The sequence below is a fragment of the Sus scrofa genome, unplaced genomic scaffold (assembly GCF_000003025.6).
Source record: "Sus scrofa isolate TJ Tabasco breed Duroc unplaced genomic scaffold, Sscrofa11.1 Contig524, whole genome shotgun sequence".
NCBI lineage: Eukaryota > Metazoa > Chordata > Mammalia > Artiodactyla > Suidae > Sus > Sus scrofa.
The window spans coordinates 262021-334109 of record NW_018085235.1 but is presented as its reverse complement, the minus strand read 5'-3'; the positions used below and the strand labels follow the sequence as shown (position 1 = coordinate 334109).

The 72089-nt window shown below is 35.1% G+C and overlaps 5 protein-coding genes across 5 annotated transcripts in view; 3 read left to right on the top strand and 2 right to left on the bottom strand.

The window, feature by feature from the left end:
* Window positions 1-638, top strand: part of LOC100154752 (olfactory receptor 6C3-like) — a 939-nt gene extending 301 nt beyond the window's left edge. Inside the window, exon 1 of the mRNA XM_001927126.3 lies at window positions 1-638. This exon is cut by the window's left edge and continues 301 nt beyond it. Within this exon, the coding sequence (XP_001927161.3) occupies window positions 1-638 (638 nt within the window).
* A 25010-nt stretch (window positions 639-25648) lies between these two features.
* LOC100152670 (olfactory receptor 6C74-like) lies at window positions 25649-26587 on the top strand. Its single transcript, XM_001926070.3, has one exon. It carries the CDS (start codon window positions 25649-25651, stop codon window positions 26585-26587), a length of 939 nt encoding a protein of 312 aa, XP_001926105.3.
* A 10715-nt stretch (window positions 26588-37302) lies between these two features.
* On the bottom strand, window positions 37303-38553 carry LOC100157506 (olfactory receptor 6C6-like). Its single transcript, XM_021082116.1, has one exon. The coding sequence runs from the start codon at window positions 38408-38410 to the stop codon at window positions 37475-37477; it is 936 nt and encodes a 311-aa protein (XP_020937775.1). The 5' UTR covers window positions 38411-38553; the 3' UTR covers window positions 37303-37474.
* Window positions 38554-52171: 13618 nt separating this feature from the next.
* On the top strand, window positions 52172-53116 carry LOC100514232 (olfactory receptor 6C6-like). Its single transcript, XM_021082104.1, has one exon. The coding sequence runs from the start codon at window positions 52172-52174 to the stop codon at window positions 53114-53116; it is 945 nt and encodes a 314-aa protein (XP_020937763.1).
* Window positions 53117-60523: 7407 nt separating this feature from the next.
* LOC110258863 (olfactory receptor 6C6-like) lies at window positions 60524-60962 on the bottom strand. Its single transcript, XM_021082103.1, has one exon. The coding sequence runs from the start codon at window positions 60941-60943 to the stop codon at window positions 60524-60526; it is 420 nt and encodes a 139-aa protein (XP_020937762.1). The 5' UTR covers window positions 60944-60962.
* Window positions 60963-72089: the final 11127 nt, after the last annotated feature.

Sequence of the window (72089 nt, the reverse complement as noted above, 5' to 3'; positions counted from 1 at the left end):
TTGTCTTCCTTTTTGGAGCATCTGAATTTTACTTGCTGGCAGCAATGTCCTATGACCGCTATGTTGCCATCTGTAAGCCCCTGCATTACACAGCCATCATGAACAGTAAAGTCTGCATTCAGCTTGTCCTCAGTTGTTGGCTTGCTGGGTTCTTTACCATCTTTGTACCTCTCCTCCTGGTTCTAAAGCTTGACTTTTGTGCTTCCAACATTGTTGATCATTTTGGGTGTGACCCAACTGCCCTCCTGCAGATCTCCTGCTCAGACACGCATCTCACTGAGACCATGGGATTCCTCTCAGCTGTGGTGACACTTGTGATCACGCTTGTAGTGGTGATAATATCATATACCTATATTGTATTAACAATTCTAAAACTCCCCTCAAGTAGTCAGAGGAAAAAAGCTTTCTCAACATGTTCATCTCATATGATTGTGATATCCCTTTCTTATGGCAGCTGCATCTTCATGTATGTTAAACCTTCAGTCAAACAAAGAATATCTTTTTCCAAGGGAGTTGCAGTGCTCAGTACCACTGTTGCACCACTTTTGAGCCCTTTTATCTACAGTTTACGGAACCAACAAGTGAAAAGAGCCTTTGTGAATATGATACATAGGACTGTTTCTTTCTCAAACAGGTGAATATGCTATTGCTCTATGTGTAAAGGAAATCAACAAAAAAGTCTCTGTTAATAACAGTTTGTTTTTAGCTTCTTCCCTTTTTCTCTTTCATTTGGTATTGATCTTTCTCTCTTTTCACACTTTGTTTTTGCAAAAATCTTTGATCCAAAGAAGCTAATTTTATTTATAGTCTTCAGTAGAGAGTTTTTTCTCATGCAATTTCCTTTCCCTCTGATTATATGAAAGAAGTCAATCTAATTTTTTTAGTCTGTCTCTTTTGTCTCTGAATTCTAGGTAATCAAGACTGTAAGATATTTTTCATCCAAATTATATCTAATATAGCACAGAATGTAAATGTTACTGCCATCCTTTATTTCTATGTAGTTACTATCTAATTAAGACTAATATTTTTTATAATGGTACCAATTTATCGGTGTACACTCTAATGAAATGAAAGAAAATTGTAGCAGAGATTAGTGTTAATGTTCAAATTAGAAAATATTTGCTTTAAAAAAATGATTGTTATATTACTGTCCATATAAACTAGTTCTTTAGTGTCTCTTTGAAAATCATTAACATTTACACACATTCAGAAGTATTAACATTTGCAAGTATTTCAATTATAAATGAGAAAGGCATTATTTTACTGGTTTATTTTAAAAATCAATGATGAAATTCAATAGTTATTGAGTTTGGGGAATAGTTATACCCAATAAACTCTGTCTTCAACAACTTGGGATCCTTCTAAAGCTAGTTGTAGCATGAGTGTAAATGTTGGATTTAGGAGAACAATGCTAAAAAAATTTATTTATTCTTTTATGGGTATTGCAGCCATGGACATAAAGACATATAGCTAAATCCCCTACCAAGGAACCAAACAATAGAATTATCTAAAATTTCCCTTAAGAAATTCTGAAATGCTGGTAATAATCTGGATTTGGGACATCAAAGCAATTTCTGCATTTGACCAGAATTTTAAGGGCACGGAATGTGAAAAAAAGATATGTTTCATATTGAGATAATCTTATACAAGTAAAACCTAAGATGCTCTCAATATTATTTTTAGTTTTGATTCTGTTATGTATGAATCAGAATGAGTTTTCTTAAAAAAAATACTAAGTTAAATCACTAATCTATCATGGAGCTATCCTGAAATGCTTTACTTACAGATTTTTAAAAGTCTGTTATCTACTACTTACTTAACATAGATGTACTACAACTCTTAATAAGGGTCTAGCACTTCTAACTTAAAACATCTCCATTCCCCCTCTTCCCACTCCCAAGCAGATTAACGTTACATCATCTGTTTTCTCTGCCACCTTGGTTAGGCTGTGACGTATCCCTTCACATGGTATATAATAGAATGGTCTCTGAATTTGAATTCCCAAGTAGTTTCATAGTGCTATTTCTAAACATTATTTCTTTAACATGTGACACATCTTCTTAATTCAGGTACAACTTATTCCTTAAGCCATCTTCCACCTGAAATGCTTTACCTTGAAATGCTTTCAGGTTCTCTACTCCAGTGAGAAAAGCTGAACAACAAACTGATATTAAAATAAGATTTCCATTTTGTTGACTACTCACTAAATTACAGGTACTGATAGGTGTTTGTATACAATTCTGGAAACAGTGATGCGATATTATAATTGTTATTAGCATTATGCATAAGAGCAAAAAATAGCACAGTAAGAACAAGATAATTTTGAAAGATACAGAACTAGGAAATAGAATTGGGAAAAAGCAAACTCAGGAACCCTAGTTTCCAGTACACCAGCTGAGGTGTAAGAAATAATGTGATGATGAATCAAAGACTACCAGTAGTAATGATTAAACATAATGATTAGTAAAAGAAGAAAAAAATACTTGTGGATGGATCAAGAAAAATGGATTAATTAATAAAATTAAAATTATCCCTAACAGAAGCTAAATTGGGACTTGGAGTTGAATAATAGTGTAAAAGTAATATGCACAATAGTATAGACAAGTATAGAACTCAAGAGTTTTCCTCAATTTTAACTTCCAGTATAATTCTGTTTTGTAAATATAGCCTGTATTTTAACAATCTGTTTGGCAAATATAGCCAGTATTTAAATGGCAAAATAAGGCTTCAAGTGTAAAGAAAATGCAGAATTGAAAGAGTTAAAATCAATGAAGATATTTCAAAAAATAATAAAGATCAAAAAAATTATAGAGGACCACTGCCTCATGAGGAATTGACCAGCAAAATAATATCGTCAAATGCCTAATTCTGCTTTAAAAATCACTTGTTTAATCAGACCTACTCCAGTGGTTTGACAACAATACATGTGTTGAAGAAATTATGAGTTGTAAGTGGTGAATAACCCCTTACATATTATAAGGAAGATAAAATTAAAGAAGTATTTTTTATGTCTTATATTTAGCTTTCCTATAGTCATATATCTTTCCGTATGTAACATAGATTTAGGAAAGCATCAACTCATTTCTTGGACTAAATATAAATTGATTAAATAAGTGGGTATATCTATATATTTAACAAAAAAGAAGAAGAATTTAAAAACCATAAATAAATGAGGTTTGTCTGTAGGGTAAAAGAAATGAACACTTCAGGGTTATAAATTAAATTCAGAACTGAATGGGCAAATGAAATAATGAAACTATAACATTTGTAGCCATAATCTGGACTTAAACATCTGTTTTTGAGGGAGAGATTTTGGAACAACTAACTGCAAATTAGTTGGCACTAATACTTAAAATTTATTTCAATTAAATTTTCTTCTATATCATTAGAAAATGTAGTTCAAAATGCATATGTGTTTACTCCTTAAAATATTCACATGGTAGGAGTCAAACTGAAAACAGTAAGATGAATTGTGGCAAATAGTAACTATTCAAGTTATCAAAGAAGAGAGAAATCAGGATATCCTGATATGTAAACCAGTTTGTTATAGGACTTTAAATATCATGTGTTATTTATGCAGAAAAAGAATACATGCTCATGAGCAGGATTCTGAAAATGTGTTTTTCCTTGGTAGTCAGTTAAAAAAAAAACTTTATTACTTTAAAGTATTCATCTTTATTGTGTAGTTTTGCTAAGATTCATAAATGAGAAAAGCAGTTATTGGAGATAGAATTCATTTAGCTTGGCCTGACAGATGAACTTTCAGCAAATTGTTTTTTTTTTTTTTTTTTTTTCCTGTTTCTGTTTTGCAAGAACAGCAATGAGCATGATGGAGAACTTTTCCTCATTATCCTACTGAATCCCTTCCTAAAGATTTTAATGTATTTTTTTCCTCTAAAATTTCTCCTTCTTAAGAATCTCATTCACAGGGAGTTCCCATCATGGCTAAGCAGAAATGAATCTGTCTAGCATCTATGAAGACACACATTTGATCCCTGGCCTTGCTCAGTGGGTTAAGGATCCAGCATTGTCGTGAGCTGTGGTGTAGGTTGCAGACACGGCTCGGATCCCGTGTTGCTATGGCTGTGGCATGGGCCAGCGGCTACAGCTCCAATTTGACCCCTAGCCTAGGACCCTCCATATGCCTCGGATGCGGCCCTAAAAAGTCAAAGAAAAAAAAAAAGAATCTCATTCACACTGGTCTGTGTTCCTAAATCCCTGTGAGCACAGACTAAACAATTTTGTAAGGAATGAAGTAGTCAATTTTTCCCATCTTTTTCTTTTCTCCCTAAACATACTTGATTAATCCTAAGCATCAAGCAAGGAAAACTGAGAGCACAAGTGGAAAGCAGCACCTGCTGATGAAGAATCTCAAGAAATCCCTGCTGTTTGCTAGTGTCTGAAGACAAAATTTGACATTTATGATTTTCCAGGGTGCAAGTTCCTGGGTCAGTACCTAGACTCTTAGTTCACAACACTGAAATCATATATTCTAAGCAGAAGTACAATGAATGTATCATTTCTCACATAGCATGAAACACATATTTGAATAATCTCATTACATTTTGGTTATGCTTTTCTGCTTTAACCTGTGTGCTAGAATAAATAATATTTATAGAATTAATCATCACACAGTGCCTTTAACATTTGCATAAACTTTTGAAAATCCAGTAAAAAAAAATCGTAGTCATACCAGAGGGAGATACATAGCTCAAAATCCATGAAAATCACAGAAATAGAAAGAGACCCAAGAATAGACACATGTATTTACCTTACAGTTTGTAAATAATTAGAATTAATAATTTCAATAAAGAGCTAAATTACTAATGATTTTAAAAATTGATATTGAGTTCAAGGAATACTCAGCCAATATTTGGAAGCAGAGGAGGGGATCATGAAAGAAGACACAGGAAACACAGTAAAGAGATTAACAAATATAAAATATCAGTCAAAGGAGACAGGTTTCTCTCACACAGATTTTCTAGAATATGAAGAATACAAATATCACAACAGTTTAAACAAAAATCATTTATGTTTATCTCATTTAAATGTTCAGGCTGGTATGTTGAAACATCCACAAATCTTTGTATTTTCCTTATTGGCTTGGTCTACAATGGTACCAGGAATCTGAATTAGTTCTATCTTGTTTACTAACAATTCCTACTCTAATTGATTATACTCTTGGCTCCAAATGACTTGCCATCACATCTACATTTCAGGAGTTAGAGGGAATAAAGTGAAAGAAGAAAAAATCTTCCTTTATTAGAAGATGATCCCTGGGAATTGCACTGAGTATTTTCATTTATTTTCCTTGGACATAATGTAGCCACATGGCTTCAACAAGTTACAGGAATGCTAGCCATATACATAGATATATATGTTCTATTAAGATGGAAGTTTAGTCTACTTAGGTATCATGAACTGTTAGTTTAAGATACAATAAAAAAATTGCAAAGGCTATTTGACGAGAAGGCAACTTTCAGAAAAGAAACTGAGGTCATATAGGACATGAAATATAGGAGTGTCTGGAATATTAATAATGTTGCATTTAACTTGAGGTACAGTGTTTCCTTGAGAGGCTAAATTCTTCATCTTATAGCACCACTTTTTATTACTAACTAAAATTATGCTTTGCTTTTCTGCTTTCAAATTACCTATGTATTTGGGATTTCAAAACATAAGTGTTTGGGAGGACAAACATATTACAGAAACTATACTGAATTCTCCAGGGAAACAAAGTACTTTCAATAATACAGGCTTTATTTTTTAAAAAATATGTAGTGCCTGAGAAGAACCCTGATACAACTTGTAAATTTTTGATGCTTTGGGATTGGTGTTCTTGGATGTCACATATCCTCCTGAGAATTCTTCATAATCTTTGGATATTTTCCTTCAGAGCACAGAAAGCGTTAAGTACACCATGGGATCAAGTGAAGACTGGCATTGTGGGTGATGCTTAGAAAGGTTTCAGTACATACATAAGTGAATTATAGTAATGGGGAAATTTTGACACTAGTCAAAAAATCTGATGAAAAAAAGAACTGTTTAAACTATGTACAAAGTTTTCATAAATAGATACGGGTCTATTGAGGGATAAAGTGAGATCCACTCAGAGAAGAATGGAGTCTCAGTGAGCCCTATTCAGCATGATAATAAAGTAGTTAAATATTGAAGTAGAGGTGATTTTGTCTGAATAAATCTCAGTATATATCTTCTGTAAAAAGATATATGAGTTTTTAAGTGTTTTGGGCAGACTGCTTTGGGATTGAAAAAAGACAAAAGAATTGAAAAATGTGATATCCTCCTGGTTTATTTAAGGAGAAGAATGCTAACTCAAGGGACTTACTCTTTTCAGTTGGTCATTAATAAACATAAATAGATATATAATGATATCTCTTACCAGGGAAACAAAAATTATAGAATAAATATTTTCTTAAGGGATTATGACCTGTAGATCATAAACTGGAATGCTGATTTAGAGCAATTTCCATGTCATGATCAAAATTTTAAAATATTAAATATTATAAAAATATTTCCACACAAATTGTTTCATGATTTTTCTCAAGAAATGTGTGTGAATTGGACCATAAGTTCTTTTTCATTTCCTTTGATTTTAACTATGTTCTTGATTGGAATGCAATGCATTTGACAAATACTATGTAAAAGAGCACAATTACCTAAATGTCCATGACAAATGAATGGATTAAGAAGATAATGGTATATAGACATGATGGATATTATTTGGCCATGAAAAGGACAGAAATAACAGCATTTGCAGCAACATGGATGGACCTAGAAACTATCATGACAGTGAGACACCAACATCATATGCTATTGCTTATATGTGGAATCTAAAAATGTATACAATCAACTTCTTTGCAGAACAGAAACTGATTCACGGACTTTGAAAAACTTATGGGTTCCAAAGGAGACATGTTAGGGGATGGGGGGTTGGGCTAAGGTTTGGAATTCAAAAATTATAAAATTAGGGGTTGTGATGATTGTTGTACAACTATAAATGTAATAAAATTCATTGAGTGTACAAAGAAGACAAATACAATTTGATATCACTTATATATGGTGTCTAATATATGGCAAATTCAACCTCTGTACAGAAACTAATGGACATGGAGAACAGACTTGTGGTTGCGAAGATGAAGCAGGAGGGAGTAGAAGGGACTGAGATTTTGGGGTTAGTCAATGCAAACTACTGCATTTGGAATTGATAAGCAATGAGATCCTGCTCTATAGCACAGGGAACTATATCTGATCACTTGTGATGGAACATGATGGAGGATAATGTGAAAAAAAGAATGTATATAAATGTATAAACTGGGTCACTTTGCTATGCAGAGGAAATTGACAGAACACTGTAAACTATAATAAAAAATTAAAAATAAAAGTGCACAATTAAATATCTCTAGGTAGAAAAATACATATAGTATGGCACAATTAAATATCTCTAGGTAGAAAAATACATATAGTATGGAAAAATACATGTAGTATACTATGGGTTACAGTACAGTTTGTTAATGAACTAGATCTTAAATGATATGTGAGTCATGAATATGATTTCAGTAATCATAGTTATTTAAAGAACTGGTTACATGTTTTCCTTGATCATTTATATATTTACCTGTTTCAGTTTTGAGAAAATACATCTAATAACCCTCGAGCACTATCTAACTCTTAGAAATTTTAAGAACATGGAAAGCCAAAAAAAGCATTATAACATTTAAGACAATCCAATACAAGAAAAGCTTAAGGCTTTCTCAATATTCCTTTTAGTTTTGACTCTGCTTTGTGTCAATCAGCATGAGTTTGCTTAAAAAAATACCTTAGCAGTAAAATTCTGAAATGCTTTACTTATATATATTTAACTGTCTGTGATCTAGTAGTTATTTACCATAAAGATGTTCTATAACTTTTAATATGGGTCTACCACTTCTAAACTTAGACTTCCCCATTTCCACTCCCAGGTATCCTAAAGTCACATTATCTTCTTCTCTGACACTTTGGTTAGTCTATGACATGTCACCTCCTGTTATATCTAGTAGAACCATTACCAGTGACCTCTGGATTCTGAATCCCCAGGTAGTTTAATAGTGTTATTTTTAATTGAGTATTGAACATGTGACACAACTTCTTAAATACAGGTACGATTTATTAATTAAGACAGCTTCTACTTGAAATGCTGAAATGTTTTACTCTGACATGCTTCAGCTTTTCAGCTCTAGCGAGAAGAATGAACAATAAATATCATAAAATTGGAGGAGTAAGATGGCGGAAGAGTAAGAGGTCACACTCACCTTCTCCCACAAACACATCAAAAAACACATCTACGTGTAAAATGACTCACACAGAACATCAATTGAATGCTGGCAGAAGAACTTAAACCTCCAAAAAGGCCAAGAAACTCTTGACATAACCGAGTAGAACAAAAGAAAAAAAAAGAGAGAGAGAAGGAGTCAGGACCACACTAGCCTTCCAGAGAGGGAGCTGTGAAGGAGAAAAGGAACCCACACCCTGGGAAGCTACCTAACCGACGGAAGGATCAGCCGAGTTGGAGGGATCTCAAAGTCACCAAGGCAAGTGCAGCAGCAGGTCTGAGATCGGAAAAGCAGAGTGAGAGCCGCACAGATTATCTGAACCACTGGCACAGACACCACAGCCTGAGATGCTTGCTAGGGGCTGAGTGTTGAGACATAGGCTCCAGAGGTCAGTCCCTGGGAGAGGGTTGGGGTTGGTAGTGTGGAGACAGCCTAAGGGGCTAAGGAACAGTGTGAAGGGGAAGGGGAATGGTAAGCTAAGGGCTGGGGAGTGGAAATTCAAGGCAGAGGGAACCCAGGAGAAGGTCCGGACCCCCAGGAGAGACAAGGCGCCATTGTTGGGGAAGACCAGAAGAGGAAGGGCAGGCTGCCACAGGAAACTCCTTGAGCCAGAGCCTGTGTGTGGGCCTGTCAGCTTGCAGAAGGTGGAGCATGCCTGGTGTAGCCCTCCCCCCACGACCAGAAGCCGCTTGCTAGCCCACCCACATCTCCAGCAGCGGAAGCCCCTTGCTAGCCCATGGCAGACCAGACCTGCAGGTGGCAGGAGCAAACCACTACAGTTATCCCTAACTTCAGAGGTGGGCATGACCCATCGCTGCTGGGGATACCTGAACAAAAATCAATTGCAGCATCAACCACCTCAGAGGGCATCACAGAGAAGGACATTATGAGAGACCACCACTTGAGGATGCTCTCACTGCACCAGGAGCACACCTGCCTGCAGCTGCCACTGCCAAATGTTCCCTGGTGTAGCACCCCACAACCAAAAGATGCTTGCTAGCCCGCCCACATCTCCAGCAGTGGGAAGCCCATTGCTAGCCTGTGGTGGACTGGACCTGCAGGTGATGGAGGCAAACCACCACAGTTATCTCTGGCTCCAGAGGTGGTGGTGGCCCGACACCACTAGGGGTTGATGAACAGGCACCACTTGCAGCCCCATTCAACTCAAGGGCATCACAGAGGAGTGCATTGTGACCAAATACCAACTCTTGATGCTCTCGCACCCTTAAGAACACACCAGCCCTGCTGCTGCCACTGCTGAATGTTCCAGGCAGTATCCATATGTCAGATCTCTGTTACTTCAGACAGATCACTTCATGCATGGTCTACAGGTGGTGGAGGCAAACCACTGCACTTATGAGTGATGCTAGAGGTGATCATGCCCCCCCTACCACTAGGGGTCCCTGAACCCTGCACCACCTGCAGTTCCAATCACCTCAGAGGAGGACATTGCAATCAAACACAAGCTATTGTTGCTCTCATGCCCCTGGGAACTCACACACTCTGCTACTGCTACTGCCAAATGCTCTGGTCACTTTGCATATCTCCTAGAGCTCAGTACCACTTCCCAGAGCCCTGAAATAGGAGCAGCCTGTGCCACCTTCATGCAGGTCTTTGCTTCTGCTGACAGCGCAATGACCAGGCACTAATTCCTGCCTAAAGCATCGCCTCCTTCTCCTTGAAAACACAGTGAGCATCCTGGGGATAACAGCCTGCTCACACCAAAGAAACAGACAGCAAGCATTAAAACCCCACATCAAAAATAAATAGTAACACCCCCCAAAAATACAAAGGGGTATCCTTACATAGAAATAGCCTTACAAGACTACAGTTTGGCTTCCCCGAATTCACAGAAAAAGAAAAACACAAGCAAGAGGAAGAAGCTCAGAAATGATTCCCAGTTAATGCAACAGGAGAATTCACCTAAAGCATCCAGCAATGAAACAAACCTATGCAGTCTGACAGACTTTGGGTTCAAAAGGGAGATAGTGAAAATACTGAAGGAATTAAGAGAGGACATGAACAGTAATGCAGATTCCTTTAGAAAGGAACTAGAAAATATGAGGAGCCAAGAAAAACTAGAAAATTCATTTACAGAGATATGAACTGAGCTAAAGGCAATAAAGAGCAAAATGAATAATGCAGAGGAAAAAAATAGTGATGTGGAAGATAAAATAATGGAAATCACCCAATCAGGACAGCAGACAGAAAACCAAGTCAAAAAATATGAAAGCAATATAAGAGACCTATGGATAATATAAAGTGGGGCAATCTATGCATAATAGGAATTACAGAAGGAGAAGAAAAAGAAAAAGGGATTGAAAATATATTTGAAGAAATTATGGCTGAAAACTTACAAAACTAAAGGATACTGATGTTAAGATATGAAACACAGAGGGCCCCAAACAAGTTGAACCCAAACAGGCCCACACCAAGACATATTATAATAAAAAATGGCAAAATTAAAGATAAAGAGATGATTCTAAAGGCAGCAGGAGAAAAGCAAAGCAAAATTATAAGGGAACCCCTATAAGGCTATCAGCTGATTTCTCTACAGAAACACTACAGGCCAGATGGAGTGGCAAGATATATTTAAAGTGCTGAAAGGAAAAAAATTGCAACCTAGAATACTCTATCCAGCAAGAATATCATTTAAAATAGGAGGGAAATAAAAAATTTTCCAGCAAACACAAGCTAAAAGAGTACAGCAATATGAAAACCATTTTAAAAGAAATACTGAAAGGGCTTCTCTAAAAAAAAAAAAAAAAAAAAAAAACAAAAAAACACTAGGATGGAGGAAACCACAATTGAAAGCAGTTACTTAAATAAGCCAGCATAAAGATCTAAACATGAAGATGTTAAAAAAAAAGACATCAAAATCGTACAATGTGGGGAAGAGAAGTAAGAAAATATAGATTCTTTTTTTATTTTAATGATGTGTTTGAGCCTATATGACTATCAGGCTAAAGCAAACAGATGAGGAAGGGGTTAACATACTTAAAAAACCAGACAACCACAAATCAAAACCAAACATTGCATTCACAAAAACTGAAAAGAAAAGTACTCAAGCATAAAAAAAATGGAAACCATACAACCAAAAAAAAAAAAGAAAAAGAAGATGAGAAACATAGAATCAACTGGAAGAAAAGGTCTAAAATGGCAATAAACACATATCTATCAATAATTACATTAAATGTCAATGGACTGAATGCTCCAATCAAAAGACAGAGTGGCAGACTGAAAAAAAAAAAGCAAAATCCTTCAATCTGCTGTCTACAAGAAACTCAACTTAGGGCAAAGGATACATATAGATTGAAAGTGAGAGGATGGGAAAAGATATTTCATGCCAATGGACAAGACAAGAAGACAGGAGTTGCAATACTGATATCAGAAAAAATAGACTTTAAAATGAAGGCCATAAAGAAAAAGAAGGACACTATTTAATGATTAAAGAATCCATTCAAGAAGAGGATATTATAATTGTCAATATATATGCCCTAATATTGGAGCACCCATGTACATACCACAAATACTAACAGACATAAAAGGAGAAACTGATGGGAATACAATCATAGTAGGAGACTTTAACACCCCACCCACATCAATGGAAAGACCCTTCAATCAGAAAATAAATAAGGCAACAGAGATCCTAAAGGATACAATAGAAAAATTAAACTTAATAGACATTTTCAAGACATTATATACAAAAAAAATCAGAATACACATTCTCTCAAGTGCAAATGGAAGATTCTCAAGGATCATCACATACTGGGGCACAAAGCTAACCTCAACAAATTCTAGAGTATACAAAAATTTTCAAGAGTTCCCGTCGTGGCTCAGTTGTTAACGAATCCAACTAAGAACCATGAGGTTGCGGGTTCGATCCCTGGCCTTGCTTAGTGGGTTAAGGAAATGATAATGAAGACACAACCACTCGAATCTATGGGATTCTGCAAAAGCAGTGCTCAGAGGGAAATTCATAGTAATACAGGCCTTCCTCAAAAAAGACAAAAAATCTCAAATTGACAACTTAACCCACCATCTAAATGAATTAGAAAAAGAACAAACAAAACTTAATACCAGGAGGGAGGAAATCATAAAGATCAGAGAGGAAATCAATAAAATAGATTGACAAAATCAATAGACAAAATCAATCAAACCAAGAGCTGGTTTTTAGAAAAGGTAAACAAAATTAACAAATCTCTGGCTATACTCACCAAGAAGAGGCGAGAAAAAACCCAAATAAACAAAATCAGAAATGAAAAAGAGAAGTCACAATGGATACTACAGAAATACAAAAACCCATGAGAAATACATATCAACAATTGTATGCCAAGAAATTTGACCAAAACTGAATCAAGAAATAGATAAACTGAACAGATGAATCACTAGGAATGAAACTGAATATGTCATAAAAACACTCCCTACAAATAGAAATCCAGGACCAAATGGCTTCACAGGCAAATTCTACCAAACATATAAAGAGGAATTTATACCCATCCCCTAAACCTTTTCCAAAAGTCAAAGAAGAAGGAATACTCCAAAGACATTCTATGATGCTACCATCACCCTAACTACAAAACCAAAGATACCACCAAAAAAGAAAACCAAAGGCCAATATCTTTGATGAATATAGACACAAAATTCTAGCCAGCTGAATACAACAACATATGAAAAAGATCATACACCATGACCAGGCGAGATTCATCCCAGGTGCACAAGGATGGTTCAACGTATGCAAATCAATCAACATCATACACCACATTAACAAAAGAAACATCAAATACCACATGATCATCTCAGTAGATGCAGAAAAAGCATTTGACAAAGTCCAACATCCATTCATGATAAAAACACTTACCAAAGTGCATATAGAGGGAACATTCCTTAACATAGTAAAAGCTGTTTATGACAAAATATAATATAATATAATATAATACTCAATGAAGAAAAACTGAAGCCTTCCCACTAAAATGTGGAAGAAAACAAGGATGTCCACTCTCACCACTGTTATTCAATATAGTACTGGAAGTCCTAGCCACAGCAGTCAGACAAACAAAAGAAATAAAAGGCATCCAAATAGGAAGAGAAGAGGTAAAACTGTCACTGTATGCAGATGGTATGATACTATACATAGAAAACCCTAAGACTCAACCCAAAAACTACTTGAACTGATCAACAAATTCAGTAAAGTAGCAGGATATAAGACTAATATTCGGAAATCAGTCACATTTCTGTATACTAATAATGAAATATTAGAAAAAGAATACAAAAATTCAATACCTTTTAAAATTGCATCCCAAAATTCAAATATCTGGGAATAAACCTGACCAAGGAGGCAAAAGACTTATGTGCTAAGAACTATAAAACATTAATCAAGGAAATTAAAAAGGCTGCAAAGAAATGGGAAGATATTCCATGCTCCTGGGTGGGAAAAATTAATATTGTGAAAATGGCCATACTACCCAAAGCAATCTACAGATTCAGTGCAGTCCCTATAAAATTACCCATGACATTTTTCACAGAACTGAAACAAACAATTCAAAAATTTATATGGAACCACAAATGACCCAGAATTGCCAAAGCAATTCTGAAAGACAAAAACAAGCAGGAGGCATAACTCTCCCAGACTTCAGGAAATATTACAAAGTCACAGTCATCAAGAGACATACAGACCAATGTAACAAAATAAAGAACCCAGAAATAAACCCAGACACCTATGGTCAATTAATCTTTGACAAAGGAAGCAAGAACATAAAATGGGAAAAAGACAGTCTTTTCAGCAAGTATTGCTGGGAAACCTGGACAGCTGCATGCAAATCAATGAAACTAGAACACACCATGCACCCAAATAAACTCAAAATGGCTGAAAGACATAAATATAAGACAAGACACCATCAAACTCCTGGTATAGAATATAGGCAAAATATTCTCTGACATCAAACAAGCAGGAGAACAGCTTATGCTCAAAAGGCCCAAGCTCCCTGATAATTTCAGGGAAGGGCTTTTAAAGGTAGTGTGATGGAGGCAGCCTGGGTGCATGTTCAGCCTTTTCTCTATTTGATCTCTGGTTGGTTGGTGTTGGGCAACAAGGGCAAGTTTCCAGGAGTATTAATCTTCTGGCCCCAACTAGTCTGAGGTCTGTGTCTTGGAGTCAGCAATTTTCTTCTTGGGTGGGGGGACTTGTTTCTATTAAAAACAACTTAGGAATGTGGGTCATATTTTTATATCCTTTAAAGGGAACTGGGAATTCATTGACTCCGCTATTAATAGTCTAAATTGTTACCAGCCCAATAACTATTCTATGTTTCTATGTGTTCACATTTTCCTAATCAGTAACTCTTTGAGCCAGTCTTTTTGAGACTCAGAAAAGGCCTGGGAGACTAAAAGATATTCTTTTTCCTTGAAAAGTTGGAAAAACAGGGGCTCATATGTGGTTTCAGTATTAGTTGGTGAGATAACAAGATAGGGAAGAATTATCAGCCCTGAATGTAGAGAATAGAGATCCAGGAAAATAAAGTTGGCTTTTAGGTCCAATTTTCCCTGAGGGAATTACTGATTCAGAATTAATGACTGGGGGAATCAAGTGAAGGTCAGTGTTTTTGTTTTGTTTTATTGTGTTTTGTTTTGTTTTTCAGGTGTCTGGGTCCAGGGAGTCATAGATAGGGAAATTCAGAGGAACACCTCTAGTTTTAGGTTTGAGAAACTCTGGTGGGCAGACTCTCAGGTAGTTGAGCTTCAAATCATCTGAGTGTGTACACTGGACTGAGATTCTCCTGGATAACTAAGGGCATGTGGTACCTGGAAAAATCAAAATGTAGACATGTCTGGAGTAATTATCATCATTTTAAGCCACATTTGTTTTTCAGTGACACATCAAATGAACACACTGGAATAAACCCTGTGGTAATGGATTGATGTACTGGTGTCTATTCATTTTACTGATATAGATAAATAGTGATAGACACAGATATATAGATAGATAAACAGGAGGAAATATAGGTATAAATATTTAACTGTATTGATATATAGATATATACATACACATTGATCTGTATGTTATAGATTCCTTTGATTATGTGTGTATATTTATTTTACAGAGAAAATTAAGTCCAGTGGAAACAAAATATTTTTTAATAAATTTCACCAAGATATGACTCAGCTGGAAAAAAATTACACTGTCAAAATAATGTAAGTTAGAATGAAAATCTAACCAATAATTATAATAAAAACTCTTATGGAAAATTAAGAGGAAATGGAACAAGAAAAAAAATGAAATTGTGGGCAAGGAAACAAGATGGAAGAATAGAAAGATGCTGAGATCATTTCACCATACCAACACATCAAAAAATCACAGCCGTGTATAGAGAAACTCTCACTGAGAATGACCTGAAAGACTAGCAGAAGGTCTCTTCTACTACTAATGTTATAAAGCATGATCCAGACAGCATCTGGAAAGAGGGAAAAAGAAATGATCTAGTCAGGACCCAGGCCCTTTGAGAATGATCCAGAAGGGGAGGGAGATTTCATAGGTTCAAGATCTTTCTAGAGTTCTGAATGCCCTATTGGGCACCCCAGCCCTGGGATCAAGCACCAAGAAGATGAGCCCTCTTAGCTGTTTGAAAACCAGGAGGGCTTACTGGAGGTTTTTAGGAAACCAAGAAGAGTGTGTATAGAGACTTACTTGCAACCATTCCCAGTGCAGAGGCAACAGATTGAAAACTGCATGATGCTCTTGTCAGCCTGCCTGAACTGCCCCAGCATGCTTCCCAGATTGCACCTGGCCTTTCAGCTCTGGCACTGCACCAGTCAAGATGGAGACTGCTGTTGTACAGGAGAGAAACAGGGCTCATTCCAAACTGTGGCACAACCCTTCAGGCCCTAGCTGCAAGAGAGACCACCATTTAGCCTTGGAGAAGCTGCAGCTTGCACCTGGCTCTGGTTCTAACCCCTCCAACACCAGCCTTACCCCACACCAAGGTGGTGGCTCCAAGCACACCCTGCGAGAAGATGTAACACATGCTCATTCCAGACCCAGCTGTCCCATCAAAACCCCTGGGCACACACAGACTGCACAGAGATGCTCCCACACAAGGACACAACTTTGTTCCCAGGGAAGGTAACTCTTTCATCTAATTTCATAGAAACAGAGAATGTTAAAATGAAAATACAGAGGACTATGTTCCAAACCAAAGAACAAGATAAAATCATGGAAAAGAATACCTAATGAAATGACGATAAAAAAATTATCAGGTAGAGTTTAAAGCTGTAGTAATAAAAATGCTCATTGAATCCAGGAAAAGAATAGAGGAACAAAGTGGGAACCTCAACAAAGAACTAGATAATGCAAAGTAGAACCAATCAGAGCTGAGGAATGCAATAATTAAAAGATAAAACTAGAGGAAATTTATAGCAGATGGGCTGGTAGATAGAATGGTGGAAATCCCTATTTTATTTTTTTACAGAAAAAGAAAACAAAATTCATTTAAAGTTAGGACAACATAAGGGAACTCTGAAACAACATCAAATATGCTAATGTTTGGATTATAGGGGTTGCAGAAGGAGAAGGGTGAAAGAAAGGAGCAGAAAATGTATTTGATTAAATTATGTGTGGATACTTTCCTAACCTGAAGAAGGAAGCATTATCCAAGTCCAGGAAGCACATAGAGTATCAAAAAGTTGACCCAAAAGAATCCACACCAAGACATAGCACAATTAAAATGGCAAAAGTTGAGAGTTCCCTTTGTGGCTCAGCAGGTTAAAGACCTCATGAGTATCCATGAGGATGCAGGTTCGATCCCTAGCCTCAGTGAGTTGAGGATCCCTTGTTTCCATGGCTGTAGTGTACACTTGCAGCTGTGGCTCTAATTCGACCCCTGGCCTGGGAACTTACATCGGCTCCAGGTGTGGCCCTAAAAACAACAACAAAAAAGTGCTTGACAAAAAACAAAAAGACACACACACACACACACACACACACACACACACACTCAAAATTGTACCTCCAAACTGACAAGTACATGAAAAACAACTTAAGACATAAATAATCAAATGCCAGAGAGACAAAGGAGATCTCTTGTATAAATGCAGTGCAGTATCCTGGATTAGATAGTGTTTTAGAAAAGGTAAATTTGTGAGAAATAAATGAAATACAAATAAATATAGGATTTTTGTTAGGAGTAATGCACAAATCCTCGTATTTTTTGTATGTTTATTTATTTATTTTGACAATACTGTGATGCTGATACAAAATATTTGCATTAGCAGAAACTGGCAAATTTTCCCATATAAAAGAGTTTATGGAAAAAAATCTTCCTCCCAAACCAACAAAAATTATTTGATGTCATTAGAAAGCAAAAACACCAACTAGGATTTGAGGAGCCACAGTTTTGGAGAGAAAGATGCCCAGTAAGAGGAATATATTTTCACCGATTCCAAAAGCCTCTTGTCCCTTCTAACATAATGGATAGTAAATGTCTGAGCAGAACATGGTGAGCCATTGCCTTTTTCACCAGCCATTGAGGAGAACCAAATGGGAATCCATACCTGTCAATGCAACCAAGACTTGTCTTGGATAGAAAAGATCCCCTGTAAAAGGAAACTGAAAGTTAATGAGCCTTATATTTAGCAGTGTTTTTCTTCCTAAACAAATATGATAAGTTCTAAGTGTCAAGCAGTGGAAGCCTTATATCCCAAGTGCAAAGTGTCATCTAACTGATAAAGATTTGATATAGAAATCCCTGTTGTGTCCTAGTGTCTGAAGACAAAATTTCATATTTACCAGTTGCCAAAATGGAGGATCCTGGGTCAAAACCCAGACTTTGAGTTCAGAGCATTGAAATTTTGTACTCTATGAAGAAGCTCAATGAATCCATCACTTCTCTAAAAGCATGGAATGCAGAATTGAATAATCACATTCCTTGTTTTGGTCAAGATTATCTCCCTTTACCTGTGTGCCAGAATAAAATAAATCATGTTTGTAGGATAAATTATCAACCAAACTTGTAACATTTCCATACAGTCTTGCATATACATTAAATAATTCGCAAGCATACAGAAGGAAGGTTCAAATGATCAAAACCCATGAAAATAAGAGAAATAGAGAACGAAGATGATCTGCATATAATTACTGATAAATTTATACATAATTAGAATTAATTATTTCAATCAAGAGCTAATAAATTAAAGACAAATAATTGATATTAAGATTAAAAGAATATTTATCCAGTATTTGAAGGAAGAACAGTGGCTCATGAAAGAAGGCATATGTGACATAGTAAAGGAATTAAACAAATAGGAAATATCGATCTCAAGGAAACGATTTTAATAATGTAGATTTTGAGAATATGAGAAACACAGATATCAAAGAAGTCTAAACCAAAAATAATTTATTTTGGCCTTACTTAAATATTCAGGCTGGTATTCCTAAAATCATTGTGTTTTTATGTTGGTATGGTCTACAATCATGTCAGGAACCCAAGTGTGTTCCGTCTTTTTTATTCACCATTCCCATTGTGACTGATCACAGTCATGCCTCCACAATGGCCTGCATCACATCTACTTTTCCACAGGGAGGGGGATAAAGAGGAAGAGAAGGACAAATCCCTTTTAGCAGAGGTTGAGCGGTAGAAGATGCACAGGTGTCTCCATTTACATCCTTTGCACAGACTTTAGTCACAGAGCCACAAGTTGCAAGGTAGGCCAGGTATTTACATAAATAGTCTTATTAGTATAGAAATAGTGGGGAGATTGCTTATGTATTATTAACTATTACTTTAAGATCCAACAGAAAATCTCAAAATGAGTATTTGGAGTAAAGACATCTTTCAGAAAAGACACTGAAGTCATATAGCACATGAAATGTTAGGCGTGTCTGGAGTATGAATAATGTTGCATATATGCTATGGTACAAAGTTTCCTTGACAGGCTATGTTCTTCATATTATATTGCTAATTTTTATTACCAACAACAAAAAAATATTTTATTTTCTACTTCCAAATCCAACCTATGAGTTTGTTATTTCAAAACATGAGTGCATGGAGGGAAAACACATTTTATTTATTTTTTATTTTTAATTTTTTTTTCCCGCTGTACAGCATGGGGATCAAGTTATCCTTACATGTATACATTTTTCTCCACCCTTTGTTCTGTTGCAATATGAGTATCTAGACATAGTTCTCAATGCTATTCAGCAGGATCTCCTTGTAAATCTATTCTAGGTTGTGTCTGATAAGCCCAAGCTCCCGATCCCTTCCACTCCCTCCCCCTCCCATCAGGCAACCACAAGTCTCTTCTCCAAGTCCATGATTTTCTTTTCTGAGGAGATGTTCATTTGTGCTGGATATTAGATTCCAGTTATAAGTGATATCATATGGTATTTGTCTTTGTCTTTCTGACTCATTTCACTCAGTATGAGATTCTCTAGTTCCATCCATGTTGCTGCAAATGGCATTATGTCATCCTTTTTTATGTCTGAGTAGTATTCCATTGTGTATATATACCACCTCTTCCGAATCCAATCCTCTGTCGATGGACATTTAGGTTGTTTCCATGTCCTGGCTATTGTGAATAGTGCTGCAATGAACATGCGGGTGCACGTGCCTCTTTTAAGTAGAGTTTTGTCCGGATAGATGCCCAAGAGTGGGATTGCAGGGTCATATGGAAGTTCTATGTATAGATTTCTAAGGTATCTCCAATCTGTTCTCCATAGTGGCTGTACCAGCTTACATTCCCACCAGCAGTGCAGGAGGGTTCCCTTTTCTCCACAGCCCCTCCAGCACTTGTTATTTGTGGATTTATTAAAGATGGCCATTCTGAATGGTGTGAGGTGGTATCTCATGGTAGTTTTGATTTGCATTTCTCTTATAATCAGCGATGTTGAGCATTTTTCATGTTTTTGCTGGCCATCTGTATATCTTCCTTGGAGAACAGTCTATTCAGGTCTTTTGCCCATTTTTCCATTGATTGATTGGCTTTTTGCTGTTGAGTTGTGTAAGTTGTTTATATATTCTAGAGATTAAGCCCTTGTCCGTTGCATCATTTGAAACTATTTTCTCCCATTCTGTAAGTTGTTTTTTTGTTTTCTTTTTGCTTTCCTTTGCTGTGCAAAAGCTTTTCAGTTTGATGAGGTCCCATGGGTTTATTTTTGTTCTAATTTCTATTGCTTTGGGGGACTGACCTGAGAAAATATTCATGATGTTGATGTCAGAGAGTGTTTTGCCTATGTTCTCTTCTAGGAGTTTGATGGTGTCTTTTCTTATATTTAAGTCTTTCAGCCATTGAGTTTATTTTTGTGCATGGTATGAGGATGTGTTCTAAAACACATTTTAGAGAAATCTGTACTGAGATCTCTGGAGATGTAGTTAAAGCTGTTTCTTTTTCAAATTATACTTTTACTTTTAAAAATATTTAGTGTTTGCATAATGCTGTTTTGATCTTTTGGGATTAGCGTTCTTGGAGTTCATATCCTCTTGAGAATTCATCATAATCCTTAGTATTTTCCTTTGGAGCACTGAAAGCATAAAAACACCATGGGATCAAGTGTTGATTAATTTTATATGGTATAGTGGGTGATACTTAGAAAAAAGTAAGTAATTTACATCAATAAGTGAATTATACTATGGGAAAATTTAATAAACTAGTGCTAACAAAAGCATGTACATAGTTGCTCTAAATAGATTTAAAAAAAAAAATCACGCATTGAGAAGTTGAGTGAGATCCCTTCAGAAATGGATGGACTATCAGTTTTCTGTGTTCAGCATGGTGACAAAAGTGTTAAATATTTAGCAGAGATGCTTCTCTCTGAACAAATCAGTGTTTACATCTTCTTAAAAATACATCCAGTATTGTAAGCATTTTTGGCAAGCTGATTTAGGATGGAAAATCATGAAAAGAATTGGTATGTCAAAAACTTTAAAACCATATTTCCTATTAGATATGTTTTAACCCACTTTTGTTCTGTTTTTACCATTAAGTATTAACCTCCTTTTTCTAAGCTTTTAAGTATTGTTTTAGGGAAACAGTTGAAGGAAGGCATATTAATATTCAAAAACTTTTCCTTTTTAAGTTTATCTTACATTCAGTGTCTAACACAACTAAACATTTTTGCATTCATAGACTGACTTCTAATGGTTTTGAACTGTGAACTTTATTAATGTTTTTACAGTGTGCGTTGGGAAAAATTTCTGTGTGAAATTGTTGGAGTTTAGACAAAGATAAATTAATACCATAACATTTTGATTCAGGTGTTTAGATATATGCATTCCTACAATTGTTGAGTCATTTGTGTAAATAAAGAAACATTTAAAATACATTGCTTCATACTTATGTGAATATAAAATGGATGCCCAGGGAAATCAATAGTCTTTTCTGTTACTCATATTTATCTGCATTATTAATTTCATGATTTTTGACAGCAGATCTCATTGCCTTATCTTAGAATCCTCCTGTAAACTCCTCTGGATATTACTGGAAACAAATGTTATTTGTCCTTATATGTTTAATTTTACTTATATTTTTGCTTTTCAGTAATAATGTGCATTTAAGTATTTGCCTTTTCAATAATATTTTAGAGATTAGAAATAAAACCCTGATATTCTCAACACAGAGAAATTTGTCTTATCTCTGCTCATCACAAAACCTTAATCACTTTATATGTTTGATGATGAAGATACTGGGGAAGGAATATTTCCCTAGAGATATCATTAATCTTTTTGTTGTTGTTAAGGAAATACACTATATCTGGTCCAAAACTATTTGTACAAAATATTTAATTTTTAAGAAGGCAGCTTTAGAAAACACACTTTTTGTGTTACATCCTGAAACCCAATGTAATAGCTGTACAAACCTTAACAGTATAACTCTCTCAGTTGCTATATGTTTAGTTTTGAGACTAGTTGTATCTAGTTAATATTTCATTAATTACATGATATCCATACATTTGAATACCTTATGATAAATGTATGTCTCCTAAAATTTTGTCAATATTTCTGAGACTTATTGTGTTTAAAATTTACCATATATTCCTTATCTCTTAGGCATGTTGATCACAAAATTGTCCATCATGTTAGTCTGTATTTTAGACAAAGAGTAAAATGGCAAGTGTAAAGATTAGAATTAGATGGAGAGAAATTTCATTTGTCAACATTTTTTTCTTACAATTTTTATTTACTAATTTAACTTATGAAGTTACATATTTTAATTCCTAATGTACAAATTTTTGTTTTATTGAGTTTTAATTACTATTTACATATTTTTAATCTTTTAAAAAGTTTTTACTCAAACTCACTATATTATCAATAAAAACCCATCTTACCTTTCTAGGTTTCCATAAGCTTTGCCTATACCTTTCTCTCTTTTTAAATTAAAATATAGTTGATTTATAGTGTTCTGTCAGTTTCTACTATACAGCATAATGACCTGGTGATATGTACACATACATTATTTTTCTCATACTATCTTTCATCATGTTCTACCCCAAGAGATTAAACATAGTTCCCTGCGCTATAAGTAGGAACCCATTGCTTGTCCATTCTAAATGTAATAGCTTGCGTCTACCAACTCTAAACTCCCAATCCATTCCATTCCCTCCCCTCCCCCTGGCATCCACAAGTCTGCTCTCCATGTCTGTGACCTGTTTCTGTTTTGTAGATAGGATCATTTGTGCCATATTTTAGATCCCACATAGAAGTGCTATCATATGGTATTTGTCCTTCTCTTTCCAACTTACTTCACTTAGTATGAAAATCTCTAGTAGCATCCGTGTTGCTGAAAATGGCATTATTTTGTTATTTTTTATGACTGAGAAGTATTCCATTGTGTATATGAGACACGTATTCTTAATCTAGTCATCTGATAATGGACATTTAGGCTGTTTCTATGTCTTGGCTATTGTGAATAGTGCTACAATGAACACAGGGGTTCATGTATATTTTTGAATGAAAGTTTTGGCCAGATATATGCCCAGGAGTGGGATTTCTGGATCATATGGTAGTTCTGTATTTAGATTTCTGAGGTACATCTATCTATACTATTTTCCATAGTGGTTGTACCAATTTACATTGCCACTAGCAGTGGAGGAAGGTGTCCTTTTCTCCTCACCTACTTCAGCATTTTTTTTTGAAGACTTTAATGATGGTCATTCTGACTGGTGCAAGGTGGTATCTAATTGTAGTTTTTATTTGCATTTCTCTAATGATCAGGGATCTTGAACATTTGATCATGTGCCTACTGCCTAACTGTCTTTGGAGAAATATCTATTTAAGTCTTCTGCCCATGTTTTGATTTGGTTGTTTGACTTTTTGTTGTTGAGTTGTATGAGCTGTTTGTATCTTCTGGAGATTAGGCCCTTGTTGGTTGCATCATTTGCAAAGCTATTCTCTCTTCTGTTGGCTGTCTTTTCTTGTTTTAAATGGTTTCCTTTGCTGTGCAAACAATTTTGTGGTTAATTATGGCCCAATGGTTTATTTTTGTTTTTATCGTCATTATTCTAGGAGGTGGATCAAATAAGATATTGCTGTGATTTATGTTAAAGAGTGTTTTGTTCTGCTTATGTTTTCCTCTAGGAATTTTGTAGTATCTAGCCTTTATTTAGATATTTAATCCATTTTGAGTTTATTTTTGTGAATGGTGTTAGAGAGCATTTGAATTTCATTCTTTTACATGTAGCTGCCCAGTTTTCCCAGTACCACTTATTGAAGAGACTATCTTTCTTCCACTATATGTTCATGCCTCCTTTGTCATAGATTATTTGACTATAGGTGCTCAGGGTTATTTCTGAGCTTTCTATGCAGTTCCATTGATCTATATTTCAGTTTTATGACAGTACCATATCATTTTGATAACTATAGCTTTGCAGTATAGTCTGAAGTCATAGAGCCTGATCCCTCCAGCTCCATTCTTCTTTTTCAGTATTTCTTTGGCTATCTGGGGTCTTTTGTGTTTCCTTACAAATATCAAAATATTTTCTTCTAGTTCTGTGAGGAATGTCCTAGGTAATATGATAGGGATTGCATTGAATCTGTAGATTGCCTTGGGTAGTATAGTCATATTGACAATATTGATTCTTCCAATTCAAGAGCATAGTCTATGTTTCCATCTCTTTGTGTCATCTACCTTTTTCTTCCTTTTAATTCCTCACAGCTCATACAACTTTCTGAACACATATTTACATATTTCTCTCTGCTCCTATATCCTGTTTTTTCTTTTCCACTTTATCTGGTCAATTTTAGAATCAAAACATGTAAAGGAAAACTCCTATATCTTGCTACACGTACTCAGATTACCAGGGTGTTCTTGCTTTTATTTTTTTGGGGGGTGATACAAATTGGGAAGGGTGGGGATGGTTACATAGATTTAGATAATGGAAATACTAAAAGGATAGCAAATAAATACATTACCCATATCTATATTAATTTATCTGAAAATGGCTCTCATTTATCGTGAAAGTAAATGATATATGAATCAGACATTTTATTTTGATTGAGTGAAATGGTAAAAGTGTAATAAACCTATATGTTGATGATGGTTAAGGATTGTATGTTTCCGTGTCTGTGTGTGTTTGTGTGTGTAGCTGTTAAATACAAAACCTAGGCTGTTATACTCCTCTGACAGGTATTCATTTGCTTGTATTATGCAAACCTCTTAATTTAACAAGAAATGGCCTCTATCACAACTTTGGCCCAAAACTGAGTGGAAAATATTGTTTCTATGCTTTAAAAGTTCCTCCAATATTCCTTTAATTTATTTACATAAAATCAATAAACCATAGTATGATTATATATGTTATTATGTGATAAAATTGAAAACTAAACATTGAATTCTCTGTGCAGATACTCTAGAAATTCAAACTATTGCTCCTCTTGGCATAACAACTTTAAAAAACTGTGTAATTTTATTTTATTTTATTTTATTTTATTTTTTGTCTTTTTTTTTTTTTTTGCTATTTCTTGGGCCGCCCCTGCGGCATGTGGAGGTTTCCCAGGCTAGGGGTCGAATCGGAGCTGCAGCCACCGGCCTACACCAGGGCCACAGCAACGTGGGATCCGAGCCGCGTCTGCAACCTACACCACAGCTCATGGCAATGCCGGATCCTTAACCCACTGAGCAATGGCAGGGACCGAACCCGCAACCTCATGGTTCCTAGTTGGATTCGTTAACCACTGTGCCACAAGGAAACTCCATAATTTTATTTTAAATGTCACCTTGCTGACTTCTCCTTAAACAGTATTTATTCCTGTTATTTTCCCAATGAGATCACTGTTTTATTTCTTTCTCCTTTTTTTTTTTTTTCTCTATAGACGGGTAAGTAAAGGACATTAATGGGAAACCATACAAGAGTTACAGTGTTTATTCTAGCAGGTTTGACTGATGACACTCAATTGAAAGTTGTATTATTTATCTTCCTACTTCTCACCTACTTGCTAAGCATCACTGGAAATCTCGTTATCATCATACTCACCCGGGTGGATATTCACCTCAAGACCCCCATGTATTTTTTCCTTCGGAATTTTTCCTTCTTAGAAATTTCCTTTACTACTACAAGCATCCCTAAATGTCTTGTAATGATGGTAACTGGGGACAAAACCATTTCCTATAACAACTGTATTATTCAGCTGTTTTTTGTCTTCCTTTTTGGAGCATCTGAATTTTACTTGCTGGCAGCAATATCCTATGACCGCTATGTTGCCATCTGTAAGCCCCTGCATTACACAGCCATCATGAACAGTAAAATCTGCATTCAGCTTATCTTGTGTTGTTGGCTTACTGGTTTTTTTATCATCTTTATACCTCTCCTCCTAGTTCTAAAGCTTGACTTTTGTGCTTCCAACATTGTTGACCACTTCCTGTGTGACCCAACTCCCCTCCTACAGATCTCCTGCTCAGACACACATCTCATTGAGACAGTGGCATTCATCTCAGCTGTGGTGACACTTGTGGTCACGTTAGCAGTGGTGATAATATCATATACCTATATTGTATTAACAATTCTAAAACTCCCCTCAAGTAATCAGAGGAAAAAAGCTTTCTCAACATGTTCTTCTCATATGATTGTGATATCCCTTTCTTATGGCAGCTGCGTCTTCATGTATGTTAAACCTTCAGTCAAACAAAGAGTATCTTTTTACAAGGGAATTGCCCTACTCAATACCTCTGTTGCACCACTATTGAATCCTTTCATCTATAGTTTACGGAACCAACAAGTGAGAAAAGCCTTTATGAGTCTGATACACAGGATTGTTTCTTTCTCAAAAAAATGAATATGCTGTTCCTCTGTGTGTAAAGGAAATGAAGAAAGGAGCCTCTAATAGTAACTATGTAATTGAATGTAGCTTCTATTTGTTGCTTCATTTCTTTAATATTCATCTTTCTTTTCACAGTTCATTTTCACAAAAATATTTATTCCAAAGAAGTTAATTTTCTTTACATTTTTCAAGAGGTGTTTTCTCATCTCATTTCTTTTTCCTCTGAATTTATGAAAGAAGTTGACCTAAGTATTTCAATGTCTTTTTCATCTATGATTATTAGCCAAGCATTAAAATATTTTTATTTAAATTATATATAACATACAATGTAAACATTATTACCATCCTTTATCTATACTTAGTTACAACCTACTTAAGACATTCATTTATGTGTTTTGTAATTTTACCAGTTTATTGGTACATACACTGTTTAATGAAATGGAAGAATAATGTGGCAGAGATTACCCACTAATGCTGATGGTCATATTAGAAAATGTTTCGCTTAAAAAATGATTGTTATGTTAAAACACTTTTTACAGAAACAGTTGTCTAGTTTCTCTTTGGAAATCAACTTTTACAAGTATTTCAATTTAGATGAAAAATACGTTGTCTTATTGGTTTAGTTTAAAAATTGATATTGAAATATAATAGTTATTTGGTGATTCCATACCCCAAAAACCTTCATTCACTAATTTGGGATACTGCTGAAACTTATTGGACACTTTCTAAATAACAGTAAATTAGGGCAATGATGCTGGCTCATTGTATTTATTCTTTTCAGATTTACATAAATATAGACATATAGTTATATAGCTATGATTCCTACCAGCAAAACCAAAACAGTAGAATAAACTAAACATTATCCTAAAGATTTTTAAACTAGGTCATTATCTGAATTTGACTCACTCAAACTGCTTTCTGTGTCATAACCAATATTTTAAAATATTAAAAAGAATAAGAATATATATGCAGATATATATCATGTTTCATGATATTTCCAGAAATATGTATGCATTAAGCTGTAATTTATTTTTAATTTTCTTTTGATTTTAACTGTGGGGTTTTGATTTGAGTAAGACATTGTTTTTTCCATTTGAATAAGACAGTTTTTTAAAATTTTATTGAAGGATAGTTGAACTATATTTTGTATAAGTTTCAGGTGTACAGAAGAGGAATCAATGATAAATATATATATTTATAAATGTACATGTGTATATATATATATGTATATGTATTTATCCATTCTTTTTCCCCATATAGGTTATGAAATAAAACATGTTTGAATAATACTATTTAATAAAGCAAAATAAAATATATCTTGGAAAAATTAATTATAGTTTGTAGTTTAATGAACAATTTTACAGATTTTTATACAACTTAATAAACTGCTCATAAAAAATATGAGTCATAAATATGATTTCAGTAAAATCATGGCTATTAAAATAATTGTTTACCTGTTATCATTTGTGTGCCTATCATTTGTGTGCCTATATTTTTCCAGTTAATGATCCTAGGGTACTTTTAACTTTCAGAAATTTTAAGAGCACAGAAAATGAAAAAAACACATGTAGCATATTGACACAATCCAATAGAAGTAAAACCTAAGGTTCTCTCAATACACTTTTTAGTTTTTATTCCGTTATGTGTCAACCTGGATGGCTTTGCATAAAAATACATACTCTCTGGATTAAAGCACTAATTTATCATTCAGGTATTATGAATGCTTTACTTATGTATTTTAAAATGTCTGTCTATAAATTTTGGAGATTAATCTCTTATGAATCGATTTTTTCTCCCATTCTGTGGGTTGCTTTTTCATTTTGTTTAGGTTTCCTTTGCTGTGCAGAAACTTTTAAGTTTGATTAGGTCCCATTTGTTTATTTTTCTTTTTACTGTCATTACTCTAAGTGGATCTGAGAAGATGTTGCTGTCGTTTATGTCAGAGAGTGTTTGGCCTATGTTTTCCTCTAAGAGTTTTATATTTTCTGGTCTTATATCTAGGTCTTTAATCCATTTTGAGTTTATTTTTGTGTATGGTGTTAGGGAGTGTTATAATTTCATTCTTTTCCATGTGGCTGTCCAGTTTTCCCAGCACCACTTATTGAATAAGCTGTCTTTTCTCCACTGTATATTCTTGCCTCCTTTGTCATAGATGAGTTGGCTGTAGGTGTGTGGGTTTAATTCTGGGCTTTCTATCTTGTTCCACTGATCTATGTTTCTATCTCTGTGCCAGTATCATACGGTTTTGATGACTACTGCTTTGTAGTATAGTCTGAAGTCAGGGAGCCTGATTCCTCCAGCTCCATTTTTCTTTTTCAGAATGTCTTTGGCTATTCTGGGTCTTGTGTGCTTCCAAACAAACTTTAAAATATTTTGATGGAGTTCTATGAAAAACATCCTTGGTAATTTGATAGGGATTGCATTGAATCTGTAGATTGCCTTGGGAAGTATAATCATTTTGATAAAATTGACTCTTCCAGTCCAAGAGCATATGTCTTTCCATCTATTTGTGTCATCTTTGATTTCTTTCACCAGTGTCCTATAGTTTTCAGAGTCCACGTCTTTTGTCTCTTTAGGTAGGTTTACACCTAGGTATTTTATTCTTTTGGATGTGATGGTAAATGGGATTGCTTCCCTAATTTCTCTTTCTGATCTTTCATTGTTAATATATAGAAATGCCATCGATTTCTATGTATTAATTTTGTATCCTGTGACTTTGCCAAATTCATGGATGAGCTCTAACAGTTTTCTGGTGTGTTTGGCCAAATTCATGGATGAGCTCTAACAGTTTTCTGGTATGGTCTTTAGGATTCTCTAGGTATAGTATCATGTCATCTGCAAATAGTGATAGTTTTATTTCTTCCTTTCCAATTTGGATTTCTTCTATTTCTTTTACTTCTCTGATTGCTGTAGCTAGGACTTCCAAAACTATGTTGACTAGTAGTGGCAAGAGCAGACATCCTTGTCTTATTCCTGATCTTAGTGGGAATTCTTTCAGCTTTTCACCATTGAGAATGATGTTAACTGTGGGTTTGTCATATATGGCCTTTATCATGTTGAGGTAGGTTCCCTATATGCCCACTTTCTGAAGGGTTTTTATCAGAAATGGGTGTTGGATTTTGTCAAAGGCTTTTTCTGCATCTATTGAGAGGATCATATGGTTTTTATTCTTCAGTTTGTTAATGTGTATCACACTGATTGATTTGCAGACATTCAAGAATCCTTGCATCTCTGGGATAAATCCCACTTGATCATGGTGTACAATCCTTTTAAAGTATTGTTGGATGTGGTTTGCTAGTATTTTGTTGAGGATTCTTGCATCGATGTTCATCAGTGATATTGGCCTGTAGTTTTCTTTTTTGTGGTATCTTTGTCTGGTTTTGGTATCAGGGTGATGGTGGCCTCATAGAATGAGTTTGGGAGTATCCCTTCCTCTGCAAGTTTTTGGAGTAGTTTCAGCAGGACAGGTGTTAGCTCTTCTCTAAATGTTTGATAAAATTTATAAACACTTCCCATCACTCAAAACCAAAAAAACAACTCCATCAAAAAAAAAAATGGGAAGAAAATCTAAACAGACAGTTCTCCAAAGAAAACATACAGATGGCCAAAAAACACATGAAAAGATGTTCAGCATCACTCATTATGAGAGAAATGCAAATCAAAACCACTATGAGGTACCACCTTACACCAGCCAGAATGGCCATGATCAAAAATCTACAAACAATAAGTGCTGGAGAGGGTGTGGAGAAATAGGAACCATATTACACTGTTGGTGGGATTGTCAGTTGGTGCAACCACTGTGGAAAACAGTATGGAGATTCCTCAGTAAACTAAACAGAGAACTACCATTTGATCCAGCAATCCCACTCCTGGGCATCTATCCAGAGGAAATCATGACTCAAAAAAACACATGTACTCCAATGTTCATTTCAGCACTATTTGCAATAGCCAAGACATGGAAACAACCTAAATGTCCATCAACGGAGGAATGGTTCAAGAAGCTGTGGTACATATACACAATGGAATATTACCCAGCCATTAAAAAGAACAAAATACCAGCATTTTTAGCAACATGGATGGACCTAAAAACTATCGTGCTAACTGAAGTCAGTCAGACAATGAGACACCAACATCAAGTGCTATCACTGACATGTGGAATCTGAAAAAAAGGACACAATGAACTTCTTTGCGGAACAGATACTGACCCACAGACTTTGAAAACCTTATGGTTTCCAAAGGAGATAGTTTAGGGGGTTGAGAGATGCACTGGTGGTGTGGGATGGAAATCCTATAAAATTGGATTGTGATGATCGTTGTACATCTATAAATGTAATAAATTCATTGAGTAATAAAAAAAGAACAAAAAATAAATAAATAAAATGTCTGTCATCTACTAATTTACCAACGAGGATGTTCTGTAACCTAAGATGTCCCCATTCTCACTTTGTCCCACTCCCAGGCAAGTTAAAATTACATCATCTGTCTTCCCTGTTATCTCAGTTTGCCTATGAAAATTTACTTTACATTATATCTGTTAAAACCACTACATTGACCACTTTATCCTGAAACCCCAAATAGTTTACTACTGCTGCAATTTTTGGTTTGTTTTTTATTAAATTGGGCCTCTAACAAGTAGCACAACTTTTAGATACAGGTACAACTTATTTCCTGAGTGAGCTTCACCTAAAATGCTTTCAGTTTTTTGCTCTAGTAAAGTAAAAAGAATAAAAAATATATTAAAATAAGATCTTAATTTTGTTGACTACCACCTAAATTACCAACACTTGTAGGTGTTTTGAATAAATCATGTAATTATGGAAATAACAGTATAATATAATTATTATTAGTGTCATACATAACAGCAAAAGATAGTTCCATGAGACTAAGTTCAATTTGAAAGATACAAACTAAAAATAGTGAGTATTTAAACCCAGGAATGCTTCATGTTTGTTATTCCAATAGGAAAGCTTGATGTCTTTACACATTTATCTGAAGCCTATTCTCCAGACACTGCTTAGAAGTTTAGTAGAGGACATTTATTTTCTTTATATTTTGAGAATGTACACTGAAATACATTAATTATATTCCATTTACCCAGCTTGCAACAATCCTTACCTAAACTTTCCTGCTTTTCAGCTTTTAATAGCTTCTTGCCTCAAAATCAGTTAACTTGTCCTGATCCCTCTAAGTTCTTAATTTAAATATCTCCTTTCTTAAGAACATTGTATGTCTTTTCCAAGCACAGTCACTCAATTCTCTGGGAAAATTCACCACTGATATGTTGTCTTTGGAGTAAATAAATGGCTTCTATCCTATAAAGATCATTGTAACTTGACAATTATCTGCCCCCAAATTTAGCTGTTTTGAGTTAGCTTTTCCAAAATAAATTCTTTTTTCTTTTTACCTTTTTGTCTGTCTGTCTGTCTATCTAGGGCTGCACCTGCAGCATATGGAAAGTCCCAGGCTAGGGGTCAAATCAGAGCTAAACCATAGCCAAAGCAATGGGATCTGAGCCACCCCTGTGACTTACATCACAGCTGAAGGCAATACCAGATCCTTAATCCAGTGAGTGAGGCCAGGGATAGAACTTGCATCCTCATGGATACCAGTCAGGTTTGTTACAGCTCAGCCATGATGGTAACTCCCCCAAAATAAATTCTAGTAGATATGTTCTACTTTATCTGATTATGGTGATAGTGTTGTTTTTGTTCATTCATCAAATTAGTCTTCCTGAAGCTAAATAAAATGCCTATGATTAGAAGGCTCTTATTTGTTACTCAAAATAAAACTATGGATACTACCATGCTTTTTCTCAAGAAGTTTCTCAACTTATGATCAATTAAAAATGACGTAAAATTCTTTCTCCTTCAATTAAAAATTTTATTTGTGAATTTCTTATTTGAAAGACAATATTGATATTTTATTAAGGTGGAAATAATTTAAGGTTAAATCCTATTAGCATTAATAAATGATTAGAGTCTCTAAAAGGCACAGATAATCCATGCAAAAAGTAAGTCATAGGCAATAATCTGTTTTCTTCTGAATTTCACAAATGTATTTTCCTACAATTTAGAATGTATTTTTCATGTTTAAGGCTCTCTTTTTCAATATGGTATAATCACTATATTCAAATTTTTTTAAAAATCACTTCATTTTTTATTAATGGGTTATAATTTGAAATTTATAGTTGCAGATACTCTCTTTTCTCATTTAATTTACTAAGATTAAGTTATTTATGTTATTAATTGTGAAAAGTTGAATTAAACTTTTGATTGTGATCAAACTACTTGATATATTCTTTTCCTGGCAATCTGAATTTGAAAATCATTTGCCTATGTTTAACTCTTATTGCCACCATCACATTTTTATTTTACATTCTATCCTCGACTCTTTTATTGGTTTGCTGCTCACCAACTCAGTAACCTTTCCCTCTCAGAATCTACCTTTGTAAATTAATGAATCATCTTTTTAATGTCATTGTAATGAATATCAATAATATATAGAATGATTGATCACTGCCTTCTTAATATAATTTATTTGCCCTGGTTAAATGAGCCATTATTATGTGTGTTTCTCTGATCATAGAGTAGTTCTTATTTCTTTTGCTGGTTCCTCCTGTGACTGATTCCTAACTTATAGGATTTCCAGTACTCTAGGGTTCCATCTAAATGTCTTTATTCTCTTTTATACTCCACTGATTTTCTATAATGATGGATCACGTCTTACTAGAGACACATGCAGAGAGAGAAAGGGATAGAGAGAAACAACTGAAAATTTTCCAGAAGGATTGACAAATGCCAAAATATATGTTGAAGAAGCTCAGAGAACATAAGCAGGGGGACAATAAGGTACATCAGTTTAAAATTGATGAAGAACCAAGGCAAAAATGTTGAAGGCATTCAAGTGAAAAAAACGTATTACATACAGATGATCAAGAATAATATTTAAGCCTGGGTTCTCATCAGAAGCAATACAAGCCAAGACAATTGAGCGATAACCTAGAGTTGCACATACAAAAATGACGAGAAAGAAAAGGTTTCTCAGGCTAAAACTGAGGGACTGCATTGTCAACAAACCTACCCGACAAGAAATGATTTCCTATGGACGAAAACAAAATAACATAACTAAAAAAAATTTAAATGTTCTCAAAGAAATGAAGAGCTTCAAAATTGGAATAAAACAAGGTAAAATATAATACTTAATTGCTCCGAAATATATGTGACTAATACAGCAATGATAATATATCAAATGTCTACAGGAAATTGAAATATTTGGCAAAATGTCAAAAGGGATGGGGGGATGGACTGGGACTATATGGTTATAATTTCCCTCTCCCTCATTTGAACTGGGAGAATATTTTGAGGTAGACACAGATTATTTCGAAATATATATTCTAGACCACTGAACAAAACAAAAAGTTTTTAAATTCCTCACATATTGGCAAATTAGAAAACATTCTTTAAAATATACTATTAGGGTGTAAGTTTCAAGGGTACATTAAAAATTTATGGACATTGAATCCATAGTGATATAAATAAATATGAGAGAAGAAAGAAATCTTCCTTACTAATGAAGTCTGCGTGATAATGGCAAATACTTCTTCCAGAAATGGGGACTTATTTATCCCTCTCTCCTCCTTTGATATGGATTATCTTAGTGATTCACTTCCAAGAAAAAAGTATAAACAGGAAAAAAATAGCCTTTTTTTTTTTAAACTGGAAAACCTTTCCTTAAACAATTTATCAAGGAAACTGTAAACTTCTTTGTGTTGTTTTGTTTTTCACAAGAAAGGGTATTTTAAGGGTTGCATCGAGAAATGAATTGCAAATTAAAATTTTCCCATTTAGTAACCACTCACAGTGAGCCCAGAGGATGTTATAACAGCATTTATATTCTATACTTTGTTCATGTTTATGTGTGCTAGGCACTATTCTAAGTGACATAAAAACAAACAGTGATCTCAGTAATTTTGTCACTCATTCTTCTTACACAGATGACGAAAAAGAGGTGTAGAGAGTTTAACAATTTTTCCCATAATTCTAGTGGTTTTTAACTTACAAATTAAAGATGACTCCACATGTAGTTTTCTTAGCAAAACACACTGTCCTATCTAATCTATTTAAATTCCTCATGATTTTTTTTTTTTTGCTGATCCCAATTATTAAAAAATGAAACAAAATGAGTTTCGTTTGGGTTATCAAGGAAGATGACATTCCAGGTCCTAGTCCACAGCTACACTTAGTGAGGAAAAAACTGAGAGTGTTAAAATGATAATTAGTTCCTAATAAATGAGAGAACAAGATGAGTCTTCCAAAGGAAAAACAAACAAACAAACAAATAAAAACACATTAAAGCCAACCAATGGCTGAAAGGGAACCTGAATAAAGGCAAGAAAATTTAATTAAAACGTTTCACACAAATCCTTCTCCATTTTCTCTTGTGCCAATATCCTGAGGTATTTTCTTGAGGAAATACAGTAAAAAGAAATTTTCTGAGGACATGAGGGAAAAAAAATTACTTTTAATTCAGATAAAATTCATGTAACAAACATTTCACCTAAATGGTGAAATATTTAAAATACTATTTAAAATAGTTTTAGTATATTTACCATGTTGTGCAAGCATCACTATTATATAATTCCAAAGCATATTCATCATCAAGAAGAAATCTCACCTCCTTAAATAGCAATTCCCTTCCCTCTCCACAACCCTGGACAACCACTAATCTGCTTTCTGTTTCTATAGACTTGTCTATTCGAGACATTACACATAAGTGGAATCACACAGTATGTGGACTTTTGTGTCTGACTTTCTTCACCAGAAAAATGTTTTCAGGGATCATCCATGCAGTAACATGAATCTATACTTTTTTCCTTTGTCTGGCCAAATAATGTCTCATTGTACATATATACCACCTTTTGTTTATCTGTTCATCCCTTAAAGGATATTTGAGATGTGTCTACCTTTCAGCTATCATACCTGGTTCTTCTATGAATATTTGCATACAAGTTTTTGTGGAAATATGTTTTCAACTCCTAGAAATAGAATTTCTTATTTGTATGGTAACTCAATATTTAACTTTTTAAGGAAGTGCCAAACTGTCTTATAAATAGCTACACCACTTTACAGTCCCACCAGCAATTCTGTACATCATCAACACTTTTTATTTTATATGTATATCTTCACAGCTATGAAGTGGTATGTCATTGTGGTTTAGATTTGTGTTTTTTTAATGACTACCAGTCTTGGGTTTGGTAGCTTTTTTCTTTTTCTTTTTTTTTTTTAGATTTTGTTGAGGTAGAGTTGATTATAATGTTGTAGTTTTTAGTAGGTTTTTTTTTAAGAGCTTATTACAAAGCAAACTCTCTGTGGATAGAGGCTTTCAGATATGAATATAATAAAGTTGACCTACTTTCCATGAAAAGCAGCTGGAAAATAGTGTTGGCTTAAAAATTGCAAAGTGAATCAGAACACAAACCTGAACTTAAATTATTTCTAATAGGGCCACATGGATAATAGTTATACCATCAAATGTCTTAGGGATTTTTTAAATTTGCATTTCTCTTATGTCATGTTATGTCCAATATGGAAACCTATATATTTTAGGGATTTCTTTGTAGATTTTTTTTTAATTGGACAGGATAACAATAAATCTCTTAAAAGGTATTAAAATACAAGTGAGTTTGTTCAGGAGTAAGCAGAGGAGAAGTCCCCAAAAGACCCAACTTTAAAAAAAAAAACAAAAAAATTGATTTCATTAATACCAGATATGCAAGTGTTTAGTAGTTCCCCCACTTTATTCTCCAAAATATCTCCAGAACCAGCTACCTGAGCTTAGCATACATGTCCACTATCGCATTTTACCTCTCAAGTAACTCAATGAATTTATAAGACTAGCTCTCCATGCTGTTTTCCTAACTCCAGCATCTAAAAACCTGTCCTCAATACAGTTAACACAGCAATCTTTCTAAAATAAAAATCTGGTCACAGAGATTCTTAGATTCAAATGAAAGCTCTCAATGAACCACCTGCCTCATAATCACCTACAGACCATAATTCTCCACTGTACTCCAGGCAAGATGAGAATAGTTTTTATGGATGAGAATATGGACTTTGCATTTAAAAAGCTAACCTGGTGGGTGATTCCTATTCATTCCATTTTTCAGGACTTTACACCTACCAGATAAAGTCAAGTATAATTTAGTCCATATACCTGTTTGTGATTTGAAGCCCCCCTTTTTTTTTTCTTTCCTTTTTAACTGTTGTCTCCACTAAGGCAACCATTGCCTCCAGGTCTTGAGAGTTCTAGATCAGATAGATGTAGATCTAGAGTCACCTTATACAGAGAGTCTCATATCATTCTGAAAGTAACCTTTTAAATTATTATACATGGCACCTATATTGTAACTAGAGAAACTTAGCAACAAAGATTATGAGAAGCTTGATTTGTCTTGTTTTAGGCTCACACATAGGTCTTGTTTTAAATCTTGGATGATTGGTCCAAAGGCTATTCTCAGAATTATCAGGCTTGTGATATTGGCCAGTGGCATATGAAGTACTTCCCAGAGCCCCAGTTATAGTACATGATGTTATACTCATGTCTATATAATTTTCTTATGATTAATTTGTGATTAAAATATGTTTCTTCTAGAAGTCAGTCCAATGTTTTGTAGAATAAATGATAAATAACGTCTCTGATGATAACTTGAAGAAAAAAAAAACTCTTATTGTAAAAAGTAAAGAATACTAATTATAAACATCAATAGAAAGAAAAGGTGTATTGTGCTGAAAGACTTAGTTAAAATTTTATAAGACTGAGTAATTGAAGGACAGATTAAGGAAACTAAAGAATGAATAACAACTTTTCATTTATATTTTCTCCAAGGTTTTATAATAATAAATCTTACTGAAACAGAACGGAGATCTTTTGGACTGTATCCTTGAAGGCTTGTTTCACTTGCTGGTTCCTTAGAGTGTAAATGAAGGGATTTAATAAAGGGGCAACTGAGGTATAGATAACAGCTACTCCTTTGGATAAAGTCACCCTTTCCTTTGCTGATGGCTTCACGTAAATAAAGATACAGCTGCCATAAGTAAGGGAGACTACAATCATGTGAGAAGAACAAGTGGAGAAAGCCTTTGACCTTTTTTGAGCAGAGGGAATTTTTAGAATGGTCTTGATAATATATGTGTAGGAAAAAATCACTGACAGCAACGTGACCATGAGTGTTATAGCAGCTGAGGCAAATGAAATCAATTCAATGATATGAGTGTCTGTGCAAGAAATCTGCAGCACAGGGGAAGTGTCACATATGAAATGATCAATTACTTTGGAAGCACAGAATTCCAGTTTCAATCCCAAGACCAGTGGTGGAAAGGTAATCAGAAAGCCAGCTGCCCATGAACTGAGTACAAGTTGATAGCACACTTTTTTGCTCATAATGATTGGGTAATGTAGGGGTTTGCAGATTGCTACATATTGATCAAAAGACATGGCAGCTAGCAGGTAAAATTCTGTAACACCTAATAAGAAAAAGAAGAATAACTGAGATGCACAACCATTGTAGGTAATTATTTTGTTTTTAGTTATGATGCTTATTAAGAATCTGGGAATGCAGACTGTGGTTAATGAAACTTCCAAGAAGGACAAGTTTTGGAGGAAAAAATACATGGGAGTCTTGAGGCGGGGATCCAGCAAGATAAGAAGGATGATGGATAAGTTCCCCATCACACTCAACATATAGTTTAGAAAGAGAAATATAAAAATCACAGTTTGTAACTGTGGGTCATCAGTCAGTCCTAGGAGAATGAACTCTATTTCTCTTGACTGGTTCTTCATTTCAGTTTTGAGTCCTATTAAATAGACGTAAAGAAACAACTAAAAAAGCTGATGTAACAGGACTTCGTAAGAACTACAGACATAGAAAAAAAAAACATACTCAGAAATGTAAATAAGTTTAAATGGTTGATCAATTTCACAAGACAAAGGATACCTAAAACTATATCACAGATTAACCTAAACATCGTCTATTTTGCTGCTCTATTTAAGCCACAGTTACATTTCTAACTATACTAAATTCTTTCTCCCCATTTCAACTTGAAAGACAATTCGAATTTTAGTTGACCATTTCCAAATGAGCTAGTTCCTCTTTACATATTCTAAATAAAGAGAACAAAAGTATTACTTGAAATGTCTTTTCTATGTGTATTTCCTAAATTTCCAAAAACGTTTTTATATCTATTAAATTATGCCAGTGTCAATTTGAAATGTTAATTTTAAAAATCCTTAGCTCATCAAAAGAGTTTTTAGATATATGAAGCTAGTGAAAATAATAACAGTTACATATATTCTCTATGACTGAAATACTCTAATTGATAGCATTAATTACTTATCCTAGTGATAACTGTCCATTTTTCTTTATTTTATTTCATTTAATTATCATCTCTCTCTTTGTTCTCTATACATTAATCTACTCGTAATCAATTGCATTTTATCAAGAAGTATTGAATATTGCCTCTATATACAAGTAGGAAAATACATGACATTTCAAAAGTCAGTGGAAAGTAACTGACTTATACTTACAAAATTGTTTTTATTTATGATATAGATATTTATTCCAAATTATGAGTAACTTACCGTATCCAGGATACAATGATACGATTTTTTTCCTCTGTGGGAATGTGATAGAAACAATGAGTCAAAATACTTATGAATATTTGTCCTTTTATAAAATACTCAATTCTTTCAAGAGGAAATGTAATTCTAGTGCTTTTCTGTTGAGTGTTCTAAACAGACATGAAAACAGAAAATATATTCATCCACTAATATCTTCCACTTTTACTTATACTCATTAAAATTATGAGACCCAAATATTAAGTATAATTAAATTTGAATCATCTTTTAGATCAAATAATATTCATTTTCTTTTTTAAGACTTATGCTTAAGCAAAGAAAAATATAAAATTTCTAACTGAAATGAAATGCAACGCTCTAAATGAAAAGATACTATAGGAAATCTTTAAGATGAAAGGAACCCAAATTTATAAAAAAGAATTATTGATTCCAATTGTACATTAGCAGAAGGTAGAGTTTTTATCATTTCACTCATAAGAGACGCAGGGGATTAATTGAAATTAAAAGAGAAAAGAAAAAAGAAATGCACTCTGGAGACTGCTTTCAGGAAAGACATACCAATTAAAAATTTTTTTAAGTAAAGAAAGGACAAGGAAAAGAACAGAAAACAGAAAGAAAACCCAGTGAGTTGCTTTGCATTTAAAACTGGAAGGACCTTCTCCCAAAAGCGAACTAGAAATGCTTTAAAATTAAAATACTTGATGCCAATAAGAATTTCAGATATTCCAGTTCCATGGCATGATATGGCCAGTTCTACTGGTGAGAAAGTTTATCCCAAACAGGAACCTCTGTCACGTTTCCAATAGGCAGTAACTTAGAATTTCATTAACTTGAATGTGACCCACCGCCAAAACTGAGTGGGCAGTATGAAATGGTTACCTGTTTACTTTTTTTGAAACTATGTGAAACATAAATGAAGAATACACAACAAATAAACAAGGAACATTAATTTCTGAGCCACTGATCTCCATTTGCTACTCAATCTAATAAGAGTGTGTATTTACAACAAAAAAGAATATTCTATGGAGAAATGTCTATTTAGATCTTCTGTCCATTTTTCAGTTTGGTTGTTTGGTTTTTGTTGTTGTTGAGTTGTATGAGTTGTTTGTATATTTTGGAGACTAGGCACTTGTCAGTTGCATAATGTGCAAAGATTTTCTCCCATTCTGAGGGTAATTTATTTATTTATTTATTTTTAATGGTTTCCTTTGCTGTGCAAAAGCTTTTGAGTTTGATTAGGGCCCATTGGTTTATTTTTGTTTTTATTGTCTTTATTCTAGGAGGTGGATCAAACAAGATGTCGCTGTGATTTAATCAAAGAGTGTTCTGTTTATGTTTCCCTCTAGGAATTTTAAAGTATCTGGCCTTATGTTTAGTCTTCAATCTGTTTTGAGCTTATTCCATTGTATTTATTTGATGTGCAATTTAAAAAAAAAAATGTCACTTAAGATGATGACCATTCCTCCAGAGATGTTTCACTTTTGATTTTGCTAGGTACCACATGCCCTTAGTAATTCAGGATAATCTCAGTCCAGTGCACACACACACACTGTGATGATTGAAGCTGAACTACCTAGTCTTGTAAGAATCTGCCTACCAGAGATTCTCAACCTAAAGCTAGAGGTGATCCCCCAGTCACTCAGAGGTGCCCTATCCCTGACTCTCTGGACCCAGGCACCCATCAAAAACACTGACCCTCCCTTCATTTCTCAGTCGTCACCTCTGAATCAGTAATTCCCTCAGGGAAAAGGAGACACAGAGGCCAAATTTATTTTCCTGGATCTCCAGTCTCTGTATTCTGCCCTCATAATCTCCCCTATCTTGTTATCTCTCCAATTAATATAAAGTACATGATTTTCATATTCCCATTCCTTCTGTTTGCCTAGTGAGGGTTGACATATATTCAAAGTTATCTGAAATTACATTCCTTCACAATGATGTTAATGACATTTTCCTAAAAATAGAGGGTTAAACCCATTTTCACATATTTCATGCACTGTGAAGTTAAGCCAGTTTTATATAGATAGGTTACTCTTTATAGTTTCATGGGAATATATATATATATTTTTTGGGGGGGTCTTTTTGCCATTTTTTGGGCCGCTTCCGTGGCATATGGAGGTTCCTAGGCCAGGGGTCAAATCGGAGCTGTAGCTACCAGCCTGCCCCAGAGCCACAGCAACGCGGGATCCAAGCTGCGTCTGCCACCTACACCGCAGCTCACAGCAATGCCAGATCCTTAACCCACTGAGCAAGGCCAGGGATTGAACCCACAATCTCATGGTTCCTAGTCAGATTTGTTAACTACTGAGCCACGATGGGAACTCCTCATGGGAATATTTTTATATATTGCAGGTACGAATCATTCTGCTGCAAATACTGCCTCTCAGTCTGGGACTTTGTTGCTTACATTTTCAATTTTTTCTGATGTTTTTGAAAAATTACCTCTCAGTAATTTCTCTGCCTTAAATGCCTTTAAATTCCAAATTTTAAATAATTATTTTGCTGTGTATACAATTTTAATTTGATGATTATTGATCTTTCTATATTTTTAAGATACTATTAAATTATCTTCGTATAGAAAATTACCATATGCCTCTAATCTACTTTTACTTTCTGACTGCCCTTCAAATCTTTTCTTTTTTACCTTTGCAGCTTCAGCATTTCATTGTGATTTATCTACTCATGGATTTTTTATTTACATTGCCAATATTTATTTGATTTCCTAAAGATGCAAGTTGCTTCTTTTATTACTTGAGGACAGTGAGCAACCAATATCTTGTACTGAAAAATTTCCCTATATTAGATATTTATTTTATACTTCTGGATATCCAAACATATGTTAGAATATTTCATTATATGTACAGTGTTTTGTGAACTCTTTCATATTTATATGATCTTGCCTTTTCCCAATATTCAAAATAATTTTTGGGATGATGTTGAGCTATTATATCAACAGGAAAATCAATTCTTGGTTTAATCTATATACAAAATTGTATTTCAATTGCTTTTCTTTTCATTTGAATAAGTCTATTTTTTCCAAAACCTTTTATTTTTCTTTTTCTTCTTCTTCTTATTAAAGTATAGTGTATTTACTAGCCAAGACACAGAAACAACATAAATGTCCATCAACATATGAATGGATTAAGAAGATGTGGTACATATATACAATGGAATATTACTCAACCACAAAAAGACAAACTAATGCCATTTGCAGCAACATGGATGGATCTCTAGAAACACTCATGCTAATTAAATAAGCCAAAATCTTTTCTTCACTATTCTCTTATCCCTATATGAAATTGCCTTACTCTATGTTAATTCTTTATGTGATTACATATGATTTTATAGATATTTGTGATTTTCCTTTTATTTTTATGGATCCAGTTGGTAGTTTATTGCTGCTGCTTAAGATCACTTATATTGACCTGCTATGCACATATTGAGTTATTTTACTCCAAGTACAATATTTAGAAAGGTATTTGTGTGTCTATTTGAGTTCTTTTAGGAGGATTGGCACTTGCTGCTGCAGATATTTGAGTGCTAATCATTAGACCCCTGTTAAATAAACTTTGATTGGTGGTTATCAAATTTTGGGGGTGTATTCAGTCTACTTCCACATATGTCTAAGGGTAGGGATGAGAATAGAAATTCTAAAGGAAGGTATATATATATACACATATATACACATATATACATATGTATATATGTGTATATCTAAGGTCAAGGGAGCAAGTGGCCACATCTATCTCTCTTTGGAAAGGATGTTATAATTTTTATTCAGGTTTTGATGAAGATGGCTTTCTCTACTTCCCACTCAATATATCTACATGCAACTCAATTAACTACTGCGTATGCAACCCACATGTGCTTTGTTACCCATTTTATGAAGTCCAGTAAAATCCAATTCCTGGTCCAACACTTGTTTCCTCTCTCATTCCCCTGATGATGATCTATTTCAAAACTCATTCACTCTATCTAAATAGTGCAGATTTCACTCACCTCCCACCAGCTCAGCCATTCACATTTTTAATTTCCTTTTTAATTTATTACAGAGTTTTTAGGGTTTTTGTATCAGGAAGATTTTGTTTAAGACATCTGACTGCCATATTTTAGAAAGTGAAAGCTTTTCTCCTTCCATGTGTTCCTAAGGCTGGAGTTTTATTAATATTATTGACACTCTCATTATGTATATAATGCCATTTCTTTTACTGAGCAGTGTATTCATTTTCTTAATCACAAATTTTGAAAAACATGGAGGGCTTAAAACTGTGAAAATTTATTCTTTCACGGCTCACTGCCCAGTGTGTGATATGAGGTTCACTGGACCAAAACCAAGGAGTTATCAGGGCTGTATTCCCTCCTGAGGCACCAGGGAGGCTCCACTTCTTATCTCTTCCTGCTTCTGGGGGCTGCTGACTTCCGCTGGCTTGTGGTCACATTCATTACCCAGCTGCTGCCTCTGTGTTCACATTGCCCTCTTCTGTCAGTGTCAGATATCCCTCTGCTTCTGTTTTATAAGGACACTTGTAATTGCATTTAAATTCCACCTGGATAATCCAAACAAGTCTCCCCATTTTAAGATCTTTAATTTATTCACATCTGCAAAGAGCTGTTTTGGATATCAGATAACATTTATAGGTTCTAGGGATTAGGTCCTATTATTTTGGGGGACCATTTTTAGCCTACCTCTAATATTACATTGTTATATTATGCCCTGACTCACAGATTTACTATTGTCATTATTCTTATCTTAATTAGCATGATAAGAATTAGTTGATTAATACGGAGGCTTAGATTATAGCCAGAGGTAAAGTTAAGATGCTTATGATGATTTCCTGTGGAAATCAACTTTCAAAAAAATAATATATCCTGATTGATAGCATCAGATTTGTTTTATTTAATTCTCCAAGTTTCTTTCCTTATCTTTATAGTCCTTAGGGAGTGTGATAATTAAATTGACAAATGATGGTATGTTTGGATACTGGTAAATGCTAAACATATACAAATATCTCACCAAAACTAAGCATACCTCTATACTAGAAAAATACTCTTAGTCTCACCTTTTAGCCAACTATGAAATAAATGCTGGAATGATCAATTAACTTCACAGTTATAGTAGAAGTACAATGTTTCAATCTGGGATTGGAAGGATTTCCACAGAGACTATCAGTGAGTGTTATACTGATTCATATCTTTTGAAAAATAATAGTTATTTGGTGGCATTTATTGATTTCTTTCTAATTGTGAAACTAGACAAATGCATTACTGTGATAAAGCAGAGAAGTTGCCAATAGGGTTAGAGGAAATTCCTTTTTGGCTGAATCTGCTGCCTAGTGAATCAGACATGAAACACTGCAAAATGTATATAACAAAACAGTAACAGAATCATATTTATAAAGGACCAACTGTTGTTTACCAGTGGATAAATAGAAGGGAATGGAATGAGATAGGAGTATGAGATTAAAAGATAAAATCTACTATGTACAAAAAAATAATAAGGGTATATTGAATATATCAGGGAAATGTATCCATTATTTTGGAATATCTTTAAAGGGAGTATGTCTTTATAATATTGAATCACTGAGTTGTACACTTGCCTATAATATAATATTATAAATCTATAGCAATAATGAATCAATCAGTTAATTAAAAACAAAACAAAAGGAGTTCCCCTCATAGCTCAGCAGTAATGAACCCAATTAGTATCCATGAGCACATGGATTTGAGCCCTGGCCTCACTCAGTGGGTTAAGGATTCAGCACTGCTGTGGCTGTGGTGTAGACTGGAAGCTAGAACTTGGATTTGACTCCTAGTGTGGGGGTCAATGCTGCTAGCACAGCCCTAAAAAAAAAAAAAAAAAAAAAAAGAGAGAGAGAGAAAAGAAAACATTTCACCAATCATATTAATATCTAACATAGTTCTTTTTTAATTCCAACAAAGAAAAAAATCAATGTTAAAGATGATCTTTAAAATTTAGAATATCTCCATTACAAGAAATTGTGTACAAAATTAGTAGAGAATACTAATAGTTATTTAAAACCTGATACCTAATACAAAAGATTAAAGTATATTGACTTTGAATATGAATCTATTTTAATCAAATACATTCTTTATTAGAGTTTACAAGTGTGTCATGAAAAGGAGTAGATCATTGAAATAATTTTGGGAAGATGTTGGCATAGGGAGCACCAGGTATCTGTCTCATCACCTACACAACAATAATAGCACTAGCAGAATCTGTGTCTTGTGATCAGTTTAACACTCTAAGGCTTACAATTTCCGGGGGAAGACTGGAATGAAAAATTGCTCTTAATTTCTGTAATTTTTGCTTTTAGCACAGTAACAGCTGCCCATCCCACACCTCCCCACCCATGGCAGGCAGCTATACACATGTTCTTGGTGCAGCTTGCACATGGCTTTCAGGAGCCGAGATGGGCAGAAGATTGTGTTCTTCAGATATTAAGGGTCTGTATTCTGATACCTGGCTTTGGCTTCTAATCACAGAGGTGCAGATAAAAGATGGCTATTGATGTTATATGTCCCCTTGGTTTTTTTGTTTGTTTGTTTGTTTTTCAGGACTTTTGTTAACTAAAAACTTTTATTTTTTAATTTTTTAAATGATTTTTTTTCCATATGGCTGGTTTACAGTGTTCTGTTGTAAGCTCTTTCTCTTTGACCGAATGACTTTCCCCTCTCCCCTTTGTATGCCAAGAATATTCTAAATTAAAATTCATATAAAGGAATATTTAGAAAGCAACTGTGCTTACCCAAGGAAAGGCACAGGCTAGAAGACAACTGAGAAGACCTCATGGTTATACTCAGAAAAAAAAAAAAAAAAAAGGAGTTCCTGTTGTGGGGCAGTGTAAACGAATCTGACTAGTATTACTATCAGGTATCAAATGCGGCTTTGATACCTGGGCTTATGCAGTGGCTCGGGTCCTGCATTGCTGTGGCTATGGTGTAGACCTGCAGCTATAGCTCCGATTCAACTCCTAGCCCCCTAGCCTAGGAACCTCCATATGCTACCCTAAAGAGCAAAAAATAAAAAAGCAAAGGAAAGTTTATACTCAGCCTGATACTTGGCACAGAGGATGCCCACAACAATCTAAACAAAACAAAAACAGAAAACAATAACAAAAAAACCAGCAGCTCTTGAGCAAGAGGAGGAATCTGAATCCCAGAGTTAGCACATTCAGATTCAAATGTCTAGTGCTCAACAAAAAAAATCACAAGTCATAAAGAGAAACAAGTATGGTTCATTCAAAACAAGTCAACAGAAATTGTCCCTCCAAAAGACTTAGTGGCAAATCTACTAGACAAAGTCTTTAGGACAACTGTATTAAAGATGCTAAAAAGGGAGTTCCCGTCATGGCGCAGTGGTTGACAAATCCGACTAGGAGCCATGGGGTCGCGTGTTCGATCCCTGGCCTTGCTCAGTGGGTTAAGGATCCGGCGTTGCCGTGAACTGTGGTGTAGGTTGCAGACTCGGCTCGGATCTTGCGTTGCTGTGGCTCTGGTATAGGCCGGTGGCTACAGCTCCGATTTGACCCCTGGCCTGGGAACCTCCATATGCCGGGAGAGTGACCCAAGAAAATGCCAAAAAGACAAAAAAAAAAAAAAAAATGCTAAAAGAAACTAAAGGAAGATGTGGAGAAATCAAGAAAGCAATGTATGAACAAAATAGGAGCATTGAAAAATGAAATAGAAAACCTAAATGAAACCAAAAGGAAATTATAGAATGGAAAATTATAACTAAAATGTCATAAACTATATTATTTTTTACAAAAATATAAAACAACTCCAGCTTTGTTTATTATACCTACTTATAAAGATGAAATAAATACTGCACCCGAATTCAAAATAATTAATGTTCTTAAAAATACATGAGATATTTACAGAATTGACTATTAACTTAGCATAAAGAAAGTTCCAAAGCATCCCACAGGATTAAATTCTTGGATAAATATGTCATACAGACGTCTCCCTCATTCACAGGAAATACATTCCAAGATCCCCAGAAGATGCCTGAAACCATGGACAATACTGAACCCTAAACATATTATTTTTTTTCCCATACATTCATACTTATGAAAAGTTTAGATAATTGATTAGGCACAGTAAGAGAATATCCCAATTGCCAGCATCACTCTTGTGCTTTGAGGTCATTATTACGTAAAATGTGTTACTTGAACAAAAACACTGTGATCCTACAGCAGTTGATCTGGTAACAAGATGGCTTCTAGGTGATCAGTGAGTGTGTACTGAATACAGTGTGGATACTTTAGATAAAGGGGTGATTCACCTCTCAGGTGGGACAGGGCAGGGAGGTGTGAGATTTCATCATGATACTCAAAATGGCATTAAAATTTAATTAAAAATGTATGAACTGTTTCTGGAATTTTAAATTTAAATGTATATACCCACTTTTGGCTGGAGGCTACCAGATTGGATAATACCGATCTAAGTAATCTTAGCCATAGTCTAAAGGAAAGTAATAAATTACATTCAAAAATATTTGATAGGCAGATTATCAAATATTGAGATAGAAATTAACGCAAAATAGTTGACCTTTTTGGAGTGAATAGTTCATGAACTTCGACTAACATGCAAAGACCTCTACAATTAACATAGAAAACGTTTCCATTGCCCTGAAATGTTCCTTCATGACATTTCAGCAGTTAATCACCTCACACCCTTAGCCTTAGCCCCTGAACACACTAATCAGATTTCTGTCCGTATGGTTTACAGTTTTCCGGAATTAGAGAAATGGAATCATAAAGTATGTAGATATTTTACATGGATTCTTTACCTTAGAATAATATGTATAATATTCAGTTGTGTTTTTTATGTATCATTCATTTATCCCATTGTATTGTACCCCAGTTTTCTAAAGCATTCACCAGCAATGGACATTGGACTATCTCCAGGTTTGGGCATGAACATAAAATATATTTCATAGATAACATTTAGTTCACCTGAAGAATCAAAAAATTTCCTCAAAAATATACTCCAAGACTTGCCTTATTAATTCAATAATAAATTATCTTTAATTACTACTGATCAATAATATGTATACACCACTAGGAGCCATAGTGTAAAATGGTTTACAATAAAGTCTGAAACTGCTCTTCCTGCCATTTGGAAGCATAGCACTGTCTTGTGTTGCTGTAAACCAGCTTAAGATTTTCAAATGCTGACCCAGGGCAGAAAACTGCTGATGATTCTGTTAAAAATTTCATTGATTTTCCTAAATCACTTATGACACACCTCTAGGATACTTTCACTTTGGCTTTTATGTAAGTAGATTATAATGGAGTCTTTTATTACTAACAAGTAATACTTTGGAAACTCTGATCCCCAAAGAAAGTTTTTTTTTTTTTTCTGTTTTATTTCAATAGATCCCTTGAGACTGTATTTAAAGAGAAAATTATAAAACTGTAGCATAAGTGTACGGAAGGTAAAGTGGAATAGCTTTCTTGGAGCAATTGCTTATCTTTCATCAGATGATGCCCTAAGTTTTTTCCAGTTGTTGCTTTTCATTTTATTTTATTTCACTTTAAAGAGTAACTATTTTGAGGTTTTGAATGAAAATGATTATGAAAACTAAACTTCGAAAGATGCAACTTATCTGGAATACAAGTTGGAGGTCCATTAAAATTTTTGAGATTTGAATTCTGAACCCCAAAGTGAGTACAGATTTGAGGGAATATGGAAATTCTTTGCAGAAGCACAGTATATAAACTTTGTCACCTCCCACTAACATCACCAGTTAGAAATACCCAGATTAGATAATAAAATATGATTGTAAAAGAGAGCGAATCATAATTATGTATATTAACATACAGCTCTTCCATGCACACATGGAGAACAATAGATAAACAGAGCAAAGAAGGTAAGTTTACTATAATTTTAGCTTAAGGTCTAAGTCAGAAATTAAGTCAAATGCACAGTTAAGTCAAACTTAGGGAGTTAATTTTGATTAGGGGATTATTATGTTGTAGTTTTTTAATGTTAGCATGGTTTTAAGGTTTGTAGGATAATAGTTATTATAATCTATTTCATTCACATACAATTGCATCTGAATTTCAGTGTCTCTGATTCTTATTATAAATTGTTTCCCTGGATAAAGGGATGTGAAGAAAATACAAAACTAAGCAACTCTTTTCTAAAATTTGAGGTGACATAATTCTAGAAGAATCTGTTAGAACCACATGGTAAAAGAAATTGTATGAATAACTCCTAGAACACACTTTTTCAAATCAAAGGCAGAATAAAGTCATAGTGAAACCATAAATATGTATATTTTATAGCAAAAGCTTGTGCCCACTTAGTAGCTAAAGATCACAAGTCTTCAGTTTCCATTAAAAACATTAAAGCTATTTACTAATCATGATTTTGATAATCACATTAAGCATTTAAAGTCTTAGTTTAATTTTATTTTTCAAATATAAAAAATATTAACAAAACAAATGAAAAAGAGTAAAGTTAACAAATAATGCTTGAATGATTCATTTCCTTTAAAAGTCCATAGGTAATATATATAATGAAATATACTAACATGTTTGATATAAATGGGACAGTACAACATTCTGATGGTAAATTGAATTCTTATAATAGCATAGGTAGTAATATAATTTTGTGGTATTCAGTATGGAAGAAGTAAAAAAAAATAGTGTCTGAACTTATGCATATACATATAGGAAAACCTCTCAAAAAGGTTAAAGGAAAAAAAGATATTTTTATTAAATTTTTTTGTCATGTTTTGCTTCATATGACATACATAGTGGAAAACAACTGTCCATTACAGAGAAAAACCGGTCAAAAGAAGTTTATAATAATAACTTGGACTCTCAGTACAGAGAAGATGTCAAAACTATTGGAAGTAAGGTTTTTAATTACTAAAATCAATATTACCTTAGTCATTGACCATCACAGGAATTGTTAAGTAATTCTAGATTCTGATTTTGAAAAAAACATATTGATAGTCATTTCTTTTTCAGTCAAATTTCTGAAAATTAGTGAATTAATATATAATATTATTTAAGCTTCAAGTGTATGACATAATGATTCATAATTTTTAAAGATTAAACTACATTTATAGTTCTAAAACATTAGACATATTTTATGCACTAAATCTTAGTAGCTTATTTAGTTTATACATAGTAATTTGTACCTCTTAACCCCCTACCTCTTTCTGGCCCCACACCACTTCCCTCTCTCCACTGATAACCATTAGTATGTTACATATATCTGTACTGCTTCTTTTTTGTTATATTCCACAGTTTGTTTTATTTTTTAGATTCCACATATAAATGATATCATATAGTATTTGGCTTTCCCTGTCTGACTTATTTCATTTAGCATAATACCTTTCAAGTCCATCCATGTTGTAGCAAATGGCAAAATTTCTATCTTTTTTAATGGCTTAGAAGTATTTCATTGCATAAAGAAGATGTGGTATACAGATCTGTCTATCTATCTATCTAGATATACAGGCATATATATATATATATATATATATATATATATATATATATATACACACACACACACACATACACACACACACACACATATATATGTTGATAGACACTTAGGTTGCTTCCATATCTTAGCTATAGTAAATAATGCTGCTGTGAACATTGGAATACATATATGTTTTGGAATTAGATATTTGGGTTTTTTTAAGATATATACCCAGGAGTGAAACTGCTGAGTCACAAGGTGGTTCTACTTTTAATTTTTAGATGAACCCCATACTGCTTTGCACAATGGGGCTGAGAAAATTTACATTTCCACCAAAAGTGTGCAAGGGTTACCTTTTCTACACAATCTCACCAACATTTGTAATTTGTAGTCTTTTTGATGATAGACATTTAGCAAATGTGAAATGACATTACACTGTGGTTTTAATCAGCATTTCTCTGATGATTAATGATGTTGAACATCTTTTCATGTGTCTGTTGTCCATCTGTATGTCTTCTTTGGAAAAATTGTATTCAGGTCTTCTGTCCATTTTTTAATCAGATTGTTTGGTTTTGTTTGCTTGTTTGTTTGTTTTCTAACCATACCTGCAGCAGGCAGAATTTCCTAGGCATGGGATCAAATTCACTGCATAGATATATCCAGAGCAACAACAATGACAATGCCAGGTCCTTAACCTCATGAACAATGAGGGAACTCCAAATTTTTTGTTTTTTGATGTTGAATTGTATGAGTTGTTTGTATATTTTGGATATTAACCTCTTATTGATCATATTATTGGCAAATATTTTGTCCCATTCAGTGGTTGTCTTTTTGTTTAGTAGATGTTTTCCTTTAGGTTTAATTCAGTCCAACTTTATTATTTTACTGTTGTTTCCTTGCTTTAGGAGACAGAGCCTTGATACTCAATTCTATGAAGACAAAACCAACTTACTGCATTTGCACAGGTTGAATAAAAGTTAAAGAAAAAATATATGTAACATAATTGATATTATTTTATTTAAATCATACATGCAGAGGAGAGTGCACTTGGTAGGAATGCTCATAAATGCAGGTTAACAAAAAATATCAAGTTCTAGAGGAAAAATAATGAAGAGAAGTAATGGAAAGAATTTAGAATTCACTGTACCATGTAATTATATGTTACTGACATTTCATACTGGAGAAAACATTTCCAAATGTATAAATGTGATGATATATACCTTTTTATGCTTTAAGTTACTGTATTTATTTGTATATATGTGTGTGTGTGTATATATATATATAAATTCATGAATGTATTTTTCAGTTAATATATGTATTTAGCTTATGTGTATTTTGTCTATATATATACTTAGGCCATTTACATACATTTAGGCTTATCTATCTATATATTTAAGTTTATATATACTTATCTATAGATTAATTAATATAATATTATATGCACATAGGTGTTCAATTTTTTGTGTTTTCCTGTAAAGTTTTGTTGTCTCCCATAGAGTAATGAAGAACCTATCAGTTGAAATAGATTTCATTCTCCTAGGGTTGACAGATGATCCACAACTGCAAATTATGATTTTCCTGTTTCTGTTTTTCAACTACGTCTTGAGCCTGATGGGGAACTTCATCATCATCCTCCTCACCCTCCTGAATCCCCATCTCAAGACCCCAATGTATTTCTTCCTTCGAAATTTTTCCTTCTTAGAGATATCATTCACGACTGTTTGCATTCCACGATTCTTGATAAGCATTCTCACTGGAGACAAATCAATTTCCTACAATGGTTGTGCAGCACAATTATTCTTTTTTCTTTTATTAGGAGTTACAGAGTTTTACCTTTTGGCTGCCATGTCCTATGACCGCTATGTTGCCATCTGCAAACCTCTCCGTTACCCAGTCATTATGAACAGCAGAGTGTGCCACCAGCTTGTCCTCAGCTCTTGGGTAACTGGCTTCCTAATTATATTTCCTCCTTTGGCCTTGGGACTTCAGCTGGATTTCTGTGCTTCCAAAATAATTGATCACTTCCTCTGTGATAGTTCTCCTATCCTGCAACTCTCTTGCACAGATACACATAACCTAGAATTGGCATCTTTTGTCTTAGCTGTGGTGACACTTGTCGTCACTTTGCTGTTAGTGGTCCTCTCCTACACATACATCATCAAAACCATTCTAAAATTCCCTTCTGCTCAACAAAGAACAAAGGCCTTTTCCACCTGTTCCTCACACATGGTTGTTGTCTCGATTACTTATGGGAGTTGTATTTTTATGTATATGAAACCATCAGCAAAGGAAAGAGTGACCTTAACTAAAGGTGTAGCCGTGCTCAATACATCTGTTGCTCCTTTACTAAACCCCTTCATTTATACCCTAAGAAATCAGCAGGTTAAAGAAGCTCTCAAGGATGTGCTTCAAAGGTTTTGTCAGTTTCAAAAAAAAATGAGATGAAAGGTAGGCATCAATAAGATGTTGTTGAAACATGAATGGAGGAATAGAGTACAAGTTTCAATACATTATATCTATGCCATTTCTTCCCCCAAAATGATTCGTATTGTATTCGGTTTACTCAGCCTTCCTGAGTATTTGCGCAAATATTGACACCTATGCGACAATAAAGATGGAAACATTTCCATTGTACCAAAGAGTTCCCTTCGCCTCTTCACCCTCATGCCTTCTTTTCTTCCCACTATTGGATCCAAGAACCCTCTGACATCATTTCAGCCACTGTAGATGAGTTTTGCCTTTTTTTCGGTTACTTTGGATGAGTTTTGCCTTTTCTGGAATCTCTTTAAAAGGAACCACAGAGTGTAAACTGTATGTCTGTCTTTCTCAACATAAAGTTTCTGAGGTCTACCCATATGCCAATGCTTATATCCTTGATTCATTCTTTTTTTTTTTTCTGGTTTAACTTAGAAGAATCCCTTGTGTCCTTTTGTCATAGCTTGCTTTCTCTCCCCTAGCCCACACCTTGGCATTCTTATCTAAGGAATCTCTCCTCAAGACTGAATCACTTGTTGTAAAACCCAAGTTAATGTGCCCCAATGCGCACTGTGGCCAAACAAAGGGAAACATTGGCATATCCAGCAGAGAAGGTTTTATTGCAAGGGCCATTCAATGGGTGGCTCACGTTCAAAAGATCCAACCTCACCAATGGGTTTCAGGGAAGAAGTTTTTACAGATAAAATTTGGGGAGAGGGCTGCAGTATGTAACCTCCTCCTCTGGTTGGTTGGTGGTGAGGTAACAGCATAGTGTTCCAAGAATCTCAGTCATTGGCCTTCTAGTTCCAACCAGTCTGTGATCTACGGGCCTGTTTGAACTCTGCCCAAAGTTTCTATCTTCTACCTGGGTGATGGTCTTAGTTCCTGTACAGGAACTCAGAGATATGTATCACTTTGTTCTCACATTGCCTGAGGAGGAACCAGGACCAGGCCTATCAGGCACTATTATTTATTTCTGTATTCCCCCACTCCCCTAATTGGTAACTATTTGGATTTGTCCTTTGAAACTCAGGGAAGGTCTAGGAGGCTGTGAGCCTTTTTCCTACAAACAAAACACAAGGTACCTGAAAAGGCTTTTATGCCTGAGAGGGCCTGACGGGGTCCTTCCTGACTTTGCATTTAGTTTGACCAGCGTGAAAAGTCAGTACATACTGTATTTTGAAATGCCTTTCTCTGAAAACCTCTATTGCCTCATAATGTCCTTTGAAATAACTTGTCTGTCAAAAGGAAATTTACTGAAACAGCTGCTCCTCTCTATCTTGGTGACTCTACTGCTCACATTCTGTTCTCCAGGGCATAGTCCCTAAAGGAGAAAGAGAGGAATGTGTCGAGGAACACTGCTGACTGTTTTGTACTCATTTGAGTTTATCCCAATTCTAAATATATCTCCTCTGATATTTTTTAATGCCACAGGTTCTAAGATGCAACTTCTTTTAAAGAGCTAGGAAAATCATGTTTGAATAATGTATAGAATTCTATGAAAGAAACTAATATCAAAGGTCTCAGATTGAAGCCCTGTAGAAGTGGTTCAGGAAAGCTTTGAGAGACATGGCAGTGGCTTTCAGTGATTTTTTCAGAAAGCACCAACTCATAGTCTTATCAGTAAAAGTGGTAGTTCTCCCTGACCAAGAATCCTCTTGGAATCTCACCTCTTCTCACCATGCTGACCACAAATATTTCTGAAGCATAATAGCCTCTGCTTCTCTCCCAGTTTCCCAATTTTGTAACAATACCTCTCATGAATAAACTGTAAAAAGAACCAAAGAGGGGAAAAGTCTCTGGGAAAAGGTATCTTGGTTTCTCCACTTTACTTAGAGAAGAGCTAAGAAAGTTGTAAATGGGAGTTCCCGTCATGGCACAGTGGTTAACGAATATGACTAGGAACCATGAGGTTGCAGGTTCGATCCCTGGCCTTGCTCAGTGGGTTAAGTAAGGATCTGGTGTTGCCGTGAGCTGTGGTGTAGGTCGCAGATGTGGCTCGGATCCCATGTTCCTGTGGCTCTGGCATAGGCTGGTGGCTACAGCTCTGATTAGACCCCTAGCCTGGGAACCTCCATGTGCTGCGGGAGCGGCCCTAGAAAAGGCAAAAAAAGAAAAAAAAAGACAAAAAAAATTGTATATGATGACTTGGCAACAGACAATTCAATCTAGATAACTTGAAAATAAACCAAAGACATGGTCTTAGATATTGCATTTATCACTGGCTCTGCCCAACAAGTGATGTTAGTATTGGGGGCAAGTTAGAGCAGATGAGTTCTCCTTGTACTTTATTATTCAACTTACCCCCATTAAATAGGACACTATTTAAAGATTCTGGAAATGTATATGATCATGAAATACAATTGTGAAAGTTTAAATCCATGTAATCCATTCATATTACTTCAGACACTTTGGGGACCCAGGTTGAAAATTATGTTTCTACAGGATTAAAGTGTTCTGATGATGGGAAGAATCAGAAAAAGAGTGAAAAAAGTAGGAAAATAAATTATATTGTATTAATGTAATTTTCCCAAGAGGCTCACACAGGTCTAGGTATTAATCTCTAGAATTATGTCTCAGTGAGAACAAGACATCTGCTACAAGCTCTTTTAGGATAAACTCTTTGTGCCCAGCAAATCCCAGACCCTGGAAAGAGAACTATGCTCATTGTTCGTTCATTCATTTATTCATTATCTCAACAAATACAGAGCTCTAAGAGCTTGAAATAATTACAGAGGAGGACATGCCAGAAATACTTGTAAAAATTAAATATTTGTAGCTTTTTTGATTATGGAGAGAGGGGTTCCTGGAATAAAAGTGTCTTAATAAGGAGATCTTAAAGCATATGATAGAGAATTATGAGTCTAGTGGATTGAGGACATTTTTTTCTTAAACATTCTTCTGTTTACTTCTTACTACTTATAGAAATAAAACAGCCAAAATCAACTAACCATGAGGAATTCAGGTTGCAACTATTAAACATTTAAAGATTCTTGCTAGTTCAGCAGGGCACTGTTAGCACCATGGAAGCATGACATTCCCTAAGATTTCATAAAGTCTGGAGAGATTTCCTTAACAATGTCCATATTTATGCTTGAACTATTTTGAATACCATGACCTTTGTTAGTAAATAAAAGGATTGAATTCAAGGCTACACATTCCATGACTTAAACTGTAATCTTGCTCCTAAAGGAATGAAATATGTTAACATGCAAGCTCTCAGAAGAAGTAGAAAGCAGAGTAGATCATTGAGAAAAACAATTTATTAGTATTAGAAGATTCTCAGAATCATTCAATGATAATATAATAATCAAACTAGTAATAAGTAAAAATGACTTGAAATGTGGGGTGTTAAATAAGAATTCCGCATTACCTGTGGATTGCTACAAAGGTGAAAACACAGGGCATGGTATATCAGATTCTCAGATAGCCACCAACCACTGGTACAGATCATATATGTTGAGCTTACCCACAAGTGGACTTTATAATTATGAACAAAGATGATGGGATAGAAAAATGTAATACTATCATCTCTTAAGGCAAGTTAGTAGATGAAGCAGGTGCACAAAGAAAATGTATTTTTCTTGTCTGGAAGCTGCTGAAATATGGACTATGCAGAGCCACACTGGTGTGGAAAGGGGAAGACTCTGTTCATTATTTCCTGTATCAGAATTAGTTAACATGTATTTTCCAGGTGAAAAAGAAACTGGAATTGAAAGACTGGCTATGAGAATTAATCTTACATCAGCTAATGATTTTAATTGACACTATGTTGTGGTGAAATAACTTTGGATTAATTTCATCCCTCGGTTTTAGTAAACAGTCAGAGATGTAGACAAAAGGCATGTATTATGTGGTATTTATTTTCTATGATGACTCATTTTGGGTCAGAACACTTTTCAAAAGGTGTACTGAAGTATGGTATGCAATGAACTGCATATATTTATAGCGTAGAGGTATAAGCTTTGCAGTGTATATAATACTTCCTATTTTCTAAGAATTACAGAAGTCTGAAACTATCAGTGCAGTCAGGATGATGAGCACATGTGATGATGATCATCTTGATTATATTCTGTGGTAAACTTGAACTTAAATTGTTGCCCATATTTTATTTGGTAATTCTTCTTATGATTATTGAATTTTAACATTCTTCGTGGATTCTAGATGCAAATACATATACATAAAAGTGTATCTTCATAATCAAAATCAGATAATGCTGTAATTTTACACTATGAAGATATAATACAGGCCTTCAGAAAATGAAGAACAGTTTTGTCTGAAGATCAGGCTGTTTCAGACATTCTGAAGAATATAAAATCCCATTTAGTTGAAATCTGGCCTTTCTTCCTACTTCCCACACCCATTTTTTTTTTCTCTCTCTCTCCGTCTTTTTCCATGCTTTTTTTATGTGTGTGTATGATCATCACAAATAAAACATGAAAATGTGGAAACTCTATGTCTCTCTAGAGAAAATGTGAGAATGGTCTTTAAGAAAAAAAAAATAATTCTTAGAATTACTGTAACTTCAGCATAAAATAGCTCCTGTCAAAGCAATGCTTGACCATTATCACATGCCCTTCTGCTTTTCCACTTGGAACACAGTCCTAGGCTGTCTGGCTGAGAGTGTTAAGTAAGGAGTAAGCTTTCCAATAACATGAGAATATAATTCTTGGAAAAGATTTAATTAAAAAAGATTCCTTGATATAGTTACTGGAAAATATGCACATAGGGCCATCCTTCTATCAAATAATTCAGTTGAGTTTCTCAAGGGGTTACTGGGAAAGTGGATGGAGGATGTTCCAGGACCTGAGATATGAGAACATCAGCACTCACATGTCACATTCTGAACAGTGAGGGCTCTGTCTTGTGGAGAGAAACTTCCATTATCAGTGGATGGAGGGAAAGGAAACTGTGACTATCATGTTACTAAACAAAATACTAAAGAACAATACACTGTAACAGTTATAATTTAGTTTCTGGATTAAAAAAAAATCTATGGTACTATTCCCAGAGATAAGATAAAATATTATTTTTCTTTATTTGGCTTTTTGAGAAGAAATTTGCTTACTGGTGAACACATATACACACATAAACAGACAAATATTTCTAAGGTTTTTCATCCATGCAGGAGTTTGTTATTTTCAAAACAGGACCCCAGAAAACCATGACATCTGAAGGGAGAAGGGTCTTTGAGCAAGAGGAATGATTGCAGGTTGAGGGAAAAACTTGGTAACACATCATTTCCCTATCAGATAAGTGGATAACTTATGAACTATTAACAATCTTTTAAAATGATTAGAATCTAAGCCATACTTTATATGTATTAAGTCAGAAATTCAACAAATAATAATTATTACAACAAAACATGTAAAATATCTCTGTTTCACCTCGATTTTCCATTTGCTTTAGAAATCTGGTCCTTTGTAGCTATATATGCATTTTTTTGGTAATTTCTGCATGACCTAAAACTTTTATGAGATAATTATAAAATGCTTACTTAAAATCATTCACTGTATATTTGGTGAATGTAGAAACTGGGAATGAGTAAGTATATGGACAGCTTAAACTCCATAAGAAGTAAGAGGTAAACAGAAGAACATTTAAGAAAAATGTGTCCTCAGTCCATTTAGACACTTATGATCCTCTATCATATGATATAAGATTTAAACATAATTATTTTATTAAGACGCTTTTTTTCTATGAACCCCTTTGTCTGTAGTCAATACAAAATACACATGAGTAAGAGAATGCAGAAATAAACAATAGTGCCTGGCTTATATGTCTATGCACTATTTCTGCATTCCTTCACTCATGTGCTTGTATGTCCAGTGATTGGATGTGCTTGTATGTTCCTCCTCAGGGGATGTACAGAGCAATTGATACATATCTCTGAATTCCTCTCTAGGAACAAAGGCCATCATCCAGGTGGAGGATGGTAACTTTGGGCTGATCTCAAACAAGCCCATAGATGCCAGACTGATTAGAACCAGAAGGCTGATGATTGGGACTCCCGGAACACTACCCTATCACCTCACCAACAACCAATCAGAGGAGGGTTACACACCCTGCAGGCCTCGCCCCAAATTTAGACTATAAAAACTTATTCCCTGAAATTCATAGGTGCATTCAGGTCTTTTGAGCACGAGTCATCTATTGCAACACCCTTTCTCTGCCTGAGACTCCAGTGTTTCCATTTGTTTGGCCCTACTGTGCGTCAGGGCACATGAACCTGGGTTCGACAAATGATTCAGTCGTGGGGAGAGATTCCTCAGAGAATAAGAATACCAAGGTGTGAGCTAGGGGAGAGAAAGCAAGCTATGACAAAGAACACCAGAGATTCTGCTAAATTACATCAGAAAAAAGGAATGAACTAAGAATGTAGGCGTCGACATGGGTAAACCTCAAAAAGTTATGTTGAGTAAGTGAAGCCAGACATAAAGTTTACACACTGTGGTTTCTTTCATAAGGAATTCTAGAAAAGGCAAAACTCATCTATAGTGGCTGAAATGACATCAGAGGGTACTTAGATCCAATAGTAGGAAGAAAAGAAGGCATGAGGGTGAAGAGGCAAAGGGAATTACTTGGTACAATGTAAATGATTCCATCTTTATTGTCACATAAGTGTCAATATTTGTGCAAATACATTGTTTTTAAAGTGATTGTAGTGTGTGCATTGGTGGTATAGTGGTGAGTATAGTGTCTTCCACAAAATGATTGGATGAGCTTGTATGTTTGGTATACTTAACAACTTTGATTAAATTGATACAATTAGAATGAATCTGAACATTTTCAATTTACAAATGCTTCAGAATATATGTAAAGATCCCAAACCCAGATGTAAACATATACCCTAAAGTTCTTTCATGGATCACCTCACTTGTAGGCCAAAAACAAGAGTGGTATACAAGCAACATGAATCAAAGTTCATTTATTTCTATAGAAAACAACTGAAAATGTTTACATATACCAAATTTAATAATTGTATCTCTCTAGGTAAAACTTATTAGTAGAATCTAAGTTGCACATTTTATATACCTAAAACTGTTGATTTCCTTTTATTTCTTTATTCATTTTGCAAAATTCTGCATAAATGGTAATTTCTCTTGGAAGGCTACATTGATCTTAGCAATTAGCACACATAGGTTGATATAATTAATGCAGTGTATCTTACAAGATTCATTTTAGAAAACAGTTCCTACATGAAGGTATCATTTATGAGAAGAAATATTTCTAGACAAAAATTGATTCAATATTTTCATTGAAGAAGTTGGTTTGGGGGAGTTCCCTGTTGGCCTAAGAAGTTAAGGAGTAGGTATTGTCATTGCTGTGGCTTGGGTTTGCTCCATCGGCTGGAAACTTTCACCTTTGCTGATGGTTTCATATACATAAAAACACAGCCCCCATAAGTAATAGAGACAATAACCAGGTGTGAAGAACAGGTGGAAAAAGCCTTTTTCTTTGTTGAACAGAAGGGAATTTTAGAATGGTTTTGATGATGTATGTGTAGGAGAGGACCACTAACAGCAAAGTGACAAGTGTCACCACAGCTAAGACAAAAGATGCCAATTCTATGAAACTTGTGCAAAAGAGCTGCAAGACAGGAGAACTGTCACAGAGGAAGTGATCAATTATTTTGGAAGCACAGAAATCCAGCTGAAGTCCCAAGGCCAAAGGAGGAAATATAATTAGGAAGCCAGCTACCCAAGAGCTGAGGACAAGCTGATGGCACACTCTGCTGTTCATAATGACTGGGTAACGGAGAGGTTTGCAGATGGCAACATAGCGGTCATAGGACATGGCGGCCAAAAGGAAAAACTCTGTAACTCCTAATAAAAGAAAAAAGAATAATTGTGCTGCACAACCATTGTAGGAAATTGATTTGTCTCCAGTGAGAATGCTTATCAAGAATTGTTATGAATGAAACCTCTAAGAAGGAGAAATTTTGAAGGAAGAAATACATTGGGGTCTTGAGATGGGGATCAGGAGGGTGACGAGAAGGATGATGAAGTTCCCCATCAGGCTCAAGATGTAGTTGAAAAACAGAAATAGGAAAATCATAATTTGCAATTGTGGATCATCTGTGAATACTAGGAGAATGAAATTGGTTCTTCATTACTCATTTGTAAGCCTTATCAAAAATTTACAGGAAAAGACAAAAAGTTGAACATATATATGCATATAATATTATATTATTTAACCTATAGATAAATATATATTAACTTCAATATATGTATAGATTAGCCCAAATATATGTTAATGACCTAAATATATGTAAACAAAATGCACATTATATAAAACATATATTAACCTCAATATACATTCATTAATACATATATGTACATATAAACCAGTAACTTAAAGCAGAAAAAGATATATATCATCTAATTTATACATTCGCAATTGGTTTCCAGTGAGAAATAACAATAACACATAATTATATGCTATGGTGAATTCTAAATTATTTCCATTAGTTCTCTTCTTCATGGTTTTTCCTCTATAACTTGATATTTTTGGTTAACCTGCATTTATGAGCATCCCTACTAAGTGCACTCTCCTCTGCATGCATAATTTAAATAATAATAATATCAATTAGGTTAAATGTATTTTTTTCCTTTCACTTTTATTCAACCTGTGTAAATGCAGTAATTTGGTTTTGTCTTTGTAGAATCTGTCTCCTAAAGCAAAGGAAACAAAAGTAAAATAAACAAGTTGTACTGAATTAAATTTATTTATTTATTTATTTATTTATTTATTTATTTTTATTTTCCCACTGTACAGCAAGGGGGTCAGGTTATCCTTACCTGTATACATTACAATTACAGTTTTCCCCCACCCTTTCTTCTGTTGCAACATGAGTATCTAGACAAAGTTCTCAATGCCATTCAGCAGGATCTCCTTGTAAATCTATTCTAAGTTGTGTCTGATAAGCCCAAGCTCCCGATCCCTCCCACTCCCTCCCCCTCCCATCAGGCAACCACAAGTCTCTTCCCCAAGTCCATGATTTTCTTTTCTGAGGAGATGTTCATTTGTGCTGGATATTAGATTCCAGTTATAAGTGATATCATATGGCATTTGTCTTTGTCTTTCTGGCTCATTTCACTCAGGATGAGATTCTCTAGCTCCATCCATGTTGCTGCAAATGGCATTATGTCATCATTCTTTTTTATGGCTGAGTAGTATTCCATTGTGTATATATACCACTTCTTCCGAATCCAATCCTCTGTCGATGGACATTTAGGTTGTTTCCATGTCCTGGCTATTGTGAATAGTGCTGCAATGAACATGCGGGTGCATGTGCCTCTTTTAAGTAGAGTTTGGTCCAGATAGATGCCCAAGAGTGGGATTGCAGGGTCATATGGAAGTTCTATGTATAGGTTTCTAAGGTATCTCCAAACTGTTCTCCATAGTGGCTATACCAGTTTACATTCCACCAACAGGGCAGGAGGGGTCCCTTGTCTCCACAGCCCCTCCAGCACTTGTTATTTGTGGATTTATTAAAGATGGCCATTCTGACTGGTGTGAGGTGGTATCTCATGGTAGTTTTGATTTGCATTTCTCTTATAATCAGCGATGTTGAGCATTTTTTCATGTGTTTGTTGGCCATCTGTATATCTTCTTTGGAGAAATGTCTATTCAGGTCCTTTGCCCATTTTTCCATTGATTGATTGGTTTTTTTGCTGTTGGGTTGTAGAAGTTGCTTATATATTCTAGAGATTAAGCCCTTGTCCGTTGCATCATTTGAAACTATTTTCTCCCATTCTGTAAGTTGTCTTTTTGTTTTCTTTTGGGTTTCCTTTGCTGTGCAAAAGCTTTTCAGTTTGATTAGGTCCCATGGGTTTATTTTTGCTCTAATTTCTATTGCTTAGGGAGCCTGACCTGAGAAAATATTCATGATGTTGATGTCAGAGAGTGTTTTGCCTATGTTCTCTTCTAGGAGTTTGATGGTGTCCTGTCGTATATTTAAGTCTTTCAGCCATTTGGAGTTTATTTTTGTGCATGGTGTGAGGGTGTGTTCTAGTTTCATTGCTTTGCATGCAGCTGTCCAGGTTTCCCAGCAATGCTTGCTGAATAGACTTTCCTTTTCCCATTTGATGTTCTTGCCTCCCTTGTCAAAGATTAATTGACCATAGGTGTCAGGGTTTATTTCTGGATTCTCTATTCTGTTCCATTGGTGTGTCTGTCTGTTTTGGTGCCAATACCACCCTGTTTTGATGACTGTGGCTTTGTAGTATTTCTTGAAGTCTGGGAGAGTTATGCCTCCTGATTGGTTTTTGTTTCTCAGGATTGCTTTGGCAATTCTGGGTCTTTTGTGGTTCCATATAAATGTTTGGATTGTTTGTTCCAGTTCTGTGAAAAATGTCATGGGTAATTTAATAGGGATTGCATTGAATCTGTAGATTGCTTTGGGTAGTATGGCCATTTTCACAGTATTGATTTTCCCAATCCAGGAACATGGAATATCTTTCCATTTCTTTACATCTTCTTTGATTTCTTTGATTAAAGTTTTATAGTTCTCGGCATATAGGTCCTTTACCTCCTTGGTCAGGTGTATTCCGAGGTGTTTGATTTTGTGAGGTGCAATTTTAAAAGGTATCATTTTTTTGTATTCCTTTTCTAATGTTTCATTGCTGGTATACAGAAATGCAACTGACTTCTGAATGTTAATCTTATATCTTGCTACTTTGCTGAATTTATTAATCAGTTCAAGGAGTTTTGGGGTTGAGTCCTTAGGGTTTTCTAGGTATAGTATCATGTCATCTGCATACAGTGACAGTTTTATCTCTTCTCTTCCTATATGGATGCCTTTTATTTCATTTGTTTGTCGAATTGCTGTGGCTAGGACTTCCAAAAGTATGTTGAAGAGCAATGGTGAGAGTGGGCATCCCTGTCTTGTTCCAGATTTGAGGGAGAAGGCTTTCAGTTTTTCCCCATTGAGTATTATATTTGCTGTGGGTTTGTCATAAATGGCTTTGATTATGTTCAGGAATGTTCCCTCTATACCCAGTTTGGCGAGGGTCTTGATCATGAATGGATGTTGGACTTTGTCAAATGCTTTTTCTGCATCTATTGAGATGATCATATGATTTTTGACTTTTCTTTTGTTAATGTGGTGTATGATGCTGATTGATTTGCGTATGTTGAACCATCCTTGTGAACCTGGGATGAACCCAACCTGGTCATGGTGTATAATTTTTTTGGTATGTTGTTGGATTCGGTTGGCTAAGACTTTGTTGAGAATTTTTGCATCTATATTCATCAATGATATTGGCCGATAGTTTTCTTTTTTGGTGGTATCTCTGTCTGGTTTTGGAATGAGGGTGATGGTGGCCTCATAGAATGTCTTTGGGAGTATTCCTTCTTCTTCAACCTTTTGAAAGAGTTTAAGGAGGATGGGCACCAATTCCTCTTTATATATTTGATAAAATTCACCTGTGAAGCCATCTGGTCCTGGACTTTTATTTGTAGAGAGTGATTTGATGACCTCTTCAATTTCATTTCTAGTGATCAGTCTGTTCAGTTGGTCTGTTTCTGCTTGATTCAGTTTTGGAAGGCTGTAAGATTCTAGAAAATTGTCCATTTCTTCCAGATTGTCAAACTTGTTGCCATATAGTTGTTCATAGTATTCTCTTATAGTTTTTTGTATTTCTGCTGTATCCGTTGTGATTTCTCCTTTTTCATTGATAATTTTGGTTATTTGGGTTCTTTCTCTCCTCTTTTTAGTGAGTCTGGCCAGGGGTTTGTCAATTTTGTTCACCTTTTCAAAGAACCAGCTCTTGGTTTTATTAATTTTCTCTATTGTTTTTTTGAGTCTCTATTTTATTGATTTCTTTTTGGATCTTTATAATTTCCTTCCTTCTGCTGACTTTAGGACTTTTTTGTTCTTCTTTTTCTAATTCGTTTAGGTGGAGGGTTAAGTTGTCAATTTGGGATCTTTCTTCTTTTTTGAGAAAGGCCTGTATTGCTATAAATTTCCCTCTGAGCACTGCTTTCGCAACATCCCATAGATTTTGAGAGGTTGTGTCTTCATTATCATTTGTTTCAAGGTAGTTTTTAATTGCCTTCTTGATTTCCTCATTTACCCATTGGTTTTTTAGTAGCATGTTGTTTAGTCTCCATGGAGTAGGTTTTTCTCTTTCCTTTTCCCATGGTTGGTTTCTAATTTCATGGCACTGTGGTCAGAAAAGGTACTTGAGATAATTTCTACGCTCCTAAATTTATTGAGATTCGCTTTGTGTCCCAATATGTGGTCGATTCTTGAGAATGTTCCATGAGCATTTGAGAAGAATGTGTATTCTGCTTTTTTTGGATGTAGTGTCCTGAAGATATCAATGAAGTCTAACTTTTCTATTGTTTCCTTTAGGATCACTGTTGCTTTATTGGTTTTCTGTCTAGAGGATCTGTCCATTGATGTGAGGGGGTAATTAACGTCTCCTACTCTGATTGTATTCTCATCAATATCTCCCTTTATGTCTGTTAATATTTGTTGTATGTATCTGGGTGCTCCTATATTTGGGGCATATATGTTGATGATAGTAACATCCTCTCCTTGGATGGATCCCTTAATCATTAAGTAGTGTCCTTCTTTGTCTTTCTTTATGTCTTTTGTTTTAAAGTCTATTTTGTCTGATATGAGCGTTGCGAATCCTGCTTTTCTGTCATGTCTATTGGCGTGAAATATTTTTCCCCACCCTTTCACTTTCAATCTATATGTATCTTTTGTCCTAAGGTGAGTTTCTTGTAGGCAGCATATTGAAGGTTTTTGCCTTTTTATCCACTCAGCCACCCTGTGTCTTTTGATTGGGGCATTCAGTCCATTGACATTTAAGGTGATAATTGATAGATGATTATTTATTGCCATTTGAACCTCGTGTTCCAGTTGATTCTATGGTTCTCCATTCCTCCTTTCTTTTTTTTTTTTTGGTTTGATGGTCTCCTGTTATTATCTGCTTGAGTGTATTTTTTTTTTTCATTTTTTGCAAATGCAATATTTGGTTTTGGCTTGTGGTTGCCCTGTTTTTTAAGTATGCTAACCCCTTCCCATAATTGTGTGTTTTAGCCTGATGGTCCTGTAAGTTTAAACACTTCATTACTATATTAAAATTAAGAAGAGAGACATACATACAAACAAAAAGGGTTATTTACCTCCTAACATCCCTTGCCCACATTTTATGGTTTTGATGACTCTTTTTATTTTTTCTTTTTAATTTTATTTTGTTTGAAGCATGTTCATGATTAAATCTGTATGCTGGCTTATTTGAGTGACTGCTCTCTGATTGTGGTTTCCTCAGTCCTAGTTCTTCCTCTTCTTCTTCTTTTTTTTTTCTTTTTTCTTTCCTTCCCTTCCTTTCTTTTTGGTTTAGAGAAGCCCTTTCAATATTTCCTTTAACCTGGGTTTTGTGTTGCTGTATTCTTTAAGTTTTTGTTTGTTGGGAAAAATTTTTATTTCCCTTTCTATTTTAAATGATATTCTTGCTGGATAGAGTATTCTAGGTTGCATATTTTTTCCTTTGAGCACTTTAAATATCTCTTGCCATTCCCTCCTGGCCTGTAGTGTTTCTGTAGAGAAATCAGCTGATATTCTTATGGGGGTTCCCTTGTAGGTAACATTCTGGTTTTCTCTTGCTGCCTTTAGGATCCTCTCTTTATCACTAACTTTTGCAATTTTTATTATGATGTGTCTTGGTGTGGGTCTATTTGGGTTCAATTTGTTTGGGGCCCTCTGTGCTTCTTGTATCTTGAACCCAGTATCCTTTAGATTTGGGAAGTTTCCAGCGATAATTTCTTCAAATATATTTTCCATTCCCTTATCTTTTTCTACTCCTTCTGGAATTCCTATTATGCGTAGATTGGCCCGCTTTATATTATCCCATAGGTCTCTTATATTGCTTTCCAGTTTTTTGATTCGGTTTTCTGTCTGTTGACCGGATTGAGTGATTTCCATTATTCTATCTTCCATATCACTGATTCGTTCTTCTGCATTATTCATTCTGGTTTTTACTGCTCTTAGTTCAGTTTGCATCTCTGCAAATGAATGTTCTAGTTTTTCTTGGCTCCTCCTTATATTTTCTAGCTCCTTTCTGAGGGTATCTGCATTACTGTTCATATCTTCTCTTAATTCCTTCAGTATTTTCACTATTTCTCTTTTGAACTCCAGGTCTGTCTGACTGCAGAAATCTGTTTCATTGTTGACTGTTTTAGGTGAGTTCTCCTGTTGGTTTGACTGGGGGTGGTTTCTCAGCTTCTTCATCTTGCTTGTTGTTTTCTTTCTCCTGAGGGAGTTGTGCTCTCCGTGATCGGGCAGTGTTTGCCTTGTCACTGCCGTGGAATATTTCCTGAGGGCTGGCATTGTTAGTCAATCTTTTTTGAGGCAGTGTGGCTTTTCTGGAGTTTGATGGGCTAACATGTTTCTTTGAAACAAAGGAGGGCTTCCTGAGGGCAGACAGGACTGGGAGGTCCACACCACGATGGTCGCAGATTTCACTTGGTCATGAAGAGCTTGCTCTGGTGTTTTTAGGCTGTGGGGTTCTTGCAGGGGGTTGGCGGTGTTGGGCAGCTGTTCCTCAGGAGTGCGGCACCCCCTGGGGGCTGGAGCAGCTGTCTGGGTCACTGAGACCCTAAGAGGCTCTTCCCTAGGGCAGCCCTACTCAGAAGGACGGCCTGAGAATGTAGTCGATCTTTTCACAGTCTGCCGAGCTTGTTGCAGCTTTTCTGGGCTGCAGGGGCTCTTCCAGGGGGCTGGTGGTTCTGAGCAGCTATTCCGCGGGAGTGGGGAACCCCTGGGGGCTTGGGCGGGTAGCAGGGCCTCTGGAAACCCAAGAGGCTCCTCCCTGAGGCAGCCTGACTCAGAAAGACCATCTGAGATCTTTTCCCGACTCGGCCAGGCTTGTTGCAGGTTTTCTGGGCTGCAGGGGGTCCTGCCTGGAGCTGGCAGTCCTATGCAGCTGGTCCACTAGGGCACCCCCTGGGGGCTTGGGCAGGAGCAGGTCCGTTGGAAGCCCAAGAGGTTCCTCCCTGGGGCAGCCGGACTCAGAAAACCGTCGAGAATTAGGCCGATCTATTCACAGCCTGGCTAGGCTGTTCTAGCTTTTCTGGGCTGCAGGCCTTTTCTCGGGGGCTGGTGGTGTTTGGTGCTGCTCTGCGGAAGTGTAGCCCCTCCAAAGGGCAAGCAGGCCTGTGCAGGGACACCCCCTGCGGTGGTAGGCTTCAGGCAATTGTTGAGGCCAGCCCTCCTGGATGGCAGGCAGCCCCAGGTTCAGCGAGAGTGTAGGGGTGGCGGGGTGGGGGGAGGGGATGCACTGGGAAGCACAGCTTTCAGCTAGCTAGCGGGCCTGTAAGCTTGCTGCGGCATGGGGGGTATTCTATGGGGACCCACCCCTTCTCTCCCCTCCCCAGTACGGGCGCAGACCAGGCTCTTCTCCCAGGTTCCCTCTGAGGCGGCTTTCCACTTCCCCGCCCCTAGAGTATTGCTCCCTTCCTCTGGGACAGCTTTGTTTTCTAGTCTCCCAGGCAGTCTCTGCCCCGTCAAATGGTTTCTAGACCTCCCAAGCAGTTTCCGCTCCACTCCACCCCCCCAGCCCCAGGGACTAACCTCTGGAGCCAAGGTCTCAGTGCCCAGCCCCCACCCAGGCGTCTCAATTTTTGGTGACTGTGCCATAGTTCAGATGGTCTGTTGGGTTCTTGATCGGTTTTTCCGTACTCCAACTTACTGCTACACTCTTCTCTGCATCTGGAGATTCCTCCGGTTCGTTTGATCTTTCCCCCGGTAGGTGACTTTCCAGGGTGCGGGATCCCTTTCTCCTCTGCAGTTCCCTTTCGGGAGCGCCCATCCCGCTGGGATTCACCTTCTCTCACTCTCCTCTTTTCTCTCGTTCTGCTCAATAATGTCACGAACTTCTTGCCGTTATTGGAGTTTAGGTTCCTCTGCCAGCGATTGGTTGCTGTTCTGTGCGAGTCATTTATTCTGTAGATGTGCTTTTTTTGTTGTGTTTGTGGGAGAGGGTGAGCGTGTCCCCTACTCCTCCGCCATCTTGTCCTCTCTCCCTAAATTAAATTTAAAAGGAAAATGTCAACAAAATGTAAAGACAACCACTGAATGGGAGAAAATATTTGCCAATAATATGATCAATAAGAGGTTAATATCCAAATATATAAAGAACTCATACAATTCAACATCAAAAAAATTATCTGGAGTTCCCTCATGGTTCATGATATTAAGGATCTGGCATTGTCATTGCTGTGGCTCTGCTTACATCTGCGGAGTGTGTTTGATCCCATGCCTGGGAAATTCTGCCTGCTGCACGTGTGGCCAGAAAACAAACAAAACCAAACAAACTGATTAAAAAATGGGCAGAAGACCTGAATAAAAATGTTTCCAAAGAAGACATACAGATGGACAACGAACACATGAAAAGATGTTCAACATCATTAATCATCAGAGAAATGCAGATTAAAACCACAATGTGATATCACTTCACACATGTTAAAATGGCTATCATCAAAAAGACCACAAAAAAACAAATGTTGGTGAGATTGTGGAGAAAAGGTAACCCTTGTACACTTTTGGTGGAAATGTAAATTATCACAGCCATTGTGGAAAGAGGTATCTAAAAATTAAAGACAGAACTGCCTTATGACTGAGCAATTTCACTCCTGGGTATATATCTGAAAAAAACCCAAAATATCTAATTTCTAAATATATATGTATCACAGTGTTCATAGAGGCATTATTTACAATAGCCAAAATATGGAAGCAACCTAAGTGTCTATCAACAGATGTAAGATATAAATGGTAGATGATAGCTAGCTAGCTAGCTAGCTAGATAGATATAGATATATATATGGAATACTACTCAGCCATTAAAAAGAATGAAATAGTGCTATTTGCACAACATGGATGGACTTGAATGGTATTATGCTAAGTCAAATAAGTCAAACAAAGAATTCAGATGCTATATGATATCATTTATATGTGAAAGCTAAAAAATAAAATGAACTAGGGAATATAACAAAAAAGAAACAGCACAGATATATAGAACATACTAATGGTTATCAGTGCAGAGAGGGAAGGTGGGTGGGGCCAGAGAGAGGTAGGGGGTTAACCAGTACAAATTACTATGTATAAACTAAATTAGCTGAGATATAGTGCATAAAATATGTCTAATATTTTAGAACTGTAAGTGTAGTTTAATCTTTAAAAATTGTGTGTCACTATATTGTACACCTTAAACTTAAATATTATACATCAACTGTACTTCTCTAATTTTTTTAAAAAATTTGAATGAAAAAGAAATGAGTATCAAGATGGTTTTTCAAAATCAGAGTCTAGAATTACATTACAGTTCCTGGGATGGTCAATGACTAAGGCAATATTGATTTTAATAAAGATCCCACTTTAACAGTTTTTACATCTTCTCTGAACTGAGAGTCCACATTATTACTATCAGTTTTATTTTGATTGGCTTTGCTCTACGGTAATGGACAGTTACTTTTCACTATGTATGTCATATAAAGCAACACATGACAAAAACAAATCAAAATATTAATTTAATCAAAATATTGTCTTTTTTTCAATTAATGTTTTTGAGATGTATTCCTATATGTGTTGCATAATTTCAGGCACTGTTTTTTTTTTTTACCTCTTCCATATTGAAGACTACAAAATTATATTACTCCTTATGATTTCTATTATAAGAATTCATTTATCTTTAGAGTGTTTTATTATCCCATTTATATTAAACATATTAGTCTATTTCATTATATATATCACCTATGGACTTTTTAAAGAAATGAATTACTCAAGCACTGTTTATTAAATTACTCTTTTGCATTTGTCATATTGATATTGATATACTATTTATCATTTTTTATATTTGAAATATAAAATTAATTACAGCAATTAGTAACATTTTAATAATCATTTATTATTATTAAAACAATACTATTTTAATAACTATTATTAAATACATTATTTTAATAATAACTATATTACATTAATTACATACATGCCTAATGTGATTTTCCAAAGCAGTATTATTAAGTGGCATTAATATTTTTAATAGAAACTAAATACTTGTGTTCTTTAGCTACTAAATGTTCACAAGCTTTTACTGTAAAATATACATATTTATGTTCTTGCTATGACTCCCATCTTTGCTCTGCCTTTGATTTGAAAAGTGTGTTCTAGGAGTTAGTCATACAATTTCTGTTGCCACGTGTATCTAACAAATTCTTCTAGAATTATGTCACCTCAAATTTTAGAAAAGAGTTGCTCAGTTTTGTGTTTCTTCACATCCCTTTATCCAGGAAAATAATGTATAATGAGAACGAGAGAAAATGAATCTCAGATGCAACTGTATGTGAATGAAACAGATTATAATAACTATTAACATACAAACCTTAAAATCACTCTAACATTGAGAAAATTATAAAAGATTATAAAATTTAAAAATTGTAAAACATAATAATTCCCTAGTCAAAATTAACTCCCTAATTTTGATTTATTTGACTTAATTTCTGATTTTGATGTTAAGCTAACATTATAGTTGATTTACCTTCTTTGCTCTGTTTATCTGTTGTTCCCCTTTGTGTGCATGGAAGAGCTGTATGTTAATATACATAATTATGATTTACTCTATTTTACAATCATATTTTATTATATAATCTGGGTATTTATAACCAATGATTTTTATGGGAGGTGACAATGTTTACATATTGTGCATCTGTAAAAATTTCCACATTCCCTCAAATTTGTACTCACTTTGTGGTTCAGAGCTTAAATGTCAACAATTTTAAGGGACCTCCATCTTGTATTCCAGATAAGTTGCATCTTGTGAAATTTTATTTTCTTAATCACTGTCATTCAAAAACCTCAAAATAGTTATTCTTTGAAATTAAATAAGATAAAATAAAAAGCAACAACTGGAAAAAACTTAGGGCATCATCT

What these genes read in the sequence shown, in the direction of transcription:
- LOC100152670 (XM_001926070.3), top strand. Translation starts at nt 25,649, where the DNA reads ATGGGAAACCATACAAGAGTTACAGTGTTTATTCTAGCAGGTTTGACT.
- LOC100157506 (XM_021082116.1), bottom strand. Translation starts at nt 38,410, where the DNA reads ATGAAGAACCAGTCAAGAGAAATAGAGTTCATTCTCCTAGGACTGACT.
- LOC110258863 (XM_021082103.1), bottom strand. Translation starts at nt 60,943, where the DNA reads ATGTCCTATGACCGCTATGTTGCCATCTGCAAACCTCTCCGTTACCCA.
- LOC100514232 (XM_021082104.1), top strand. Translation starts at nt 52,172, where the DNA reads ATGAAGAACCTATCAGTTGAAATAGATTTCATTCTCCTAGGGTTGACA.